This window comes from Populus nigra, chromosome 3, assembly GCF_951802175.1.
Source record: "Populus nigra chromosome 3, ddPopNigr1.1, whole genome shotgun sequence".
NCBI classification, from domain to species: Eukaryota; Viridiplantae; Streptophyta; class Magnoliopsida; order Malpighiales; family Salicaceae; genus Populus; species Populus nigra.
The window spans coordinates 3434252-3505303 of NC_084854.1; the positions used below are offsets into that span (position 1 = coordinate 3434252).

Here is a 71052-nt window from a genome sequence, read left to right on the forward strand (position 1 = left end):
GCAAGAAAAATTACTTTGACCCATTTTTAGGCGCAAGCTAATTATCTAGTAATCTTGATATAATGGTTTAAAAACTTTTTCAATAAATGAATTGCTTTTAATTAGGAAATAAGATGGGTGCGCAGACCAAACTAGTTTTTTTTAACATAAAAAATAATATTTAGATAATGCTAGCATGTTTCAAGAAAATAAAAAAAATTCATAACTTGAGTCATAATACTGATAAAGTCTAATAAGCTGGTCTCATTTTAATTATATGATAGAAAAAAAAAGCAACAACATTAACTGAACAAAATTTAAAAAGAAAATGATCATGATAACTTGCATTAAAAGAACGCCTAACAAAAGAAAAAGAAAATACGAAGCTTAATTATTAGACAACTTAATATTGAATAGTGAAATTGAAAAAAAAAGATAAAAAAAAGCAACTCGAGTCATCCCGAGTTAGCATGTCAAACCTATCACCTTGGTCGTGATGTTAGGATAATCTTATGTAAAGAAGATTTTAAAAAAAATTAAGATGCTCAATTCTCAACAATCTAAATGTAGAATGATGAAATAAAAAAGATAATTAACAAAAGGGATAAAATAAAAACACCGATGGGTAAATCCCACGAGTCGAATCTTGCAAATAGATCAACCCGGGCTTCACGATTTAACTCGTCAAACCACAACCCGGATCATGGACTCCATTGGGTTTAAAAATATTATTTTTTATTTAATGATATGATAACAAAAAGCACTTACAAAGTTGAGCATCAATCAAATGTTAGGATATTTGTTTAAAATTATAATAATCTTATAAAAAGAAAACCAAAATAAATTATGATGATTAATTTGAAATTAATAAAATATTAAAGGATGAATTTGAAAGGGAAAAAAAGACCCTAAAAGCATTCAATCAAAAGACAAAAAAAAATGGTAGATTTTTTTAAAAAAGAGAAGATAGAATAAAAAAAAATAAGTGAACAGTGAAGTAGTGGGAAAACCCCAACTTTTAAAGTGTAGTTGCTAGCTTCAAATTAGATTGAAAATTTTATCTCGTATAATAAGGCTAAAAGAAAATATAATCCAGAGGGGAAAAAATAAAGACAAATTTGAGAAAAATGAAAAAGAGAGAGGGAAAACACCAAATCAAAAGGAGAAAAAAAATCTAAGAATCTTTTTTTTTATAAAAAAAAATGCTTCTTTGTTTATATGTACCGTGAATCACCATTACATAATTCAAGCCTTTTAGTTTGTTTAGGTAATTAATTAATTAATTAATTATAAAGTGTTATCACTTCTAAGAATTCAGACTCAGCACAGAAAAGTCTAAAATTTGGAACGCAGTCAGATAAGGTCAAGAACAAGTCCAGGTCAAGAACGCATGTTCACATTCATGTAATTATTAAATCTGATTTTAGAGAGTATTTTACAGTGTGGTTATGGTTATTTTTTAAATAATTTTTTATACTAAAATGTATGTTAATGATTTTTTTTATTTTTAAAAAATTATTCTTGACATCAGCATATCAAAACGATCTAAAACATACAAAATATATTAAATTTTAGCACAAATAAATTTAAATTTTTAAAAAACACGGTTTCCATCACATTTCCAAATATATTTTTAGTTTTGATGGATTAACTTAAAACATCTCAGATTTAAAGTTAGGCATGGTAACAGTGCATCTAATATCAATTCAATCAATCTCATTTCATCAAGTTAAGTTTATATAAATTAATTAATTCGGTTAAATTTAAATGGGTAAACTCTATAAAAAAAACTATTATCATTTCAATAAAATTAAATAACCGAGCGACTTAATAATCCAATTGTGATGGCTATAAGAAAATTTAGAGAATTAATTTCTTCTGTAACGCATCAATTTCGCCCACATGGTCCGGGGATGTGTAGTATAAAAACATGTTTTGAGCTTAGAAATTCAAGACCGGTATAAAATAAAAGAAATATTTGAGGGTGTGGTAATAATTGTATTTTAAAGTATTTTTTATTTTAAAATAATATTTTTTATTTTTAAAAAATTATTTTGAATATAAAAAAAAAACCAACCTTTTTAAAAATACGGTTTCAAGTGCGTGTCAAAACACTTACGTGCAGTTCCAATTAGCCTTCATGGACCGGGGATGATTCGTGTATATCATGTAAAGCTTTTTCGGCATGAAAACATGCATTGAGGAGTCCTTCTGGCATCACATCAGCCACTCATATCAAATACCGGGTCACCTTTATCTATCATCATATACATCTATCAGGGACAGGAAGGTCTTTTTATTTTGAACTAAACTAGCTTTTTAGAACGATAAATTGAACTCAATTAATACAAGGATAGATCAAGGAAAAACTAGTTAATTCCTCTGTATTTATTTTTCACAAGTTGATTCAGGTTAAACCTTCAAAATTATAAAAAGTTGATGCTTCAGAATTTATTATTATTTTTAAAATAATAATTTGATAATTCTATTTTAACAACATTTTATATTTACAAAGAATTTAGAAAAAATAATTTAAACCAAGACGCTAAGCGCATGACCTAATACTTTTGGACTCAGGCAATGCTTCTGAGTCTAAGCGCCCGATGCCTTTGGGGCGAGGTGATGTGCATGGCTCACAAGCACAAGGTTGGTGTTTTTTGGTCCTAGACTAAATGCATGTTATATACCTTTTAAGTTTTGTCTTGTGGTCTGAACTAAACACCCAAGCACTCAATATTTGTTTTTGAACCAAACTTTTTGGCTTGAATCCTACTATATTTACACCTATAGGTGTCTAGCAATCTCACATGAGCTACCACATTTTTACCTCGCTAATACAAGTGTAAATGATATTTATTACACATTAATATTTATACCAATGATATTTGTCATTCAATAATGCATGCATAAGAAATATTTATTTTTCATTAACGTTACTGGGATGAAATGACTACACAACCCTTTCCTTCAAGTAAAAAGACAAGATTCAGGGGTATAAATATCTCATGAACCATCCAAGTAATAAATTCATAATTTTCATTCTCATAAAAATAAAAACAAAAACAAATAACTTTGTTCTTAGAATTTAATATTATTTTGCATATTTAGTAAATTTATCCCCTGTAAATATATATATATATTGACTTGAGCAGACGAGGGTCTCCAAATCGCCAAGGATTTTTACATCAAATTACCACATTTCTGTCCTATGAAAAATAAATTTAAAAGCATGAATACTTGATTCATCCCAATATTCAACCACCTAAAAACACTTAATGAATTTTGGAACATTATGAAAAGTCTTCTTGAAAAGGTGTTTTCTTCCACATCTTTTATAGAATACAACAGAACAGATTTCACTTTTTGATCCCAGAATCTTCAAGATTGGGTTAACGTATTGATGGCCAATTAATTAAAAGTGGATCTATCCATTATCTCTATAGATCACTCATATTCAAAATTCTCATGGAAAATCAAACTGTACAAAGGATAGAGATCCCATCCACCATAGGTTAGGTGTCTTCTTTTTGTTTTTATCTTACTTTGTCTATCCCTTAAGTTTCATCCAACCTTTGAGAAATCAAAGCTTTTCCGACCATGGATATTATTCTTTATTCCGTTTGGTTTCTTGTGGACCATGACGTGCCAATCTCATATAGTATTACCGTTTATAATTAGAGATGAGAAAATAATTAAAAAATTAATTAAATTAAAAAAATAACAGAAAAACCCGTCAAAAAAAACTAATTAGAATATTTAAAAAATTAACCGGTTAGGTTTTAGTTTCATAAGCTTGAAACCGAAAAACCAAACCGAAAAAAATCGAGCCAAATAAAAAAAAATCAAGCCAAACTGAAACCAAATCTATTAGAAATTACAAAAAAAACCCCCCAAAAAAATATAGTTTTTGGTTTTTGATATAAAATAACTGAACCGAACCGAAATCGAACCAAAACCAGTCAGTTGAGTTTTGATTTTTGTTCTAAAATAACCAAAACCGATTGGTTTGAACTAATTTTAATTTTTTAAAAAACAATTCATTTTGATTATATTTAAGTAAAAATCGAATAGAAAATAATCACTGTTATTCACCGTTGAGTGAGTATTTTTGTTTTGATGATTGGATAATGTTTTTTTTTTAATTTGATTTTTTTTAAATTTTGTTATGTTTATGTGAAAAATGAAAAAAAAAATTATTTTAATATATTTTAAAATAAAAAATATTTTAAAAATAATTATTACTGCAATATTAAAAATATCTAAATGTAATAATATTTTTTTTGTTTTGTTTTTTTCTTACAGGAGCCCAGAAAGTAACTTCGACCGAACTCTGCTGTTTAGTACATTCGAGGCACGTGAAAGTCATCTAAAGACTCTTCTTTGCAGGTGGAGAAGTGCTGCATTGGTGCTGTTTTTCTTTTCTACTGCAACCATGGTTGCTGCAGATCCTTGAGTTTCACATTACTTATTTAGTGATCTTTTTCTAAAAAAAATATAATATTATTTTCTTTTTAATCTGAACAATTAGAATTAATTTATGTTCTTATTTGAGAGTTTTAATATGAATTTAAGCTTGGAAGAAATTCTCTTGTTTTCTAAATTAATTTTAAGTTTTTATATTAAAGAGCATTTTTTCGTAAAAAACAGTGTGATAATTAAAAGGACCTAATGTCCTTGTTTTCAAGACTTGAAGGATTTATTAGAGAAATCGTACAATAAATTAACTGGTTAGTCCTAATTCTTGTCTTTTAAAACCTACACCAGGATCCGTGATGCTTGCAACGTGATAAAATTTCAGTTCTGGTGCTGTAGTTCTCGGTGAAAAAGTTTTATTACTCGAATGCATGCTCTGTATGGAACTTGAATTTCTTCATTCTAGCAGCTCTCACAGATATGGTCTGTAACTCTGTACAAAAGCAACACCATGAACACGATATGGTAGCATGCTAACATCTTTCAATTTCATGTTCATGAACTTAAATGTGATGTTTGCTAGGTTTAAACTCGAGTTGAACTTTTTTTTAGTTTAATATGGGTGTTCGGGTCAGCTTGCACGCACCTCGACTAATCTCACGGGTCCTGAAGTTAACGATCATGTAAGCCTCCATGAGCCATCATATGAGCAACCACAGGGCTCGAACCTGAAACCACAGAGAAAGCAAATATTTTGATTCCAAACTCTTACTACTGTTCCTGTAGAGACTACAAGGATTGTTCACAGAACAAGACCAAAAAGGACAATTTCCGTTGTCAAAAATCCAATGCCTCATCTATCTATCCAGAAGTAAAATCCCTAGGTTTGAGAAATTAAAAGTTATGTGATCATCAACGAAGGTGGATAGAAACAGTAGTTCATCGAAATCTCTCCCTGAGAGAATGTACAGATTCTCGAAATTAATTGCTATGTGCATTTGCACAAATATTTTTTAGCAATAATGTACAATACTATTTTTTTTTGACAGTTTTGTTCTTAAATTTATTTTTTTATTATAAATCTAATATAAAGATTTTTTAGTTAGCAAACTCATGATAATTTTTAATTTTAATAAAAAATTAATATTTATAATTAGATTATGTAGAGATTGTTATAGATTATAGTTTTGACTTTTATTATGAAAAATAGTTATTATATGATGTATTTCTTTCCTTTTTTTCAGATTTTTTTATTAAAAAATTAAAGTTCACTTCTTCTTTTTAACATTATAGTTATTATATAATAATAAATTAGATTAATTCCGATCAAGTTGGAAGCCGTATTAACTTGCAAAAAAACCGGGTTAGGCCAAACACCCAGCCCTTAGTTGCAGAGCATATAATGGCTTTAAAAAAAAAGCTTAGGCACATGAGTTTAGATCAGACACATTGGATGACTAGTAAAAAATTATTTGACTTTTAAAAAAATTGAAGCTGATATCTTTTTTATAAAAAAACATTTATATAATAACATATTTAATTAATTCTAATCCACTCAGGTTAACTTGTTAAACTCAGAACTTATATTTTAGACTTTAATAGATTCAATAATATTTTTTTATTATAATTATATAATAAAAAATAAAGACAAACGACATATAGCATATTAGGGTGCTATACCTAGCTTAGAATTTAACCATTAGTGTGGTGGTTGAGAAATCATGAAGAAGGGTTTTTGGATTGAAAATTCATTTTTCAACTCATTTTCACCCAGAGATGCATAATAAACACTATAAAAGTTTTTCTAAACCTTGTGCCAACATTAAAATACCCCAAAATCATCTAACAAAATCAAAATTAACTGAATCTAAAAAATCAAAACGAAACTTGATTTTTTTTAATACAGGTTTACAAGGAAAACCCACCACTAATATCAAATCCTCCTGATCAAATGAAACTCATGAATAACAAATTTGATTTTTTTTTTTGTTATTAGTATCAAGATAGCCAACTATTTATTTTTTTGGTTGTTTTCAACAACTTTTTCTTTACTTTCTCTGTCTTAGAAATTGAAAAATTCACAAAATAAATTTCTAAACTAGCATAAAAATTGTTATGAATATGGGTGAGCCATGCACTTTTTTTGTATTTTAATTGAGAGTTTAATTTTATATATAATCAAAACATAAAAAATACAATTGAAAAAAATAATAATTTATAGGAGATTCTCTGTTGATATAAAGCTACAGACTTTCTACTCTCTGTTTTTTTATAAGTTTTTGTTGACAAGTCTACCCATCATGCCTAGTGGGGTAATTAGTATTGTTGATAAAACAAAATTAATTGATAGTGACCATATAAGAGAGAGGTTTTTTAAGTAAATGATATTTTAAAAAACAAACAATTTAATTGTCACAAAAAACAACAGAAAAGGTGAGTACAATCAAACATTAAAGGATACAGATTCAATATTAGATTTTTTAAATCCAAAGGATTAATTAATTATTTCACTAAAAACACATAGATGAAATAATATTTTACTCGTTTAATTTACATTGAAAATACGACACCTTTCTAGTTTACTCATTTATTTTTTATTGCAAACACGAGAGTAAATTTTGACGCAAAGAGGTAAACAAAAGGATGAGTAAATTTGGACGCAAAGAGATAAATAAAAATAAAGTTAAAAATAGGTGATTCATGGAGAGGAAGAGAAATGCGAGAGCGAAGGAGGAGATATAAAATTCTTCATCACTTGATGTCGTGACTCGTGATTTTATTTTTTATTATAATAACTTATGATATTGATAGGTGATTAACTTACTATAATAACTTATTATTTTAATTTTTTTTTAAATAAAAAATTCTTTAAAAATAACTATTGTCATAATAACAAATAAATTATAGGTCAATAATGTTGCTATCTCTTCCATTACCTTCTGAAAATGAGATTCCATTTAGTTTCTGTTCGGATCTTTAATTCTAAAAAGATATTAAATTTATATTTTTAATGATTTTAATGTATTGATATAAAAATAAAAAAAATATTATTTTAATATATTTTTAAATAAAAATAATTTTAAAAAATATTATACATAACCATATTATATATTTCTCAGCGAAAGTTCAAGCTTTGCATGGCATATATGTACCACAATATCACATCAGAATTCTTCTTGATGACAAAAAATAATAATAATAAAAAAACCTAACAATTCCTGCAATTTTTTTTTCCGCCGAGAAAAAGATGCTTCATTCGTACAGGAATCAGATCAAACTAGTTACTATTTGACGATTTATTTTATTCTCATCAAGATAAAATTTCAAAACTATATTTGGATACGATCAGGTGCAATTTAGTATAGAAAGAGTTCGATTATCTTACAAGAGTAAAATCTACATTTATGGATGGATGAATTCGAATTCTTTATATAATTATGATGAATGCCTAAGCTTGTATTATATAATTATTTTTTTAGCACACACAAATAGACATATCAAACTTTCCTATATATATAATAAACACGTTACACTTAAATTGTGATTTTTGGGCGAAAATTATTTTACAATAAGGGGAAAGATGAGAGTTTGACACTTTTTTTATAAGTTGAAAACAATATTATTAATAGGGCTTTTTTTTGTGTTAAATATCAACTTTTTTTATAAGTTGAAAACAACATTATAAATACTTGAAAAATTTTATATGTAAAATATTTCACACAACATAAATCAACCTACCAATTTTTACTCGATTACAATTAAAAATATTTAATTTCATGTTTTTTATTTATTTTTAATGTTTTTTATTTATTTTTCCATGTGTCCAAAAAAAATTTAAATTAAAAACATGTTTAATAAAATAAATTAAAAACAATTTTTTTAAAAGAATGAATATGGTATATATTATAATTTCATAAATTAAAAGTTAAAATTTTTTATTACATAGAAAAATTGACTAATTTAATCCCCCCCTCCACACACACACACACTTATTAAATTAAAAATAATTTAAATCAATTCACAAAAAATACATCAAACATAATCTAAATAATTCAACCATATAAAAAGTTTGATAAATAATTTATTTGAGAATTTTATTACGGTTATGGTATAAAGTATTTTTTGTTTAGAGTTGTATTAAAATATTTTTTTTATTTTTAAAAATTATTTTTAATATTAGCATAATAAAATAATTTAAAAATAAAAAAATTAATTTTAATAAAAAAAATTAAATTTTAAAAGCCGAGTTTTGAACCTCATTTTGAAACAGCAAAGGACACGCATTCGACTGATTCGAGTTTAAACTTTCATTCCCCCCTCACGTGGTAAATAAAATATAATAATAAAAAATAAAAATAAATTTCGAATTCCAAAAATCGAAAAAACAAAATTCTCAAAATAATAATAATAATAAAAAAAATAAATCACATTAGCGTCTCTTACATCAAACACGCATATCACGATCTCTCCCAGTCCCTTCTGTGACAAATCCCTTCCTTTCCGTTTCCTTCCACAAATCTCCAAAATACAAAATTTCTCATCAAACCCAATTTTCACTTTTATCTCTCTACAACCTTCTCTCTCTCTATCGAATGATTCCAGAACCTTAATGAATCCCTCCTCCACCACCACCAGCTTCATGGACCACTGCCTTCACTGCCGTCCTACATTCGATGCCTGAACTGCGTAGCCGAACACGCAGAATTCTGAACTGCGTAACCATCATAATCCGAACCCGGTTAAGTTCACTGTACAGACTCGTAAAAGAAGAACCGCGGAGGTTAACAACAAGATAAAAAAGAACGCGATCGTTGATGATAAGGAGAAAATTGTGAGATTACCTGATACGAAGCCGTATAGAAAGAAAAAGCAAGACGAGGAAGCCTGGGCTTTGAGAAAAGACGAAGGGATTGCTAATAAGAAGATGGACGAGTATGATAGCGGCGGCGGACGGAGCGCCGACAAGGGAACGGGAGCGGAAGATGAAGGAAGCACTGCTCCTCTTCCCGAGAAGGTGAGTCTTAGTTTTGGTTTTCGTGAGAGATTGTGCTTGGATGTGAGAAATTGTGGGAAAGTGAAAGAAAGTGCGAGAAAGTTTGTTTTTGTGTCGTGTTTTGCATGAAATCGGCTTAATGCATATGAATTTAGTTCATGACATTTGAAAAATTTTGGATTTTTTCTGTTATTTTTTTTTCATTTTGAAGCTATTTTTGTTAGTTGCAGGAGGGGAAACTAACAAATTCAGTAAAATATATCTGATTTGTTGTTAAGCTCCATTTTTTTTGGGTTACTGAATTAACTAGTTGTGTGAGTTTAGCTTTGATAGAAATGGATTTTGGTATTGTGATTATTTATATAGGCACCGTGTCTTATTATTTTGAGTCTTTTTGCCACAGGTCCAAGTTGGTGGTTCTCCAACGTACAAAATAGATAGAAAACTGGGCAAAGGAGGTTTTGGACAGGTTTATGTTGGTCGAAGAATTGGTCCCACTAATTTTTCAAATGAAAGAACTGGTCCTGGAGCTTTAGAGGTATGTGATTCTTGTATCTATTTTATAGCTGCTTGATAAAATGTGCTGGATTTTATGATTGTGATGGGGTTTGTGTGTAAATTGTAGGTAGCATTAAAATTTGAGCATAGAAGCAGCAAAGGATGTAATTATGGACCACCTTATGAGTGGCAAGTTTACAAGTGAGGATCCTACCGCAGCTTTTGTATTTTTGGTTTATTGTCTATGCATTGCATTGTTAGGGAGGGGATGTATATGGGGAGTTATAACCTTTTTTTTTTCTGTGCTGTGTTTACAGTGCACTTGGGGGCAGTCATGGTGTGCCACGAGCTCATTACAAAGGAAGGCAGGGTGACTACTATGTTATGGTATCTGTTGTTTGATCCGTGTCCTCTTTTTTTACCTTCAGATTGGTAAGAATTAAGTTTCAGCCTCTGGGCAAATGTTTTAGAAGAATGTTTTAAAAAATGCTATATTTCTTGCAGGTTATGGATATGCTTGGACCTAGTCTATGGGATGTTTGGAATAACAACTCACACACGCAAGTGTTTTTCACTTGATAGTTTTCTTTTAGTTAACACCATAAGATCAGATATTTTCAATATATCCAATGTTTACTTCTTTTCTTTTCAATTTCAGGATGTCCATTGATATGGTTGCTTGCATTGCCATTGAAGCCATCTCTATACTCGAAAAGATGCATTCTAGAGGGTGAGACTTTTTTAAAAGCAATTCTGCTGCTAATTTTCTTTTTATGTATATAGACACAAATCTACTTTTTAGAAAGAAAGTCACTTTTGGTGATGTGATCAATGGATTTTGGATGTTGAGATCAATGTGATTGGTGTTAAAATTGTCTACCTAGGCGGTCCTTGAGAGGGCATGTAGGTTTTCTAGTCTTCATGTTTGTCTTATATACGTTGTTAATTTTTGCATATTTGATGGTAAGCAGGCATCTTGTGTCATGCACTTGCAGCCTTTGAGAATGTAATTATTGTGATAAAGTGGAGCCACCGTTTGCTGTTCCCTTGTAATCACACTTTGTTTAGAACATTATTTGAGCCAAACACACTGGGTGAACCAGTTGTAATGAGCAACTCTCAAACAGTACTTGCAGTACTCTACTGTTGTTCTCTATTAGAAGGGATTTTTCATAATATAGTTTCTTCTGTTTGGCAGATATGTCCATGGGGATGTGAAACCTGAAAACTTTTTACTTGGTCCACGAGGAACTCCTGAAGAAAAAAAGCTGTTTCTTGTTGACCTTGGATTAGGTAAGTTGTTGAATTTGCCAGTTTTTGATGTGGCACCCGATACTTTCTTGACAGATGATGGTGCCTAATGTGAAGTCATATTGTTGCCTATTTTCATACAGCAACCCGGTGGAGAGATAGTTCAAATGGTCTTCATGTTGAATATGATCAACGCCCAGATGTTTTTAGGTAAAATGAAATTGTGTAATTATTGAACATTATGCCAGCTTAGCATCATTATATTTGGGTATTCCTATACCCCATTGTTTTCCATTGCAACTCATTGGTGCTTGAATATTGTTGTGCTGCAGGGGAACTGTGCGATATGCCAGTGTTCATGCTCATCTTGGTAGAACTGGTAGCAGGAGAGATGATTTAGAATCTCTTGCCTACACTCTCATCTTTCTTCTCCGCGGTCGACTGCCTTGGCAAGGATACCAGGTTTGTTGCAGATTATAATCTAATTTGTGTATGCTTATAGGACTAGTTCCTATTTCTTTCTAATGCGATGGTTTCTTTAGGGGGAAAATAAAGGGTTCCTTGTTTGCAAGAAGAAGATGGCGACTTCTCCAGAAGCTTTGTGTTGCTTCTGCCCTCAGCCTTTTAGACAGTTTGTTGAGCATGTTGTAAATCTGAAGTTTGATGAAGAGCCAAATTATGCAAAATATATCTCCCTTTTTGATGGAATTGTGGGTCCAAATCCAGACATAAGACCTATTAACACTGATGGTGCTCAGAAGGTATCTGTCAAGTTTTTCTCATCTATATGTCATTTTTTATTTTGATCATTGAGACATACTTTGTTTCCCCATGTTGTGGAGGTTGTGTTAACCTGATGTTTGTACTGTGAAGCTTATATATCAGGTTGGGAATAAGAGAGGGCGGCTGACAATGGAGGAAGAAGAAGATGAACAACCAAAGAAAAAGGTCAGGATGGGGATGCCTGCAACACAGTGGATTAGTGTTTATAATGCTCGTCGGCCTATGAAACAAAGGTATGCACTGAAGAGTTATATGCTGTGCTCTTCAAATTTGGTGACAAGGATTAAAGGCTAATGTTTTCATTTCCTGGTGTAGATATCACTATAACGTGGCTGATGTGAGGCTCTCCCAACACATAGAGAAGGGTAATGAAGATGGATTATTTATCAGCAGCGTGGCTTCTTGCTCAAACCTATGGGCCTTAATTATGGACGCTGGCACTAATTTCAGTGCTCAAGTTTATGAGCTGTCTCCTTATTTTCTCCACAAGGTTGGTTTTGGCTCACGTATCCAAGGATAAGTATCTATTATGGGTCTTCAATAATGAACATCACTATTTGCTAACATGATTTTTACTGAATATCTGCGTGCTATCTTGTGTTTTGATGATGAAATGTTTACCTTTTAACTCAACAACTTACTCTTGCCTGGTATATGTATATTTTTTTTTAAGGAATGGATAATGGAACAGTGGGAGAAGAATTATTACATTAGTGCAATTGCAGGAGCTAATAATGGGAGTTCATTAGTTGTGATGTCTAAGGGTTAGTGTTGTATCTCCTTCAGAAGTAGTCAGTAAAACATTTTCTTATTGCATCACCTAAAATTTTTGTTGCTTTATTTAATTCAGGTACTCAGTATTTACAGCAGTCTTATAAAGTAAGCGATTCTTTTCCCTTCAAGTGGATCAATAAGAAATGGAGAGAGGGTTTTTATGTCACAGCTATGGCCACTGCTGGAAGTAGATGGGCGATAGTCATGTCCCGCGGCACAGGATTTTCAGACCAGGTCACTTTTGTGAATCTCTGATCAATGAAATGCTTCTGGGGCCAACAATTAAGTTTTTATAACTTATATTTTTTTTGTTTCTCTTCCAATTTTAGGTTGTGGAGCTGGATTTTCTATATCCCAGTGAAGGCATTCATCGTAGGTGGGATGGTGGTTACCGCATCACTTCAACTGCAGCAACGTTGGACCAAGCTGCTTTTGTTCTCAGTGTGCCAAGAAGAAAACCAGTAGATGAAACTCAAGAAACACTTCGAACTTCTGCTTTTCCCAGTACACACGTCAAGGTTTGTTGATCAGTTCCATGTTTCCCCTGTTTCTAAATACCTTTGTTTTTTGTTCTCTTCCAACCACAAACTCTGCACATTTGATTTACTTTGTATTTATATTTTTCAGGAGAAATGGGCAACAAATCTTTATATTGCATCTGTTTGTTATGGTCGAACTGTCTCATGAATGACAAGTTTTGCTGGGGATGCTGTTGCTGTTATCATGGAAATTTAGAAGACAGTTCTCACCACTTATGATACTCCTTTGAGAAGCAAAGATCTGCTTAAGCCAAATTGACTCGTCATGGCATTTGGGAGTCAATGTATGCAAAACTCTACCTTAATGTAGCCATCACATAGCATCCATTAATACCTGTGCACTAACTTTCAATTGGGTTGAAATGCTTTTAGGGTGGCATCGATTTACCCATTGCTAAGAAGTTTGTATAGTTATGAACAGTAGTTGAAGGGGCGTGCACTGGCCTTGTCTTCATTATTGATGGTATTTTTGAAAGCTTGCTATTATGATTTTGCTTTGGGCAATGGTCATTTTCAGTCATTTAGTCTGTACTTGTCTTATGCTTCTTCCATCTTTTCGGACTTGAAGATCCTAGTGTTCTTTCACTTCTGTACTTCCAGGATGTCTGAATGACCTAAAAGACGGAGGATGTACTCCATTTGTATACTTTTCAACAACAGTCTGTACCCTTTTCTAATTATTAATGCTTTATGCTGTAATCTTATGCATTTTTGTACCTCTTAAGACCAACTCGGTGCATGTGCTGCATTATTTGTCTGGCTATATTTGAGTGCAGTTAGCTGATTAAACATTAAAACACAACTGATTTTTTTCTCCCAAAGAAGATTATTGTTCAACATTATCAGAGTGGCCTCCATAACTTCTGTTTTGGAAAGAGTACAGAGCTTATACCATTAAATTTTTGGGAAAGAAAGTTTGTCTATGTTCAGGTCTAGGTATTTGATATCTTTATTAAATATATATCCTTAAGGCAATACATGCCAATTTTCTGGCAGGTTAGTCCATTGCACTCATCCAGATTTTAAAAGCTGTCATCTGTATATCAGAGAGGTTTTTAGCTGCCAATTTTTTGTTTGTCTATTTTTGTTCAAGTAACCTGACAATTTAGGTACCCAGATTTTGGTGTATTATCAGGCATCACAGGCTAAATTGTGAATACTTATGGTCAAGTTCTTCAAGGCAGGAAGCAAGCAAGACTACTACTTCTGTAAGAATTTGTGTTACTGAAAGATCAACTTATCTTTTTGCTTGCGGCTTCCTGGGATCATCAAATAGATGAGAAGTTCTTCAGACTTGGTATTTGGGTGCAACCTTTTATTTTATTGCTTGCTCCTGATCCATTATTTCATTTTGATCGACTGACCGACTTCTATTTTTCAGGAACTACCTTTGAGCATTCTTGACCAGGAATTATATGGACTTTGAACCTGTAACGTCTCATCTATTATCTCTTGTTCCTTGGTATTTCATCTATCATATAGATTAAATAAGGCGACACATCTTGTTTTATTGGCAGTGTGTACAAACTGAATGGATAGATGTTCGATGTCTGATATGATTATTGAATGCTAGCGAGAAACAATGCCTCTTCCTCATGTCAATGGTAAGCAGCCCCTTTTGATTTTCCAGAAGAACAAACATCCATTATTTTTGTGATGACTTTCATCTCTGGTGGCACTTCTCTGGACACATTTATGATCATACTTCTCTAACCCGGACTGTCAAGGTTTTAATTTCAACACTGACCTTATATGGCTCTAAAGAATCTCCAGAAAAACATTCATGTAAATTAGTTCACATGTCCAATGTTTGAGAATTGAGTATAAATTATTTCCTCAGCTGATTTTGAGGGTGTTTTCAATTTTTTTATTTTTTTTTCTGATTTTGTTGCAGGATAAAAGAATGGATGGGTTTTACTGTGAAGACAACCTGTTGGGAAACAAGTAGTGTTCTAATTAAAGAGCTTGATCACTACCTAGACCAGGGTTCTTCTGATGTGTGGTACACGATTGAAATTAGCAAGTTTGCTTCTTCCTTGAACAGTTTGCACTATCATTTGCATGTGGCTAACATAAAGCTGACATGGGTGATGTTTGATGGGATACTACTATTGACCCCCTTTGATGGCTGCAAATTATGATGACAAAAATAAGCTAATAATTAAAACCTTCAATTTCTTGCTTGCATTCAAGAAATGGAAGGAAGGAAAGATCTCCAATAAAGTGGCTCAGGCATGTTGGAATTGGATGGGGTAGAGTTGGAAGTTCCTTCTAGAAACTCTTTCCTGGGACCGTTCTCCATGTAGAATGATTGCTGGGCTCGTAGTATAATGAAGGAGAAAATTTGATTTTATTGTTCCCATGGTTATCTTCGTCTCTTCTTACCTATTAAGTGGTTTGTGTTTAATAGCAACTGTAAACAGAGTGCATGAAAATCCATCTGTTCACGAAGGCTCATACAAAATGCAGTTGCTAGCTTGTCAAGTATGATGGAGCATTCAGTTTCTGGACAGAGTGCACTTTGGATGCCGGTGGGAATTTCCAAGGCACTGCACTGGATGCAATGTTTGGCAATCTTCCATTTTACATCATTTATTTATGTGACCTATTCATGTTTATACTCGGTTCGAGCAATGCGCTGCCATGCACAAATTCAGATTTGTTTTTGGAAGATACGTGATATGAAATGTTGTTCTTCGTTGCATAAAACCAGACACGAACTTTTCATTTGATGTTAATACATGCTTCTGATAATGCTTGATGCAGGCTACAGTCGCGGTCGCAAAATTTAGGCTCACGCTGGACACAAATGAAGAAAGATGGCCTTTTCTTAGTACTGTGCATTTGGACCCATTAAAATAATTATTAGATCGGGAAATCCAAAGTTTTTCGACAGGATGTGTGTATATATGAACTTAACATGTTAAAAAAGCCTGCATGTTCGATCTTTTGTTGAAAGGATCTGAAGAAAATAAAAGGCAAGTTTTATATATGCAATATTGGTGTCCATCTGTAATTTGTAAGGTTTCAGCACGAAGAACAAAACTTTCAGCTCAAGAGGAATCCAGTCGGACCATAAATAAAGTTTTATTTCCTACCCCAAGTTTTTCCATTCCTGAAAAATAAAAAATCAAGAAACAAAACAAGAAAAAGGGGGAAAATAAGCTCCTAAGTCACAAATATAAGCTTTTATGGCAACCGAATTTGTGGCCTTCCTCGAAACCTGCAATACACCTAGCAACTTATGCAAAAGAAGTATATTTAGGGATTACTTGCACCAAAAAAAAAAAAAACCTCTTATACTTTCATCTAGTATGTTTCTCACTTTTTTTCTATAGTTTAGAAAATTATACTTTCCTTCCTCAAAGTAGATGAAAAGATATTTTTATCCTTGTATATAATATATCTAAATTTGCATATTTTCAACACAGACCTCATTTCTTTTTCTTCCAAAATTAAATCTCTCTCTCAAAACACAACACACTCACACACAGACACTATATCTGAAGCAAGATTTTATACTTATTGTCTTTGTACGAGGACCAGAGCTAAAAACCCCTTGTTGATGTTTTTTTTATTCAACCCTTTTCATTGGGAATAATAGATAAGAATGGAGGTAAGTTGTTTAAGCGAGTCTTGATTTTGAATGACGTGTGTGAGTTTATTTTATATTAAATTAGTAAATAATGATTAAAATATTGTATAACAATTTTTTTTTTTATTGATTCATACCTAATCTTAAAGCTCTGAAAACCTAAAAAAATGGATTTTGGCTTAATAATCAAGAAATTGGACTATTATACATATGATTTTGGTATTTTTTATATTAATTATGGATGTTGAAGCTCGAATTCAATTTTATAAACTGTTATAAAAACCTTAATTAATTGGTTTTTGGCTAGCTTAATTACAATATTAAATGTCATAATAATGCTTAAACAATTTTTTATGCTTGTAATGCATGTTTTGTAAATTAAACATCAAAACCCTCAATTTTATCTAATAGGGTAAATGTGAACAATAACCTTACTTGGCAAAATTAAAAATAGATCCGTAATTAGAGTTAGTTGCTTCTAGAAAAGTCTATAATTAGATTTTTATTGTTTGTAATGATAAGATATAAGATGCTATCTGTTGTAGCTTACTATGACAATCTATCACATGTTGAAAAAAGTTGCTTTTATGTACATATAAAACAATATCATAGTTAGAAATAATAGCATTATATATACTAAATTAGCTATCGATAACAACTTTACACTTACAAAGCTAGTCTTTATATTGTGATTCTTGATCTAAATTCGACGCAATTAATCTTTAATTTTTTTCCACTTGTTCTAGTATTCGATTGATATCATTGACATCTCCTCTCTCTCCAATGGTTAATTCAGTATCATTTATAAGTTTGTACCAATCAATGAATGTGTTATCGCATAATCTGTCATCATATATGTAGAAAAACTTGTTTTTACCTGTATATGTTTTTGATATTCTAACAGCTGCTTCTTTTTTACTTTTCATGCACCTTTTATTTTTGAAATTTAGTTCATCCAAGCTATTGAAATTTTGTAGGTTAATAACGATGGATATGACGATATTATTTCAAATGTATGTATTGCAAATTTTGAACTATTTTTTACGGTGTGTATCGGGTTTGAGTGGCTGTTTTTTTAAGTGTTGGGTTGATAATTTTAGATTGCAGGATTTGTAGTGAAGAATTGTTGATGGAAGATGAAGAAAGATGAAGAATTGTTGCTGCAAATTTTTGGAAATTTTATTGGGTTGAAATGGTGAAAAACTTTGGAGAAATTTGATATTTTTGGTTGTCTTAAAATGATCAAGAAATGTTTAGCAATCTATTATAAACATGATTTTAGTAGCATTTTCGTAAATATAATGAACTGTCCAACGACAAGATTGTGGTTTTTTCGTTACTTTTAGTCACCTAAGAGCACTTTAGTCATTAAAATCATTATTAAGCTAGATTTTGATTCTGATCATGAAAAGCTGACTGTCGAGAGATAATTGTTTGTTCAACATTTTGCAACCATGGCTAGGATTGATGATAATTTAGGTATAATCATTGATTGGTGCCTCCTAGTCCAAGCACAGGAGCTTTCTTCTTAGCAACGTTAGGTTATGATATTAACTCAACCTCGTTAGGTTATGATATTAACTCAACCTCATGTTGGAGGATACAAATGAATAAATGGATTTTTAAATTTTAAGAGGTGTAGTTTAATTAATTAGATTTTAAATTTATTTTTTAAAAATTATCAATTTGAGTTTCATAAATTTCAGGGCCACTAAAAGTTTATATAGTCGTTAACTTCAGGGTCCGTGAAATTAGTCGAGGTACACGCAAGCTAATCAGGACACTCATATTAATAAAAAAAATAAAAAATAAAAATGAAGGGCTCTTTGTGTGAACACTGGAGTATAATACACTATGCCTAAATGGATAAAATCATTTAAGAAGAAATTTGATTTTAATTCAGATATAAACTAAACCGAAATACTTCATTTATTGAAAAGAAATATAAAGACTAGCCCAAAAAATAAAAATAAAACCATATCAGGTGTAATAAAAATAAAAACCAAAAAGTGCATTGGAAGGTTTGAATAAAATCATGGAGATTGGTCTTCAAGAATTCAAACCTTCCCGTTTGAGAATGGAGCCAACCACCGTGTACATGTTTGCCGCTTAAGAAATCATTGACTGAGCCACCAAGAACTTTGACAAACGATAATATTGGGAACCCTTATATAATTATACCCACTACGCATGCGTGTACCCAGTAAAAGATCACCAGCTTAAGAAGCTTCGAGATATGGCGATAGAGTGCGCCATGGAAACGGTTGACGCACTCTCCATCTCCCCCTCCACAAATTCAATTTTATACTATGCAATGGCCGGCAGTCTTGAAGAAGAATTTACTTCAAGTAAGATTAATGCCGTAAGAAAAATGATGCCAGAAAATGAAGACATTCACGGGAATTAAATGTCAAATGCAATGTAAATTAGGGCTTGAGTTGTCAATGGCAGCAAGAAGCTAAATTATGATCCAAGTCAAATCAGCAATATGATATTGGATCATAATGACCAGGTCTAAACCATACGGGGTTGAAATTGGCATTCAAAGAGCTTGGCCTCACAAAGTCATGCCAACCCTCCATCCCTGCAGTACTGTTCTACGGCCATGAATTCACACACAAATGTGAAAATCTGACTTTCATTTACCTTTTAGATTTGACAACCAATTCCTTCATCGACAATACCTGTAACCAAATCACCTTTTGAAGCAGGAAAGGAGACGAGGAAATACCCTCAAGGAAATGGCAGTGACAATTGGACGCAAAGGAGATGACAAAAGCAGGATTTTTGGCTGATGCCGCCTGCCAAGCGAGAGGAAAAAAAAGGTGTTTAATTGGAAAGATAAAACTAAAAATATAAAATAAATAGGCCTTTAATATATATTTTTAAGTGGATTTTTATTATTTTAAAATAGAAAAAATTAAAAAATATATGTTTTTTAATCTTGATTGTCCATTCTGTTTCAAAACATCTAATCTTACACGTAAACATACTAGGTAGACTACTACTCATGCTCTCATCGATTGAACTATAGATTAAAATTAAAGAAGGGAACTAATAAGTGGTCAAGTGATAAAAAATTTAGACTTAAAGATATTTGCTTCTCATATGATTTCAAATTCAAGCTATGTAATTGCTAATATGATGATTATTAGAGACTTATATGATCGTTAATTTCCAGGTCTCGTGTGATTAGTCGAGATACATATAAGCTGACCCGGACATCCACATTAACAATAATAAAAAAAAAAAGAAGGAAGGGGGGAGGGGGGTTTTCATGGACGACAGTCAATTTGAATTAAGTAATTGCATGCCTTTGTTGAATTGACAATAGTAACATATACATTGTGCATGCATCTCATATTCAAGTTTTTTTTCTTATTATCACTAAAGTTTTTTATTTAGACAATATTGATCTTTCTTCCAATTATACATGAACATGAGATGCATAATATTTTATGATCTACATGTTATCAATTTATTTATATTTTATATATATCTGTTTCCTGCAAAAAGAAATATCACAGAAATATCACACAAAAATCTCATAAAATTTTGATTACAAAATAAATTCTAAAAATAAAAAATATTATTTAAAAAACAGACTCTATTACACTTATAAGCATGCCCAAAATATATATTTGAAACTATCCATGTGTTTTGAATATAATAAATCTATATTCATCTGCATCACAAAGTCTCACATGTTTATGGATCTCTAATAATTGAGCCAGATTATAATGGATTCGAAAAATTAAAAAAAAACTAGCTGATATAAAGATATATTATTTAGATTGTTAGGAGGAAATTTAGTTTTAATTGACGTACTAAATTTAATAACACTCTTAACATTAAATTAAAAAATAATTTTATATAAATTCATTGAAAAACATCTAATAAAAATATTAGTTTAATATTTTCTCACATAAAAAATATTTTGGTAAAAGCATTCACACCATATCACCAAACCTATGATAAAAAAGTAAGTAATTTAGCATGGTGTGCAAATCAATAGGGCCCTGCAGCTTCCATTTTCGCCATCCTCTGTCTACCTTACGCGTGATCACGAATCAATACTCTCTCTCTCTCTCTCCACCAAAAGAGCGTGGAAACTATATAACCTCCGTGTCTGTTCCTCGCACGTTCCTGCAGAATGATTTCAAGACAGACTTTTCTGGTACCATGCAATATTATGTACTTACTTAGCTAAGAATTCCACAAGCCCACCACCACTAGAGTATTGTATGTTCACACTCACTAAACTTTTCAATCAAGACAGCCTTGACAAAAAAAACATGAAAAATGGTTTCAAAATCGTCCCAACTCCACGTATGTAGTCCACGTTCTTCTTTTTGACATGGAAACCAACCTTAATTATTTTCAACTTTCATTTAAAAATAATTAGGAAAGCGTAGAAATTTATGGGCTTTAGGTGGCTATAAAAGGTGGGCTTTGTTTCTTGCTTTGCAAAACAATCAAGGGTTCTGTTCTGTCTGTGTTGTGGGATTTTGTTTCTTGTGTTGTGTTTGGCTTCTCAGCTTCTTGTTACTTGCAGAGAGCAGTGGTTCTTGGTTGTGGAGGAGAAAGAAAGGTTTGGGCTTTATTAGAGAGAAGAACAATGATGAACGGAGTGGAGAAAACGAATGGAGAAGATCTTGCCACGGAGGAACAGCTTATCACTCCATGGACTGTCTCTGTTGCTAGGTGAGAGAAAGGATATTTTCAGTTTTTGAATTTTTTTGTGTGTTATTCTTGTCTTATTCTTTATGGCTGGCTGGCCCATGTTGATTTTAGATGCTGCATTGTGGAGTTTTCATCTAAAGTTCTAATTTTTATGCCCTAAAAAATGTTTGCAATTTTGCTCAATTTGATTTTTAATTGTTGCTCAAGTTGTGAATTCCTGGTTATTTTTACTGGATCTTATTTTTTTTTATTGTTTTTATTCATCGAAGGATTTATTGGTTTTATAGGAAGTGGTACCAGTGGTTTATTTAGTAAAACATGCATCCAGTAAGTTTGGTTCGTGTTCTTCTGTGGATTAACATTTGGTCCAAAACAAGAAAACTATCCTTTTCTTAAGGCCCTGAATAGTTTGACTTGAGAAACCCTTGATTGTTGGTTTTGCTGATTATTACATATAAAATTTGCAGAATTTAAGTTTTTGATTCACTCAAAAGTATTGTTTTTTGTTATGTTACAGTGGATATACTTTGTTGAGGGATCCACGCCACAACAAAGGGCTTGCCTTTACTGAGAATGAAAGGGATGCACATTACTTGCGTGGCCTTTTGCCTCCAGCACTCATGACCCAGGAACTCCAGGTTATCTTAAATGACTTTCTTCAAGTTTAAATTCCGATATCAAAATTTCTGTCTCCCAAGCTTAATTAGGCCACAAAATTTTGATTATTAGGAGAAAAAATTGATGCACAACCTACGCCAGTATGAAGTTCCTCTTCAACGATACATGGCCATGATGGATCTCCAGGAGAGGAATGAAAGGTTGTTTTACAAGCTTTTGATCGATAATGTGGAGGAACTTTTGCCAGTTGTGTACACTCCTACAGTTGGCGAGGCTTGTCAGAAATATGGGAGCATTTTCAGACGCCCTCAGGGTCTTTACATCAGTTTGAAAGAGAAGTAGGGCCATCTGAATGTGATTGTCTTTTAATTTCATGTCCTAGTTGCTTAGTTTTCAAGTATTTACTGAAAATGAAACTTTTAGGGGCAAGATTCTTGAAGTGTTGAAGAATTGGCCGGAGAGTAATATCCAAGTTATTGTTGTTACTGATGGTGAGCGCATCTTGGGGCTTGGGGATCTTGGTTGCCAGGTACTGATGCTTGCAAATTCACTTATAGATTATAAGTTGTTAGTTGGATGAGCAGGCCACTCCTTATCTCTCAACAGATGGATCATTGTTAATTTATTTCATGTAATTGTTTTGCATTTTTAGGGAATGGGGATTCCAGTAGGAAAACTCTCTCTGTATACAGCACTAGGAGGATTACGTCCCTCTGCCGTAAGCTTTGACATACCTCCATTACCGTCTTACTGAAGCTAGGAATACACCCTTTGCTTTTATAGCTACTAAAACCTTGCACCTGTATTCAATATATGCAGTGCTTGCCTGTAACAATTGATGTTGGCACAAACAATGAGAAGTTATTGAATGATGAGTTCTACATTGGGCTTAGACAGAGGAGGGCAACTGGACAGGTATAGTAACTTGACTTTCTTCCCTTTCCAATTGACTAATACCTTTTTTTTCATGCTTTTAAATCATGCTGAGTCTGAAGATTTGTGTTCTGCTATCTGCCGTGGTTTAGGAATATGCAGAGCTTCTAGAAGAGTTCATGACTGCAGTTAAAAAGAACTACGGGGAAAAGGTCCTTGTACAGGTAAACCATCAAACATTGCTTAACGTCAGAGTTTTCAGTACTTAACTCTGCTCTCTGAATATTATGAATTTCCCTTTAGTTTGAAGATTTTGCAAATCACAATGCATTTGAGCTACTGGAAAAATACAGCCCGACTCATCTTGTCTTCAATGATGACATACAGGTAACATGTTACAAAAGTTTGTTTGTTAGCAATATGTTTGTTCCTCAATGGAATTTCTCTAATTGCAAATGATTTCATTTATTGTAGGGCACTGCATCTGTGGTGTTGGCAGGGCTTCTTGCAGCTCTGAAATTGGTTGGTGGAGCCTTGGCGGACCATAGATTCTTATTCCTGGGTGCAGGAGAGGTTAGGAACCGAAACCATGTGCTCAAAGCTTTCTTTTTGTTTGTACTTATCAGTCTCTTGCATAATGGTCGTGACTGTTTATGCAGGCATTTATTTGTTCATATATACATTAGTTTCTGTTCGTTTGATTCTTACTTCTTTTTTCTTTTGGGTGTTGCAGGCTGGAACTGGTATAGCTGAGCTTATCGCTCTTGAGATATCAAAACAGGTATCAATCTACTGCTTATCTGGTTAATATTTTTATTATTTTCTTCCATTTGCTAACCTTTATGGTCAATCCCATGCTATTTTCTTCAGACTAAAGCTCCACTTGAAGAGACCCGCAAAAAGATTTGGCTTGTGGACTCAAAGGTAGTGAAAATGCGGTCAAAGTCCTCAAATTTTGTTGCACATTTCACCTTGGATCCTTTTCCATACACTAACATTTGGTCTGAGTATGCTCCAGGGACTGATTGTTAGCTCGCGTAAGGAGTCACTTCAACACTTCAAGAAACCTTGGGCTCATGACCATGAGCCTGTCAAAGGGCTCTTAGATGCTGTTAAGGTGTGACACTTTCCTTATGTGAATTCATATTATGTGCTCCCTTCTAATCATTTTCCTGAAATCTTACCATACTTGCTGATCTATTAGGCAATCAAGCCAACAGTTTTGATAGGATCATCTGGAGTTGGGAAAACATTTACAAAGGAGGTGGTTGAGGCCATGGCATCAATTAACGAGGTTCTTTCTCTTGCTCTCTCTCTCTCTTACACACACACGTCCATCTATCTTGTCGAGTTATCTGACCCTAGTCTAAATTATTGCTACTCAGAAACCACTAATTCTTGCTCTCTCCAATCCTACCTCACAATCTGAATGTACGGCTGAAGAAGCTTATACATGGAGCAAGGTAGAATACCAATTCTGCTTTTTCCCCAAATATTGTTTCATCAGATTTAACTCGCCTCACGCATGTGTGATTGGTGCTGTATGGAGAAAATAGTGAAACTCTTTTAATTTTAGCACCATCTTGATTGTTATATGTTTTCCAACTTGCAGGGTCGAGCAATCTTTGCTAGCGGAAGCCCATTTGACCCTGTTGAATATAACAGAAAAGTTTTTGTACCTGGCCAGGTTTTAACCTTACCTATTGTTACTGGAAATCATTCTGTTTACCAGAAATTTACTATAATTAGTGGCTTACATCTTCATATTATTCAGGCAAACAATGCTTATATATTCCCTGGATTTGGGTTGGGATTGATCATGTCTGGTGCAATTCGCGTGCACGATGACATGCTTTTGGCAGCCTGTAAGTATCGCGGACTGTTGAGTTATATCTCATATTCACATATACCACCACAGTAAAATCTATCTTCTCTAAGGATCGATTTGAATGCTGGCAATTTCATCAAGGTTTGACATTTCTAATTCTTTTTTGCAACAGCTGAAGCTTTGGCTGCACAAGTAAAACAAGAAAATTTTGACAAGGGGCTGATTTACCCACCATTTTCCAACATTCGAAATATATCAGCCAACATAGCAGCTAAGGTTGCTGCTAAAGCGTATGAACTCGGTAAGCTTCTTTCTGGTTATCAAGCTCTCTCATACTTGCACTGTCCTGCATTACTAATCAGGCTTACATGACTGCTTTATAGGTCTGGCATCTCGTCTGCCTCGTCCTAAAGACCTTGTCAAGTATGCAGAGAGCTGCATGTACAGCCCAGTCTACCGCAGCTATCGTTAAACTTAGAGAGGAATTGTGCATTTTGCAAGCAGCAATTTGCTCGGAGCTACTTTCAATCTGTTTTTCATGTTTCTTTTACATTCAATCTCAAGCGGAAAGAGTTCCCTACTCTGGCTGTAATTTTGAGATGATCCTATTTGTTTAGGCTAACTATGCTATTTATTGCAATTGTGCCGAATAAAAATAATTTTATTATTCTTCGGATTTTAATATCATTAGTTTTCATTTTTTTAAGCTCTTTCAGAGTTTAGAAATTGAAGTTCACATTTTTTGTGCCAATTCTATAAGTTTATTTTATTTTATTTAGGATATGATGTAGTGAATAAATTGGGATACCATGAAAAAACGAGATCACTAAAGTAATATTTTTTTCTAAGAAGAATTACATCAATATATATATATATATAATGTTTAAAATGGCTGATTATTATATTTAGGGTATAACACTAAATAAATAAAAAATAGAAGTGCCTTTATAGATAAATAAAAAGATATTATGACCTTGTAGTGCTATGGCTTCATTTTCAAAATTAATTTTTATTTAATTATATGATAATTAAAATAAATATTTATACAATTTCGGAGGATTAAGTATATAGAAGATGCATTTCTCTAATAAAAATCCCCCTTCTTATTTATGCATTTATTTTTTGACAAACATGTTTTTTTTTAATTAACATTGAGGTGTTTTAAATAAAATATCAAAATAATTAAAATAAATATTTACAAGGATTTTAATTATTTAAATTTGGGAGGAAAAAGATTCCTTATCCTTATTCATTTATTTATTTTACTTTGATAAAAAAATATTTTTTTATTAGTTGCATGTTTTTAAAATAAAAACATTTCATGTTTCAAACAAAAAAACAAAATATCATCTCTTGATATTCTCACGTGTCTATATAAAAAAAAAAATTCATGACATACATATAAAAAAATCAATGATAAGAAATAACAAAAAATATATTTTATTCTCATTAAATATTGATATGCAATGTTTTTTTTTTATATAAAAAAAATTGTTTGCATATTACACTCATAATTATATTCTACAAGTAATTGAAAAAATTACCATAAAACACTCAAATAATAGTTAAAAAGCATGGCATAATTAAATGTATTTTAAAATATCATTGTAACGATTAATTTAAAGAGGATTTAGTTTTGAAATAAAAACAAAATTAAAAATCAAGAAGGAAAAGTGAAGGGCCCAGTGGATGAAGCTTATGTGAAAAGGCATCTTGATTGAAGATCAAAGCCAATTATCACTTGGCACATGCTTTTATTCTTCCAGATCAGATGCTTTTATTGGTGGCCGGTCTATAAGGTTACTCTGTTATCACCAAGTAAAATGAATGGTGAAATACGCTTTTGAGGAAAGGCACTAATCCTATATACATAGAAAGCTCATTACATGCTTATGAACAGAAATCTAAGACAGCGGTTCAAAATCTGGTCCTACCGTGTATCATCAGCAACCTGGGAACTCCGTATTCCCCAAAACGATTGAGGCTTCAACTTCTTCTTCGTGGCAGTAAAAAGCCACCCCATCTGGGTTTCACAGGAGGCACATTCTGCGATTGTCCAAGCATACCTGCAATATTTGGCATATTATCCACCCATTCAAATAATCATGACCACTTCCTCGAATTGACAATAGTACATGCCATGTATAATCTAAATCGTAATTCACAGAAACAGCAGCCTAGTACTAAGGAACTTGTCTGGCTGACTGCTAGCCAGATTATTATACGTAATACATGCAGGTATGAAAGGATCGTCATTTTACTTCAATTACATTGATCCCCTATCCAGGTAACTAAAGACTGGAGGCTCCAAGGACACAAGTGTTATTTATAGTATAAAGGTCATCATACAATTGAAAGAAAATAACACGATGGCTTATTTAAGAAAATTAAAATGTCAGGGATAGAATCTGAGTCCATACCCAGGAAACCAGCTGTATTCCACAGTGGCTCGCCCTATGAGTGCTAACCCATTAGCTTTCTGGAGTGTCATTATCTCATGCACATAACCATGTGAATTGACATAAGCACCAAGAGGACCTTCAGTAGACATCACCAACATATCACTCCGCTGAGCGATTACAGTCTGGATGGACAAAAGGGAAGAAAGAAAAAATTAATATCTGGGTATGAACAGAACAACATGCATTAGCTTATTTTAGCAGGTCAGAGTTCGTTATGTCTTAGGTTCATAGCTAACCAAAACGTTTCTGAGAAAAAAAAAAAATGCTGGTGTCAAAATGTGTTCATAGGCAGCAGGTAAGAGAAGATGTATGTCACACGTATACCCACAGTGAGGAATTTGAGGATTCAATACCACATATTACCTTACAAGTCTTACATTGAACAAGGTCAAAACTTTCAAGTAAACCAATTTCCCGGCGCAGTCTATATGAAATGCCATCAATCTCCAGAAGCTCCTGCCTGGTCTCTTCAGAAACAGGAATTTTACTGGCAATATAAAATGACAAAAGGTCAGGCTTTCTCACAAGACCATCCATGCTTGGTGCCCCAACTATCTGTTTCCACATATCTGCAAAATGTTTAAAGCAAGGCTATCGATTATGTTCTTTCTTTCCTTTCTTCCTTTTTTAGTGGAAAATATAACTATAATACTAAAAATTAAGAATGTAAAACCAAAAAGTAAAATTTTCCTTCTTTTATGACAAAATAAATTATCCAGATCCAAACCTTTACTGGATTCTCTTTAAAAGATCTTAATCACATCTCCATTCAAACCACATGTAACATAATTCCAAGAATCTTACCATGAAGCCTAGCGATTTCCATAAATGCAGAATTTGAGAACAAAATTAGTTATAAATTTGACAACTTTCACATTATTTTCTAACTTTTGCTTGGCAAAGCTAAATGATGATGACAACTACTCAAAACTGCAAACTAAGATGTATGTGCAAGTAAGCTTGTGTAGAGCTTAAAATGCAAGTTTGCAACCAATTACCTGCTGCTCTTTCAGCAAGACAATAGGAGTCATACATATGGTATACCCAGTGGGGCCAGAAGGCTCTTGGAACCCTGTGAAAGTGTTTTAAGTCAGTATTTTTCCAACACCTCTTTGACCCTTCCCCTTTCTTTGCCAAATCAGAACTATTCCCAATCTCTAAGGTAGTATTATCAGCATTTTTTCCAGTGTCCGAGTACAATGGCCCTTTTGACTCATTTAGGTGAGATCTTGTGGATCTCATTTCTGTCTGACTCAAGAACTTGTCATCATCGCTGCTAGTTGATTCATCCATCACATCATAACCATAACAGGAATCGAGTGCAGACTGGTGAGTTCTCATGCCTGCTGATGAGAGCGCACTCTCGAAGCTGTCATCCGAATTTGCCTCTGAATCATTGTTGCTATGCCCATATCCAAGTGATGAAGAATTTGAAGGCAGCACACGTGAGAGCCTATGACTGCGTAGATTACTTAATGGTGCCAATTTTCCAAAAGCATCCTTGGGTGTCCTTAACGGAATATCTTCCTGGATGATTTGAACCTCTCCACAGGGCTAAGCAGATGAAAATTCCAAATCAACTCAGCTGTCAATTACAGAAGTGCCAAAAGAAGAGGGAATAATGCTGTAACATAAATTTGCTCTCACCATTCCTTCCACATCAATCCAACGATGTTTTAGATGAAACCGCTGCTGGCCACGAGTAACTACATTCAGTGATCCATCCTCTAATCGCCGGTATTGTCGAATCTGTAAGGTTATATGTACCAAGTTACATATGCCAATCCACACAACCGACATAAAAAATAAGAAAGGCAGTTTACCAATTTTAATAGTTAATAACAGATCAAATATGCAGTGAGTACCATCTCCCTTCTCACATCAAACCCCTGTCCCTAATCAGCAGTGTTGCTTGAAAATGTATAACAAGGTACAGTTACAAACAACTTGATGCCTTTAACTACAGAATTGCTATGAAAAACATCAAAATTTCAAATAAATTTCAGCAACACCACATAATTGGGACAAAAATATACAACCATACACAAATAAACTTTACATCCTCCTCCATTGTTAGAAAGAAAAATAAAATATGGCTGATATCATACAGTAATCATACCTCTGCAGTTGTCCCAACAGTTGCAAACCTTAATTGTCTGTTATCCGAATCAGAACCCCTGTATGCACGAACCTGAGCCAAGTTTTGAATGTTTTCTAAGAATAGATTTAGAGAAAGACATCCCATAAACAGAAAAGGCAAAGGAAAAGCGTCTAGAAAATGTTCACTTACCACACCTACAATAAAAGGATTATCTACTTGAACCAATGCCCTCTCAACAGCAGAAATGAAATTGGGTTGAACAACTCTCAAAGGAAGTGTAGCCTCTGGGAAAAGAACAACTCCTAACAAATATCAAGCAGCATTGTTTTTTAAACACACACAAAACATCAATGTTCCTAGCTATCTGATAAGGTCATCAGGCCTCAAAACTTGCAAGTCTATAGGCTACTCAGTAGAAATGACTTCAAAGCTTCTTTTCACGTCTCTTTGGAAAATTTAAAATGTAGCATTAACTACACACTGACTAACTGTTTGAGCATGCAGCATGATGAATATGCTTACTCAGACCAGAACAACGATATAACTAAGGAACTTGCTTGGTATAACCGACCACCATTTTTTCCTTCAAACACATTCACAAACAGCAAGCGAGGCAGACATAGGACATAACAAGTACCTTCAAGATAGAACAATGGAAGGTTCAAAACGGCACCTCCATCCAAAAAAGCCAGTCTATGATGAGTGTCTTCAACCTCTGCCACACACAAGCAATATGGTAATTCCCAAGTTCGAATAAAGTACACTGAAAACAAAAACCAAAATAGGAACAACAAAATGTTTCGAGACGCCAGCGCCAACCGCCAAGATAAGTATGCAGTGAAGCCAAACAAGGGTTGAAGGTGAAATCATCAGATGAACCAGCACCACTACATGAAGTGGTAGAAGCAATCAAAACAAAAACAATATTCAATTTCACTATTACAAAAATCAAACATCCAAATTAATCATTAAATTATTATTATTATTAACTAGGTAAGGAAAACACAATTACTCGTTTTAATTAACAATATTTAACTAAAAAGAAACCCTAATCCCCAAATTATAGAACGCGAACGGATTGATTTACAAAAAAAGATGTTTCTGTTCAACTGCTAAAATGTATGATTGCTACTGATATAAACAGCGAAATAAAAGTATTCCAGTAAAGAGCTAAGGTGATGGATTACGTGGAATCACGACCATCGACTTCTTCCTCGACCTGTAATTCTTCGAATTCAAGCTCTTGAATCCGGCGCCTCTCTGCCTCTAAAATTCTAACGTCGTCCATTTCCGTTCTCTCGATTTCTCCCTGTTTTTTTTTCTTGCTACTGTTTTCTGTTAGTGGTGTTTTGTGTGAGAAAGAAGCAATAGGATTTTAATTTTTATTATTTTTTGGTCGTTTACTATGTACCCGCCATTACAAATTGCAACAGGCAAGTTCCAGAAGAATGTGCCTCTCTGTCTTTCTAAGCACAATCGGCTTTGCCATGTCATCATTTTGTCTGGACTCTAATTGTGTTTAAATTCCGGGCCGATAGCAACCATTTTGGGCCCAAGCATTGTTATTCGTGGGCCTCCGAGTTATCGCCCCGCCATCTCTTAATACTAAGAGAAAAGCACACAGCCCTCGTAAGATGGAGTAAGGTTATTATTATAGGACCAAAATAGTTGGGATAGAAAAAATATATTTTCTGTCTTTTTTATTTTAAAATACAAAAAATTACTTAAAAAATATTCTAAAAATAGGTTTAATTTACCGATTTAATGCAAATATAGGATCTCAAAACGGGGTTTTCGAAATTACTTAGTCGAAAAATTAATGTTCATAATCTTTTCTTGATTAGTCGTAAATAAATGTTACACATTCTCGTCACTGATCATGGCCTTAATTTATCTCTCGAATTTGCTAAAATTTCATAATTGCTTATCGATATTTGTTCTCATGCATCCAACAAGAAAATATCATTTAAAAATGTGTGCACCATGGTGCTGGCTGGTTCTGCCTCTATAAGTTCGGAGTATGCATTTGTGCATCTGATGATTGATGGCCATGCATGCCTATTCGTCATAGAATAATTTGTGAATAGATTGAATCACATGTGAACGACATTATTCGAATTTAATAAGTTCCAAATTACAAGATGCTTAGAAATAAAGATTATGTATTGAATAATTGGCTAAAATTTGAATAATTGGTTAATATCTTAGTTAAAGCAATTTGATCCATTCTTTGTAGTCAAGATATATGGTGACTTGATATAGAAAGCCTAGGTGGTTGGTAGTAGCAGGTGATGTCTGGTAAGCCAAGGTGACTGATAGTTGTAGTAGTAGTAGATAGTGTCTGGTAGTTGTGATAGTAGCAGGTGATACCTAACATGCCAAGGTGGTTAGCAGTAGGTATCTATAAAAGATTCTATTTGATGGACATGGGGACTCTTCGATGGTAAAGTTAATAGCTTTGTAGAGAGAGAAGGTGCAATGATATTTTTAAAAAATAAGCTTTGAAAATATATATCCTGAAAATGTTAAGAATGAAGAGATTATGAACATTTTGTTTGAAGGATTCATGGTATATTTATAACTTACGAGTCTTATATTTTTGTGGAGATGAGAGGCTAAAATGTAATTTCACCTTGGTGGTATCTTGAGCTGTATTATACTAAAAATAACACGTATTGAATCGGTATAAAATACTGAGTGACTAACATAGGTTCCTGAAAACAATTTCTGGCGAGTGTTAGGCTCGGACAAGGTGCTCAAACTCATTAGAAGTGAAAAATAAATCTAGGCGCGTTGCTTGAATCCAAGCACGTTGGGCTCGGATGTAGAAACCCGAGCCCATGGGGGTGTTGAGCAGCATAACCAACAAGGTGTGCACCCAAAATGGGCGGACACCTAGCATGCCAAGCATGGGCTCTGGCTTCTTGCTAAAGCTCATGCCTCCTAGGGAGTTGGGCTCCACGGCCAGAATTTTTTGATTTACCAACATAATTTTCTGTTGGTATTTACACTCAAAGTTTTTCAATACGTATTTTATTGATGGGCTCATGAATGAAAACAAGCCATCGGAAAAACTCTCGTCAATAATTTGTGGTTTGTCAGTAATATAATTATAAATGGATTTACTAACGGAAAAGGCGTGCCAAATAAATTACCCATTTTATTCCATCGGTATTTTCCTCAGAGAAATTGACATATCACCGACAGAAACACCATATGCAATTCCATCAGTGATTAAACAGTGACATTTGCAGTAATTGTTTTTCAACTCTCTGGAATAATCCGACGGACTTAGTCAATCGGTAAACCGTCAGTAATTATTTTTCAAAAATATATATTTTTTAAAAATCCATTGAATAGAAGTAAAAAATAATTAAAATAAATTAAATTAATATAAATCAACACTCAATAATACTTAGGAATTGAGTTGTTTGTAAAAAAGAAGAAGAAGAAAATCAACTCAAATAAATTCATTTAATTGAAATTGAACAACAAAATTGACTAATAATAATTAAAATCAATCCTATATATTTATTTGAAATTGAAAAACAAAATTGAAAAATGAATCCAGCTAAAATTCAACAAAAATGTTCTCATATGAAAATATTTCCTACAACAACATCCATATAATTATTAATTAAGAACAGAAAAATTAAAAAAAATATTAAAAAAACAAATATAATGCAAAAAAACACAAAAAAAGAGAAGAAAAAAAGAAAAATCTTACCTTAATTTTATTATGAGTGAAGCTGAGAAGAGGAAAAAAACAAATTCATAAAATATGTTAATTAACAAAAACAAAACTGAGAAGAGAAAAGAAGAAAAGAGGAGAAGACATACATGCGCGTTGAGGAGAAGAGAATAGAAGAGAAGAGAATGAGTTGAGGAGAGAAGAGAACGAAAGAGAGGGACGTTGGTGTTTTTTAAAGAAGAGAAAGAGAGAAGAAGAAGATGAAGAGAGAAGAAGAAGATGAAGAGGTTAGTTTGTTATGAAATTAGCGATTTTGGTCTTTACTTGAGCTTTTTAACTGATGGATAATTAAATATTAATATTTTTAATCATTCTATTGGTGATTTCGCTTGTAATATTTAATTTAAAATTTTAATTTAATCAGAAATTTTCAAAACCCCCCCAAATATAATCAACGACTTTTTAATCCATTGGAAGTTCTGTTTGTAATATTTAATTTAAATTTTTAATTTAATAAATTTTTTTAGAAACCCCCAAAATATCACCGATGACTTTTCAGTCCGCTGAAGATTTTGTCTGTAAAGAACAATAATTAATAATGTAATTAAGAAGTGAACAGTTCCAGAGCTCTCGAGAAAATACCGACGAATTTAATCCGTTGGTGAACCCATATGTAATTGATAATATAAACAGTGCAATTGAGAAGTAAATAATTCTAAAACTCTCATAGAGAAGGGAACAGTTCCAATACTCATGGAATATACTGACGGACTTTTTCCGCTGGTGTATCTGTTGGTAATTTACAGTTTCAATGCTCTTTTAAATATTACTGATGCATTTACCAACAAAATTTACCAACGGATTAATACCATCGACAATGCTATTTGTATAAATGACATGTCATCGTATTTTTCAGTTTTTTTTTTGAATTTTTTCTTTTCCTACTGTAATCCTCTTGGTATATATAGAAGGAATATTTCCGTCAGTGTTTACCTATAAGATAGCGAGAGAATATTTTGTCAGTAAAATTCACTCCAATTTACTTACTAAAATATTTCATTAGTATTTTTATTTGTATTTATTAATTTTTTTAGTAGTGTTTAGGCTACCATAGGCTCAGGCTATATTCTCCTTAACCCTATATTCACATGAGCCCTAAAGATGTTTTTAAGGTCTATTTTGGACGATTGTTTGAGTTATTTTATTTGTATGTATCACTGTATCAGGATATGCATATCTGATTTATGCTCAATCATTTTATTGGTCGCACAATTACGTGGATGCTTTTTCGATCGTAGAGATTATGAATATATTGTTACTTATAACATTCTCGTGTATGGTTTGGAGGTATGATGATTTTTTTTTAAATGCAACTTTTTTAAAACATAAACTACATCTTAAAAAATTAAAAATACATGTTTGTTCTTTATATGGATCTCATAAAAAACCAAAACCACCTCCAATCCGAACCCTCGTTAACAATGATTGACGAGTCTTCATCACCGCTTCCGTTTTCCAGGTTTATTACCAGGAAACTATTATACATATATAATATAAAATCTGATCCAGCTCAATGGATAGAGTTTTGGGGGAAGTTTGCCATTCCTAAAAGCAGCAGCACTCGTAGATTGCAACTCTCATACTTTGGCAACGATATTCTTGCAGAGACGGGCAGAATCGATGCTTCAACCAGAACCTTTTGGAGAGTCCACCATTCCCACAATTGTTGGTTACTGAAAAAGAGAATCTATTTTTGGTTTTATCGTGCTGTGTGTTGAAACTCGTCCATTCGTGTTTGAATTGTGAAAGATATATCTTATTTTGTGTGAAAACAAATAAAACTGTTGATTTATATACAAAAAAAATAATTTAAAGAGAAAGGAGAAAAAGAGATTGTCCCCTACATATTAATATGTATTTAACTAATACTGACTGATGGCCGGCATGATAATAAAAGGTAAAAAGGTCAAGACCAATGGTACATATTTTTTACTGAATTAATTATACAAAATACATCTTCAAATTCACAAATATAAAGATTAACCATAAAACTAACAATCATTGACAGTTGCACATGTGAATTATTAATTATAAAAGTTATTCGTTGTCTAAATACAAACTTGGCTTATATATTAAGATATTTTTTTCTTCTCCTCTTCTTCTTTCTTTAACACCGTCTCTATTTTAGATTTATTGTATTTGAACATATAAATATTTAAATTTATAATAAATATTTGATTTTTATATCATTTTAATTTATTTTAATTATTTTTCTACTTCCGTTTAATATATTTTTTTTAAAAAATATTACTGATGGAGTTATCGATGAAACAACTCCGTCGGTATATTCTAGAGAGAGTTAACAAATAATTATTGCAAATGTCACTGCTACTATTAACTCACTAATAGAATTATAGATGATATTCTGTTGGTGATATGTTATATTTACTGATAGATATATAGATGGACAAATAAAAACACCGATGACATTACATATGGTTTTCCTGTCGGTGATAAGCTAAATTTACAGATGAAAATATGGTTTTTCACCAGTAAATCCATTGGTATATTTATTACTAACAGACTTATCGGCATTCCATAAATTACCGACAAGTTTTTTTGAAGGACTGTTTTTGTCAGTGAACTTGTTGGTAATATACTTCTCAACAAACTGTGAGTGTAAATACTGATAGAATTTTTTATCACTAAAACTATTAAATGTGGTACCGAAAACAAAAACAAAATTGTTCAAGAAATCAAACAATTTATTAAAATGCCAAACCCATTCAATCACTAAAAAAAAGAAAACTCTTCCTCATTTGTCAAACAAAAAAAACTACTAAAATTCATATTGTTTCATGGGCACACTCAATTCTACTAGTTTATAAATCTACTTGCAAGAAAATAAACTGTTGGAGTATTCTTTCTTGGAGGCACGTGCATCTTTAATACTAGACGCCAAGCCTCATATTTGACGGAGGATGGATTTATGGTGCTTGATTCTTATCAGCATGGGAAGACAATGATGGAAGCGAGAGAGAGAATATTGATCCTTTCCGATGGAAATGCGAAACGAATCCACCCATTCAGCCCCTCTCCTTGGCTGGTTGAAAGGAGGAGATGTGACCACGGCTGAGAGAGATATCAGCGAGGGATCGATCGGTGAGTGTCGCAAAACCTCCTTTACGAGGCGGGCAGAGGGATAATTAAACTGCGAATCGTTCTCTTTCTTCGGTTTATCTCTGTATATTATAATTGTAATTGTAATTTTAAAAACAATTAAAAGACCTGGAATTTGATATCGCGCTACACTGACCTAGTTTTTTTATTTAATTTAATTTAATTTAATTCTTTTATAGTCTATTTAAATAAAAGCGGTTTAAAATTATGATTACCATACCAAATTAAAATACAAAGGACTGACATGCAAAACTCGAAAAAAAATATGGTCAATCTTAAATTCATGATAATTTTTATTTTGATTATGAAATTTACTTAGTTTATTTTTTAATTTCTGGATTTGAGAGAGAAAAAAAATCATCAAAAAATGATATAAAACAAAAAAATTGACAGTTATCACAATTCAGACAATTAAAATAGTCAAGCTTTGTGTCCAAAAATTCCATTCAAAGAGAGCAGTTAGATATATGGTGATGATTTTTCTCTTTCATCTTACATGAAAAAGCAGCTTAAGATAGATTTTTTTTATACCAATTTATAGGTGTTTTAAATTGATAGATTAGTTTATTGAGATTTTTAGGATGTTTCTTAGTATTTTATGTCAAAATATGTTAAGAAATTGAGTTTTGAACTCAAAAAAACTTCAGTTTGATTTTTTTGACCACCCCCAAGTGGTTTAAAACTTGAAATCTAGGATGCAGATGACACATCATTTGCATTATTAATATATTTTTTTGTTTTGAAAATAAAAACACGCGGACAACCGCCCATTGCTGTTGAGAATAACGTAAGCCTAGGTGTGTTGGCATGCTAGGTTCAGTAATGCTTGTTCTTTTTTTTATATATAAATATTTTTAATTAATATCATTCCTCTTTTGTATGTAGTTTTTAGTTTATATTAATTTTTTATTTTAATTTAATTCAAAACCCTTTTTTTTAATTCTTTAATTATTTTGTTCATCTTAAATTTATTTTATTAAATATAAATAACATCAAATTCATAGCATGGGTTTTGAAACTAGTAGAAAACTAATTCACGTATGATTCATTCTTTGAGAGCAGCCTAATCAGCTCTGAAGATATTCAACAATTTGTGGAACCCCGTCGCTCTCTATATATTACTAGAAATAATCACAAGATCGGTTGTTTTAGAGAATTTAAAGAACGAAAGATTTTGCACTAATTAATGACTAACCCTAGTTTTAGTATCAGGAGAGAAAAAAAAAGATTACGTTAGTTAAGTTTAGGTTTAAAAATAAGTTTAAGATCAACCTAAAGTTCTTTTTGGCGCGAATTTTACAAATTAATTTAAGTTATTTTGTATTTTTTTTAAAAGTCATAAATATGTTCGATTAGAAATGATTTTTAATTTAAATAAAAAACAGTATTATAAAATTAAATCAAAACTTTTAACTTATACTATGATGCTTTTTTGTTCGGGTAGAAAAGGCATACTGCTAGCTAGCTATTCTTGATTCTGAGATTTGCACTAATCATGTTGTATTTTTTTTTGCCGTTAAAAAAAAAACCCTACTTGTATTCCGGTGAACATAAGGGACTGGAATCTTAGTTTCATCACCACTGAACGAATGTCTGGGTGCTCAAGTTGACGTGAATGTGCCGTCTCAGGAAAACCGTTTACTTTCCACGTGCTTGTTGGTGCCTGCCTAGACAGGGCACAATCAATTGCATTCGTGCAATTGACAATGGAATCTTTAAATCAACCGAGCTACTTGTCCATAAATGAACAAGCATGATCGATTCAATATTTTGCTTAAATGTCCGTTATTATTCAACAATGATATAAATTATATATGAAAATATTATTTAAGGATTTAAATTTGTAGATTAAGATGATTTTTTGATATGATATTAAAGTTTTATTGACCAAGTAGTCATGAATTCGAATCTCATCACTCTTATTTTATTTTAATAAAATTAAATACAAGATAGTGCTGAGTTTTCAATTGAGAAAATATATTAAAAAATAATATAAATTATATCTCGAGAATTCATTTAACAATTTAAAATTTAAAATTGATATGATTCTTATATGATATATTTTTAAGTAATATTTTTTTTTACAATTGTATAAACTTGCATTCAAGCGGCTAGAGTAATGATTTGCACATTTTGATCGGATAAAGTGTGTGCTTGGTAAAACAGCATAGAGTGCTTTTTAAAAGTGTTTTTTAATTGAAAATATATTAAAATAATATTTTTTTAATTTTTTTAATTTTTATATTAAAACAATAGAAAAACATCTAAAAACAAATATGAATTTAATGTTTTTTTAAGACAAACCAATTTGAAAAACATATTCAACAACAAAAACAAACTCCTCCGGTTGATACTTGGAACAAGCGATCTTTTCTATAATAAAAATATAGGATTCAGATATAAAACTTAACTTCTACAGTTAATCTAGTTTTTTAAGAAAATATTTAAGAGAAAAACTTGTTATTTTTAAATTTATTAGTATTTATTTATTATTTCAAAATACAAAAAAATGAAAACAGCAAAAACAGAGTGTGATTGCAGAAGTAGTTAATTAGCGTTTAGCAATCTATTATTTTGTTATTCCATATATTGTTTTTAAGAAATAACTCTACATCCCTTTTGTTTTATTATTAATATTGAAGTGATAGACCCATCACACCCATCAATTTCCGTTTTCCTTTTATCAAACAAGCCCCGAATCCAAGCATGGATAGTGGATAGAGAGGGAACGATGATCCAATGCACAAGACAACAAAAGGGAAAGGAGAAAACAAAAGCATACGTACGTGGACTAATTATCAAGAGAACAGATTTGTGACCACCATGGATATACTCTATCCAAGAAGAAAGCATGACGCGTGTGCTCTGATATTTTCAACCTATTCACCAATCATGTAATGGTATCTCTTTCCTGGACGAACTATATAAATAGCTCTCCTCTTGTCTTCTGAGTAGAAATGCAGAATCGTGTGAAAAGATACACAGAGACCCTACTGGTAGCTAGATACATTAATATTCTTTCCCCACCACTGTTTTTGTCATCAAGTCTACACAGATGGACAGAAAACAATTGCAACACCAGGTCGCCTCCACGAGGAGGTCCCTGTTTGATCAGGTTCTCTACACCCTCTTTGCAATGCATGAACTCGTCATTCTTATTTGGATTGTTTCCTTTTTTTAAGAGGAAAAAAACTATGTACAGTTTGATGATTTGTTACAAGACCTCGCTTAACCTAATAGGTTTTAACTTGGTAGCCTGCCAGTTACAAATTTATTCTGGTTTAGCTAGTCAATAAAGAACTTTTTTCTTATCAAAACAATGTTGATTTGGAATTTTTTTATTAAAAAGATTAACAGTTGGATTAATCCAGATGAACTCCCGACTCACTATCTAAGTCTTAGACCGAGCCAATTCTCTATCAATCTTATACCTATAATTTAATGCCAAATCTCTATTTCCTTTTACTTTTTTTTGTTCTACAACCCTATTTACGAAAACCATTTTACCAATCTTTTAAATGCGCTTTTTATAGATCCAAATATTTTGAAAAAGACATAAACTACTTTTAATTAATTAGTTTACCTGTTACTGTTTTTAGTTAGATATTGAGTGGTTAACCAACTCCAAACTTTTGTATTTCATTTAATATTTAGATATGTTATTTGTTTATTGTTATATTATACTGTTATACTAATAAATTTTTTAATTATTTTTTAATAAATTTGTTTTGTACCTTAATTGTCAAGTTTTCTGGGTTGGCGCCAAGCCTAACCGTTAAGGGTGTTTGGCTTGGAGGTGTGATGATTTTTTTTAAGGTAAAATACATTTTAAACACAAACTACACTTAATTACACCTTCAAAAGCTATAAAAACATGCTTTTTACTAAAAAAAAACACAAGCTACCTCTCCTCTAAACACTCAATGATTTCAAATAGGTTTATATTAATAAAGAAAGTAAAGAAAAATTCTCATATTATATATCTAGGTATAAATCAAGAAAATGAATAATAAAAAAAAGAAACGAAAAATTTCGAGTTTGTTATCCTTTCAACTATGCTTGGTCCAACCTTAGCTTAAAGTCATGCTTGGTAATTCAAACTAGGACCTGTTTGTTTCACGAAAAGTGATTTCCTGAAAATTATTTTTTAAATTTTCTTGTGTTTGTTTGTCATTAGAAAAGTTAGTCAATGAAAAATACTTTCCAATTAAAAAAAAAATTAGCTTGGTTTCTAGAAAAGTGTTTTCCTTTTATCTTGAGCGGAAAATACTTTCCAAAATTTATGAAAAAATTTAGAAATATCATGTTATTTGTTGATTATATATATCAAATTTGATCCTCAATCTTTTGATTGCTATATATTTTATTTTGAATTTTTTTTTAATTTCATCCCTTAGAATTTGATTTAATTTGATTTTTATATCAACTTTGGTTCTTATTTTTATGATTGTTATTTGCTTGTATCTTATCATTTTCTTAATTGAAATTTTTTATCAATAAGATTTGGTTCTTATTCTTTTGATTCTTATTTATTTTATTTGAAATAATTTATGAAATTATATATATTTTTTAATTTCATCATTTTTCAATTTTTTTATATGTTAGATTTGATCTCTATTATTTTGATTGTTATTTATTTTATTTGAGATAATTTATGAAATTAGATTTTTTTTTCAAATTTATTTTCATTCAACATTTTATTTTGTAAGATTCGTTCCACATTATTTTAATAAACTTAAAAAAAATATTAACAATTTATTTTTCAGCTCATTTTTCATGACATAGTGAAATACTGGAAAATATTTTCCAATTTATTTTTCATAATACTATCAAATATCAAAAAATAATTTATTTTTCAGGAATTTATTTAAAAAAAAAACTATTTTTTTAAAAAAATTACTTTCCAGCAAATAAATAGTTTCTAGATTGACCCAGTTTGCAACTATTAAGCAAAGGGAGGTTAAACTATGAAGCTCTGAATTTTGACCAGAAAAAAGATAGAAAAACACACGTAATTGCCCAAAGAGAAAAAGTCACGCTTTAAACTAATAGAAAAGTTAAACTTTATAATCGATGATTGCAGGGATACCTTGATGATCAATTCATTCAGCTCGAGCATTTGCAGGATGAAGCAAACCCAAATTTTGTTGAGGAAGTTGTGAGACTGTTTTACAGTGATTCAGTTAGATTGATTCAGAACATTGAGCAGGCGATGTAAGTATACAATATATAATCAACATTTCAATCCACATCACCACAGCAATAACAGTTGTAAGAGCGATTCTTTAGCCTTTTTCCTGCCTTGCAGGATCAATAAGCCTAATATTGATTTTGGTAAGCTGGATGACTACATGCATCAGTTCAAGGGTAGCAGCTCAAGGTGATCAATTAACTGTTGTAGAAAAGGAGATGGTCGTTTTGCATTTTTCTTGACCTGAGTTTATCTGTGGAAAATTATTAATGATTTGCAGCATTGGAGCTAAGAAGGTGATGAAGGAATGCTCAAAGTTCAGGGAATATTGTTATGCAGGAAACATCGAAGGGTAACTAATATCCTTTGCTCTTTATTTTTGATCAAGTTGCTGCCAGTTTTTTGGTCTTGTTCAAGTGGTTTGTCGATTTTGCAGATGCATGAAGACATTTCAGCTACTCAAGCAAGAGCATACCACTCTGAGGAGGAAGCTAGAGACTTACTTTCAGGTCTGTGTGTCAGCACAAAATAATTCTAATGTCTTTCTAATATAGTTCCTAAATTGTTTCTAAAATGTGCTGTTTGGAAATATCTCAGCTGGCAAAACAAGCTGGACTAGCCGAGAGTGCCTGAAGTAATAATATAAGAGACCAGTAATCCTAACCAGCATTTTGTGGAATAATTTTTCTAGACGCATAAAGCTGGATTAATATACTTGTGAGCCATGTTATGGATTTGAAAATCTCACCACCCATGATTCCAGTAATTTCTCTTGGCTTTTATCCGTGCATGATGTATGTATAGAGTTGCATTGCAAATTGCAAAGACAGAGAATACCAAGGCCAGGCTCTCGTACGCTTAGCAGAAACTAATGGATTGTCAAAATGGATGATATAAGCGATGTTTATCCGAGTCATTAAAATCAATCTGGACTCGTGATATTTGTCATGGATTGAATAAATTAATCTTTTATTAATTAAATATTTATCTTTTAAAAAGTTTTAAATGTAACTCGAGTTAGGAATTGATCAACCAGGTATTGACAGGTCAAGCCAGATTTAATAACAATGATCTATGATTAAAAAAAATTAAAGTGAGAACAAGGGAAATTAAGCCCGATGGGTTTTTGTTCATTCTTAATTTCATTCGGAAATCAAACTTAATTCTATATTATTGTAGATAACAGCAACAATTTCAATTTCCAGTTCTCCAAAAATACCAAATCTTTACAAGTAAATCTAAAAATTAACAGCAGCACCCACCAGCAACAAATTAATTGAATGATTGCAGTTGCAGATTCGATCAGTGGTAGCAAGCGTAACGATGCCACCCAAGCCTAAATTTCCGGCCTTGACTCGATGCCTCTTGAGCCCGCCGAAACTCTTCCCTGCAAGTCAATCTACGTTCTACCTTGTTTATGGCAAATTAAGCTTGACGAGGAAATCGAGATTTTATGATTCTCCAAACTCAAAAATACCAATTAATTTCATTGTAAATCAACATTTATAATTTAATTCTTGAAGTAGAGTTAATTCGATCATCTCACACAAAGTGTAGTACTCTACATGGCATGCGCAGGTTATCTCACACCACTTGCACGACTATATATCCCTATGGTATAATTAATCATAAATATCTTATAATTGAGTGACATACAAAAACTCTCACACGATGACTCATTATTTATTTATTCATTTAATTATTCATATCATACATTAATCCAGGTGGATTAATTATTATCATCTCTAATCAAAATTATCTATAATGCAGTACAGAATGTTTCAAAAGTGTTTTTTAATTAAAAAAAATATCATAATAATTTTTATTTATTTTTAACATTTATACATTAAAATAATTTAAAATCACTTAAAAAATATTAATGTAATATTTTCCATGAAAACATAATTTGGAAAGCACTTTTTCCAACCATAAAAATAAACAATAATAAGGCTAATATAACAAAATAAAAAAACAATATTAATCTATGATAACGATTGCTTTTTAAAGTGTTTTTGAAATAATATTTTTTTATTTTTAAAAATTTATTTCTGACACCACCACATCAAAACAATCTTAAAATATTAAAAAATATTAATTTAAAATTTAAAATTTAAATTTTTTAAAAAATATTTTTTAAATACAAAAATAAATAAATTCTAGTAGCCTTTGTGGTTAGGTTGTTAGCAATACAATGACAATACAAACGTGACGAAGCTCACAAGAGAGAACAAAACTTAAAATGGGAAAGGAGAAGGGACAAAAGAACGTAGCGTTGTAGAAAGAACAAGCCAAAATGCAACTTCACCGGCAAATTAAGCACTCACATCTTCTTGTTTTTAGCTATCTTTTAATTAGTTAGTAATTTTAATATATCGATTTTTTTCAAAAAAACATTTAAAGTATCTTTACCCTCTCGTTTTTTCCATTTAAATATTTATATTTTTTAAAAATACCTGTATCCTTAAAATTTAACCAATCAATTACTTCCATTGATTTTATTGTCAGGATGTTAAAGTGAAAATTAACATATAGCTCAATATGCGCATAGGATTGGAATATTATTTGAATTTCAATCAAACTTGCAGAACATTATCTCCTTTTGCTCTGAATTTGTCAATATTTTCTAAAACTTATTTATTCGACATGGAGGGTGATTTTTTATTCAAACTTAATGTAAATTATAATAATGTATTATCAATTAAAAAAATATATAAAAAGTAGCGATATTACATAATTTAATCGTGATGATTAAAACATGCATGACGGCGCTGGTGGTTGCTGCGATGACATGTGATAGTTGATATGATGCTGAAAATTATGATAAGGATTATAGTAATATCAACTTTATGATGATTGTTATTTTATTGATAAATAATGATATATAGTTGTGGGTGATAATTATATGATATTGGTGGTTCTAGTAATATGATAGCAGCAAATATTATCAAATATCTAAGCAACCGAAGTTTTCCGACTAGAATCCCCCCTCTCAAAATGTATATTTAAAAGAAATGTAAAGAGAGTATTCAAATTAATCATGGGAAAAAAAATTAAAATTTATCCTTTTTGGTTATGATTTTGATAAAATAACAAAGAAAAATAAATATTAAAAAAAATAAGAAAGAAAAATGAATCATTGTTTAATAAAAGGAAATTGTATCATTGTTCTTATAAATAAAATAACCCATTTTGTGATAAACTAATTTAATTATATTGAAACATGCAAGTGGATGTTTTCATCTGAGAAAATAAACATGGAACCAATTAAGCAATAAAAAATAAATATAAATCGAAAGAAACGGAGTATGTATCTATTGAACTTATTAATTAAGATGTATTTACTCCCTTATTTCCCTAGAAAAAATGACCCGTAATATGTGTGAAATATATGTGATGAAACCAATTCTATCTCATAGGCTTGAAGGCCAAGCCATATCTGAGATAAGATTATTAATTTTTTGGTTTTGTCTATATAATTTAGTTTTTTTTAATAAAATAGTTAATGAATTATATTTAATACCTGTAAAAATTTATCTCCTTTAAATTTAGAGATTTTTTGATGATTAAGTTAATATCATATAAAAAAATCATTTTTTAGAATAAAACCTTATACATATCATCTATAGTCGAGAAAAAATCGAACTTGATCAGTGAAGGTTATGTTGGTTTCTTTTTCTTTTTTTCATGGAAGGAAAAATGATTCACAGATCAATCAAATATCTTTGATTTCTAAGGATAAAATATTTCTGATTTATCAGAGTAAAATATATTTAACAGTGGATGTCGAACCCATATAATGCATATTTTAATTTTATAATTCTTTTTCATTTATCTTAAATCAAGAGTTATATTTTCAGTTATTTGTTTCGTTTTCTATTATACATAAACATAAAAATGATCTAGATCTTTATGAATCTAAATCTATGGTTTTTGTTATTGTGGATTTAAATTTAGATTATCTAGATTTAGATTGTTTGGTTTTCTCTCTTGTTGTTGGATGTTTATTTTTTTTTGTTGGGACATTTCTTCCTTCTATATACGAGTTTGGTAATTAATTTTAGATGGTTTGAAGATCTTGATAATGGTTAGCAGATTTGGATCTTCAATTAATAAGATTCAGTAGTACAACTCGATCGTTTCTTCATTAATTTATGGTGGCTTCAACTTATATACAGACGTGAGGCGCTATAAATTCCAGAGTGAATTAGACTCTCCTCTATATTAGGATTTTATCATGAAGAAAAGTTTCTGATCTCTATCTGACCTTGCATACCAAAATCCATCTTTCTTCTGCTTGTAGTTTTAGACCATGTTTAGCTATTTACTCTCCATCATATCCTGCTTTGAAAACGATAGGGATTTATGAAAACAAAGCCTTCAGTTGTGCTGATATTGGTGTGGTTCATTCTTCAGAACCCAGATGACGAAAACTATAGTACTTTCATTAAAACAAGTGATCATGAGCTTGGCTACGAAAAAGCAACCAGATGCTTCTAATTATCACCATCATAATCTTGCTTTAATAAAGATTGCTAATCTTTCTTAGTACTAGATAACCGGGGTTACGTTCATTGATGTTACAGGTTCAATGAACAAGCGACACATTAACCTTACTTCCTTTTTCTTAAAAAAAAGAAAAGAACTCGAAAGTCCTTGTCATGGCCACGAAATTAAGCTTGCAAATCCTACAAGTAGATAGGTAGGTAGGTGGTTAGGAGGAGAAATTGTAATGATAATAACAATCAAGGGGGGAAAAGGATGAAAAGAGAAAGCTAAAAAGGGCCAAAAGAGCATCCCAAAAGTGAAGTTGGGAATTATCAGTGCAGCTTTCTATCATATCTAAACAAGTGGGATGTAGGGGTCCGCAGGCCACCAGAGATGTTTGGTGTTGTGATGCTAATTATGAAGTGAATGACTTGATATTTTGTTCGATAAATTCATTGAACAATCCCATTGATTCCTTTGAAAAGAACAAGAATTGGGTTCAACATGTCAACATTTGGCAGGCTTACCTCCCCCACCCATGAAACTCCGGGTGGCAAAAGCATGCCAAAAAAGATGAAGCGTCAACAATTTTCATAATGGCTCCTTCACTAATTTACTGTGATTTCCTAGTTTTCTCAACCTTGGTCAGCTACTTTGGGTGCAAAATTACCAGCACGCCATGCACACTTCTACATGCCGCATTAAAATAGGGCAAGCTAGTTGATGGTGGAGTGGGAAATGTACCACGCTCTTAAGCTGCTGCTGCTGCATGTGTTTGAGACATTTTGCTGGCAGACAAGAGGGTTTTCTTGTTAGTGGACCATTAGACTAGCGACTTCTAAGTCGTCTCTAACAGAGTCAATTAGCCACTGCCACACACGTTTTTTTGCTACTTATTTGAATGGATTCAGAAGTCAAAAGCATTTGATTGCTAGTTATAATCAAGAGACATAAAATTAATTTGCCATTTGGTTGCCTCGCTGATGATCTGATACTGTATAATATTCACCAATCTTAGGGCAGGCTCAAGAGCTGAGACCATTATTTGATAGAAGCTTGACAATGAGACGAGAGGGAGACATCATTAAAAAAACCATTAACAGAATATTGTTGAAAAAGGACTGCTAAAATTCGTAATGTCATTGTCAGTCTGCCACAAAGGGTCCATCATGGGAGGCCAAGACGCTGCTTCTTGAATAGATCAACACCATTGTTTGTCCAAGTAATATTTGTGGCTTCGGTAGTTGGATAATGGAATTAATTAAATATCCATTCTTCATGGTAATTAAGAATGTAAAGATTTTATGATGACCATGAACCCCCCCCCCCCCCCTACTCCGTCTAGCTGTGTATTTCTACCCCTAGCTAGTCTGTCTTCTTGACTGAGAGAAAGGGTTTAAAAGTTATTTTATCTTTATAATAAGAGATAAATATTCTTTATATATATATATATATATTAATAAAAGATAAATATCTTTTACATAAATATTTTCAAAACAAATATCAATGTGATAGGCCATAAGAAATTCTTGCAAATCTAAAGATGTGTAGATAAAATATGATTCAGAATAAAGAGTTTGAATTAGACAAAAATTCCAATGAATTAAATGTTGGGTTCAGGCCACAAGACAAAAATTAGTAGCTGAAAGGACATGTATTGAGCCCATGCGCGTAGGATCTTGATTAGTTTAGAAGGATTATCCTTGATGTTACTTTATCATCTATAATTCGATTTTAGAGAAGAATGTGTGAAGGAAACAAGTAATAAATTGACCAGTATTAATATAGATGAGCATTTAAGATTCAATAATGGAAATTTAATCTTGATGTACAGAATTGGGTTCAATGATACTGTACGTAAGCATTAAAAAAAATATATAACTAAGCAGTTTGGGCCAAGAAATTTATGTTCATTTTCACAATGTTGCTTCCAGTTTCTATCTAATTTCCAGAAACTAGTATATTGATTTGCGCTTTGCCACGAGTTGGATTAATATTTTTTTAAAATGTAAAAAATATATTAAGAGTATGAAGAATTTTTTAATGGTGTTATTAAACGTGAGTTAATTTTAAAACCTTCCAACTCAATTCTTTATCTAACTCAAGTTTTTAATTAAATCGTGTTAGAGATAACTCGACTTAAATCAATCAATTTTATAGGTTCAAATGCAACCTTGATGATTAATAAAAACATGACTTAGCTTATAAAAAAAACTTCAAAATGATAATTTTTTTTAAAAAATATTGAGATAATGATTGACCTCGCCCCTCCGCGGCTCGAGTCATGAACTTTATTGGGTTTAATAATTTTTTATATAATTTTTTAATTTAATTATATTATAAAAATAAATGCTCATGAAATTGAGCACCAACCTAAAAATAAACATTTATTTGAGACAATTATCTCTAGAAAACAAACAAAAATCAATAATGCAGTTCATTTCCCAACCAATCCAATATTAAATAATGAAATAAAAAAATAAATTAAAAACAATTAAAAGACCAAAAAAAATATATCCTAACAGTGGATAAACTCGTCAAACCTGTGAATCAGGTAAGCTGGGCTAGTATGTCAAACATGTGAACTGAGTTATGGACTCCATTGAGATAATAATTTTTTTTTTTCAAATCTAATTTTTATTTAATTATATGATAACAAAAATAGATGATTGTGAAATCAAACACCAACTCAATAATGAGATGTTTTTTTAGATCACGATAACCTTATAAAAAACAAAACAAAACTAATTATGAAACTAAATTTCCAATTAACCCAATACCCAATGATGAAAAAAAAATCATTTTTAAAAGTTAAACTTGCAAGGCTTGTAAACTAAGTTAATCAGTCAAACCTGTGAATAGATTCATGGACTTTATAAAGTTTAATAACATAACTATTTTTTGAAACTATTGTTTTTAATTATATGAGAAAAAAATAGACGATAAAAAATTAAGTTCAATTAAGAAAAGAGAAACACCCCATCAAACTTGTAAACCAGGATAACCCGGGTTACTCTGGCAAACCCGCAAACCATGTTAACCTTACAAAAAAGTTAAAATAAAAGGAAATAAATTATGAAGATAAATTCTCAACCATCTCAATATTAAAAGATAAAATTGATAAAAACAAATTTGAAAAAAAAAATCATAACAAAAATTAAAAAACATAAAGAAAAATAAAAGAAAGCAAAACATTGGGGATTGCTATTGTCATTCACAATGCAATATGTGTGGGTGAATATTAGTTTCCTCACACTTTTTAATTTTTGTTATTTTATAAAGTTTAATAACATGAATTTTCTCTAAAACTATTTTTTAACTATATAAGAAAAAAATAGACTATAAAAAAGTTAAATTCAATTAAAAAAAAACCCCACAAAACTTGTAAGCCTGGGCAACCTGAGTTATCTTGACAAACCTGTAAACCATGTTAATCATTAAAAGCAAAATAAAAGGAAGCAAATTACAAAGCTAAATTCTCAACTATCTCAATTTTAAAAGATGAAATCAACAAAAAAAAATTAAAAAAAATCATAACAAAAATTCAAAAATAAAAGAAAAATAAAAATAAAAAGAAAGCAAAACACCGCAAATTACTATTGTGATCCACAGTGTAATGGATATTGGGTGAACAATGGTTTTTTCCACATCTTTTAATTTTTATTACTTTATAAAATTTAATAACATGGTTTTTCTCGCAAACTATTTTTTTAACAACATAAAAAAAAAAATAAACCATAAAGAAAACACACCACATTCATAAACTGCGGTAACTTGGGTTATCTAGACAAACCTGCAAATCACATTAACCTTATAAAAGATAAAATAAAAGGAAAAAAATATAAAATTAAATTCTCAATCATTTTAATATTAAAAAATAAATTAAAAATAATAATTTTTTAAAAAAATCATAAACAAAAATACAAAACCATGTGTAAATAAAATAAAAATAGTGATTTCCCATATCATTTCGCTTTTATTGTAATTATGACAAGTTGAACAGAGTCAATATTCCAACTTGCTTTATAACCCCCAAGGTAGCTTGAAATATGATACTGTGCTTCCTTCTCTGAGTCGTGTAGGGCCTTCTGGTTGTTGAATATGCTGTTTGTTTTTCTTCTTGCTGAGAAAAATTAGATTGATTTTTAGGCTAGCAATAGAAAGTAATCTAGGAGAATGGATTTCTTGTTTCTTTGTTGAGTGTTTTTAATGTAAAAACTAGCTGTGTTGGAGTGGAGGAATAATCTTCGTGCCTAAATCATTAATATACTCGGGGGCACTTTCTCCTGTAGGCATGTTGAGTTCTTTCCCGTCTCATTTCCTTTTGCAATTCTCCTCTTTCATTAAAGGTTAGATCACTGTTTTATTCCTGGAAAGGATTGAAGCAGAATATTATCAAGTTTGTCTGCTCAGATCAATTTTCTGGTAAAAGAAAGATGGAGGAAAATACTCGGTGTTTCAATATGACATCTGAGCATAAAAGCCAAAAGGCATCAGAGGAAAAAAAGCTGGAGTTGAGGCTCGGTCCTCCAGGAGAAACATTGGTTGGTTACAAGACCAATCCCACCACTCATGGAGCCAAAAGAGTACTTCAACACCCAGTTGGAGCAAAAACATCAGAGGGAAACTGGTTTACAGATTCTAATGTAAAGCAATGCAAGAAGTTCTCATGTTATCAAGAAGAAGCTGAAAAGGTATTCTCTTCCCCATGGTTAAGTAGCTCTTTACATTCTTCATCGTTTCACAGGGAGGCCAAGAAGGAGTTACAGAAGCCCAAGCCTTCATTTCTCCAGTGCTCTAAAGTTGAAGAGTTACAGTACCCAGATAAGATGGCATGTTCTACCCTTGCTAGTGCTTCATTTTCTGTCACCACAGATGGGGCCAACAGCTGTCATAAAAGGTAACTTTTCTTAACTTTTTCTTCCTGTTGATGTGAATTGATCATAATCATTCCTTTCCAGTACTGTTACTTGCTGATTGATTCTCATAAACCAAATCTAGAGGATTAATTATGAAAAAAAAAGGCAGCACAGTACATGCATATGATTCTGTTTGATTAAAAAAAAGTTACTCAAGTAACTGTTATGGATGAAATGATTTTGTCCATACCATGATAAGTTGATAACTGTGACCCAAGTACAGAAGAATGGTACAAGTAGGATGCAGATAGGGTAGCTCAAAATGATCTAGTTCATGGTATCCTGACATTCTAACAAGGTTTTGACCACATCTGAAATTAAAGATCTTTACCACGTACCTATTATCCGTTTCTGGTTAGCATCTGATCTGCAGGTTGTCTCTTAACAATCATGCATTGACAAGTCAACCATTTAATGAAGCCATTTGTGTTTAATGTCATATCAGCAGAACTCATAGCTTAACAGTTTTTCTTTTTGGTAATGAATGGTGGTTACAACTTACAAAAGCAGCTATGTACAATCTTTAACTTTTAAATTATAAGTATGTCTGGTTAGAAAAAAACTTTTGATTTAAATCAATAGTTTAATATAAAATCGAGTCAAAATTTTGATTTAATCAGAAATTAAAATTTTTAACTTGTGGATTATGACTTGAACCATATTTCTTCTTTGAAAAAGTTGATGCGAGGCATTTTTATCAAACATGTTTCTAAGTTAAAGTTATTCTAACTTATTTTTATCATAAGTTATTTTTAAAAATAACTTTTGAGGTATGATTCAAAATCTGCAGATAATTAAATTGAAATGTGGAACCAAAAAGTTGTATGAATAGAAAGTCATGCTGAGTTGAATGACCTTGTTGGCTATAATTTGATGTTTGATTGATGTTTCTTTTCTGCTCTGATTTTGTTGGTTTAAACAATCAGATGTGCACTTGCAACAGTAGTTGGGTGGCCTCCAATCCGGTCATTCAGGAAAAATATTGCAAGTAGCAGTACTTCAAAGATGGTATCTGAGTTACCAAATAAAACTCCAGAAGAAGGGAGCAGCTTGAAGCTTGACAGTTTCAGGAATGATTTGTTTGTAAAGATCAATATGGAAGGAGTCCCTATTGGAAGAAAAATAAACCTCAATGCCTATGACAGTTATGAGAAACTCTCTGTTGCCATAGATGAGCTCTTCAGAGGTTTTCTTGCAGGTTAGATAGAAACTCCATCATATCTAAGTGCATTGTGTTTATGCTGTAACTATCAGGTTATTTACTTGTTAGTTTCTTGTTCTAGCTCAAAGGGAAACTTGTGATCCTATGGGTGAAAGCAAGATGGATGAAGCAAAGGAAAATTGTTCAGTTTCTGGTAGCAGGGAATATACTCTCGTTTATGAGGACAATGAAGGTGACAGGATTCTTGTTGGAGATGTTCCTTGGCAGTAAGTTTCATTGTACCTCTCTTGTCAGTAGCTTTCAATTCTTTAATAACCTGTAGGGCTGGTCAACAATTGTCCATGGCTGTGCTTGGAGATTTCAACGATCATTGAAGTATGATGGCTACTCCTTTTCTTTCTTCTGCTATTTCTGATTTTAAGGAACTTGTATGTTTCCTGCAGTATGTTTGTATCTACAGCGAAGAGACTGCGCGTACTGAAGAGCACTGAGAAAGGTGCGTTTACTTTAAAGTCATCGAGTTGATAACTGTCCAATGATTTTCCCTTTTCCTTTTTGCACTTTTGAGCTTTTAAGACTTGTGGTGGATCTTTGGCCAATATTTCAGTTTCAGTTGGTATCAATAAGCAAGAAAAGACTCCACCTAGTTGTGCAGTAGAACTTGGAAGATGAGGTTTTGAGTGGAGAATGAAATCTTCAAGTGGAGAAATTTCCATAGAATGAAGCCTGACTTGGATTTCCCAGATGACGTCAAGTGGCAATCCTTTCATAAAGAGTATACCTTCCTTTTATTTCCTGATGCTGAAGAAGAAAATTGCAAACTTTCCTTGTCTGTCACCACTTGGAGAGCCAAATGAACCTCAGTTTTTGTAAAATAAGTAGCCTGTTCAACCTTTGTAGAATAAGTAATTTGTGGATGCAAAAATTCTTTGACAGTATCTTGTGATGTATGCACATATATGGTTCATTTTCAGTCTAGTTTCTTCAAGGGCTTTATGGGACCTGGAAAACTTAGTAGTTCAACCCAAGATTGATTTAATTCCTCCACAGTGTTCATCAAAATGTAAGGTGATTCAGGAAAAGGCAGGAGGTTCTGTGAATTCGACAGAATGGAAGCAATGACCCAACTAATGGTGCTACAACTAGTATATAAGAAAGGAAGCGAATCACTCAACGCAAGATATTAATGTGTCTTCTAGTATCCTCACGTGTTTACTCGGAAGATCAAGCAGTCTGTACTCCTCAAATAGTGTTATTGGTGCAAATTACTAAGGCTGTTATGTCATAACGTTATGAAGTCCAAGCACAATGTAGTGGATCTTCTGCTCGCCTAGGACAATTTCATGTGATGTCCTGTCCTGTCCTGCGCTACCCTGTGTGTGCATAAAATGCTCCCTTGTGTTCAGCTTTGCTTAGGATTTATAGATGATTTTCTCCCTGTTGTATCCTTCTTTTTAAGGCGAGTTTGACTTTGCGTGCTACTACTGTTCTTAATGAACTATGGACTGTTTTACTTTTCTTTTTGTTCTATGAAAATTAGGTAAGGGAAACAGAGATTTAATACAACAAAAGAATGTTTAATACATGAATTCAAGAACAGCATACTCTTAAATCCACTCGGTACAAATTAATTAGGGATGTTTGTTTGATGAAAAGTAATTTTTTGGAAATTATTTTCTAATTTTTTTGTGTTTATTTGTTATTAAAAAAGTTGATTAACAAAAAATACTTTTCAATTAAAGAAAAGTTTAGCTTGATTTTCAGGAAAGTGTTTTCCTTTTATTTTGGGCAGAAAACATTTTCTGAAAATTGTGAAAAAATTAAAAATATTATATTATTTACTGATTATATCGAATTTGATCCTCATTTTTATAATTGTTATTACTTTTCTCTTATCATTTTTTAATTAAAATATTTTATCTATCAAATTTGATCCTCATTTTTTTTATTGTTACTTGTTTTATTTGAAATAACTTATGAAATGATAATAATAATAATTATTTTAATTTCTTCATCTTTCAATTTTTTTATTTGTTACATTTAATATCTATTATTTTGATTATTATTTATTTTATTTGAGATAATTTATAAAATTATATTTTTTTCAATTTCATTCTCATTCAACATTTTAATTTGTAAGATTTGTTTTTTATTATTTTAATAAACTTGAAAAAATAAAATATTAAAAAGTTATTTTTCATGACATAACCAAACATTGAAAAAAAATTTCCAACTTATTTTTTATTATATTATCAAACATTAAAAAATAATTTACTTTTCTAAAATTTATTTTAGCAAAAAAAAAATTTTTCAACAAACAAAACCTTAATTATACGTACAAAAAAGCTGGAGTTCACAGTTCTCACACACACGGACAACAAGACTAACACGTAACAAGCATATGGCCGGACTATAATTGTCTTTCTTGTCCCATCATTTTCCACTCCTCGTCTAGAATACTAATTGCAGGTAATTGACAACGTTCTTGTCCAATTGGAAAGCCTCTGCAAGAACGTCACATGGGATCTTTGGAGGAGACCCAAACACAGCATTTGCAATAGTAATGACACCTGGGTTTTGACTGCAGAAGGCAGCAAAGCAACAGCGGTGCCTGTTAGGTTGGTTGCCATTAATGCGCAATAATCATTGACAATTGCAGCAACCACCATTGTTGAAGAAGAGTAGGAGTTGACAACCACCTTTGTTGAAAAAGAATAGGAGCTGGTGGCACCATTCATACCTATAAATAGAGGCATACGTGAGAGAGCAAAATGAGAGAAGAGAGTATGGTGAGTTTGTGCAAGAGAGTTGAGAGAAAGAGAGAGCTGCAATGGCAGCAGCTGCAAGAGCAGCAATGAGAGTGGATGAGTTGAGTAGAGTGGATGTAATCCTCCTCCTCTACATGTATTTATTGTAACCCTTTCTCTAGCTCTAATACAATGACTCTCTCCCGTGGATGTAGGTTTTTTGCCGAACCACGTTAAATATTGTGTCAGTGTGCTTAAGCCTCCTATGAGCAACTATCAGTACACCACCGGTCAGCGCATGGGGTGCCGGAATCCCCAACAATTGGTATCAGAGCATATGGTTTAAGTGATGTTTGATATTGCTCAAAAATGAAAGTTGTCAAAATTGTGTTTTGACCATACCACTGTGTAGAGGAGGAAGAGACGAAGCCACTGTTGAAAACCGCGTCGAAATCAGAAGTCGGAATCGTCCTCACGCGCCAGTGAGGAGACTGCCCACGTGCACAGACGCGCGCCACGTGTCACACGCATCTTCTCCACCCGGATAAGCCGACCTGACCCGAATACCAGACGACCTGACCCACGTGCCAGACCCGGATAAGGATGACATCATCATGACGCCAGTATACACAGTCGGCATGCCATGTCAGCGTCCAGTCAGCAGACACGTCAGCACAGTGGGACCCACCTGCCACGTCACCGTCTGCGAGCTGAGCTGAGCCGAGCCGAGCCGAGTTGAGCCAAGCCATTTTGGAGCCGAGCTGAGGGATAAGATTTTGTGCAGCAAAGTCTACGTGAACTAGATCTGAGATTGAATCTGAGCCGTTTATCATGCCAGAATTGTTTTGATCAAATCTTAGCCGTCTGAAATGCGATTTGGACGATTTCAGACTTGTTTCCAGCTAATTTGATCGTTCCGGATGCAATGGTATGGTTCGATCGTTGAGATTTGAGACCAAAAGTGATGGTAGTGAATTATTAAAGAGAGATTGTCCGATCAGGAGGCATCCGATGGTCTTCATGGTGGTCGATGAAGATGAAGAAGAACATGTCACACATGTTTGCCCAATTACATGTGCTGAACTGCTAAGTGGAGAAATTTTAATTGCCTTGAGGGAAGGCAAAATTGGGACACTCTAGACACCCGATCAAGTGGACAATTAGAGGTGTAGAGTGAAAACTGATGAAGACCAATCTTGACGAATCTAAGAACTGGTAGTCTCGTCAGATGTTGAGAAATCATGTATTAAACCAGTATATTCCAGATCACTTGTAAAGGAAAGCCGCAACAAAGCTAACAAATGGTTGTATATACGGAAAGACAGTACGATGGATAGATATGGCCTAAGAAGTTCTGTCTAGGAGATTGGGTTTTAAGCGGGACCAGTGTGACCCCTCCAATCTTTCCTGGGAACTTGCTTAGTGGAAGGATTATCCATACGGTACTATTTTCGTATATATAGCAGTTTGTAATGAAACGGTTGAAGACTAGCAAGACGACGACACAAGGGAACAGTTGGGTTCCGTATGTTCAAGGATCTGATGAAGTGGTGATTTCTCCAATGAAGTTAGATTCGGTGACTGTGATTTCTCGAGGGAGAATTGATGAAGACCTTGATAATGGAAGAGGAATACAGTAAGGATAAAGATTGGCACCCTATTTTAACTTGGACAGGTGTTGTGACAGGATGAGCTGTTGTCAAACATAAGCAAGGAATATGGGAAAATCTGGAGAACAGAAATTGCACGAGGGCACACAGAGATTGTGCAGGAGTACCCGTAGGATCCAACGAGGTACTGTAATGAGACAAAAGGTGCAAGAAGAAGAAGTGTTCCCAGATGAAGCTCAGAGCAGAGACTGTTAAAGTTTGTACAACAGGAAGTCTCTTATGCTCTTAATGAAGACAACAGGCGAAGACCTTTCCAATGCATGCAAGGATGGAAAGAGAGCTGTTGTAGAGGCACCTAATTGAGGGGGTGTAAATGCCTGTGATACAAGGCAACCGCCTATGATGAAAGGCGAAGACACCAGAGAGAGTTGGTATAGGTGGAGCTGTCAAGCAGAAAGGCACAAAAGCTCCAAACATAGAAATCGAGGTGGAGGATTGCGAGGAGTATACCGCAAGTTTCTCTTTCTATGTGATTAGTGGCAGTTATCTCTCCCATAGTCCACATGGTGGTAGAGACTTTTGAAGCCACTTTGAAGCATCCCAGCTGAAGGAGGATGCGACCGCCCCATGACAACGGGCGAAGACACCTTAGAGAAGGTGTGAGGGCCATGATAGGAGCCCCAATTCATGACGACGAGCGGAGACACCTAAGGAGAAGGTGTGTGGGCCACGATATGAGCCCCAGTTCAGAACGCCCCAGAGCCAATGTGATGGCTAGATATAAGTGGACAGGTGTATAGCCAATGAAGTGGCTATGATTAGTATGGAGACAAATGTAGGATTGACTTTCATGGATATTGCCCCCATGCTAAAGATCAATGAGCTAGAAGATATTTGCCTTGGACAATAAGTGTGTGACTTGTTGAGCATTAAGACGCGGCTGCTATGAAGGAGCAGAGGGCATGCGCAGGTTCCGGGAACGAGTTGACTCTTGTCAAGGTGGTGAGCTCAGTAATGGCATTGTAATACTTAGAGTATAAAGACAGATATGGATCAACCTTTAATGGGCTGCCCCCATGGTTAAAGGTGGAGAGCTACCTGGACTCTTACGACTAAGAGCGAGAGACTCACGGAGAAGTAAGGCGTGGTTCCTAGGGTGGAACAGAGGGCAGGCGCAACTCCTGGATGAGTAGACTCTTGGAAGAGTGGTGAGCTCGTGATCATATTGAGATACTCAGATAATGACTGTCACACTTAGAAATAGAAATTTCTGTTTGAGGGGATGTTGTAAGCCTTGATGTAAGGCTTGATGAATTATTCCGGACCGAGCATGGTTGATACGCTCGAAGGGGAATGTTGTGTTCCAGAGACAAGTGTTAACACTCTTCAGATTTGAAGTAGCAGACCATCTGGTTGTAGTGATCCTTTTGTGTGAGAAAAGGTGTGATTTGGTAACTCTGATGATTGAAAGGTTTGGCGAGTACCTGTAAACTCGACCACAAACGCTCTCAGAGTTGTAAGCTTGGAAGAGCTGCAAGATGCAAGCCTGTGCTGAAGAAGCAAGAGGACAGTTGCCCCACATGAATGGCAAAGGGGGTGATTGTTAGGTTGGTTGCCATTAATGTGCAACAACCATTGACAATTGCAGCAGCCACCATTATTGAAGAAGAGTAGGAGTTGGCAACCACCTTTGTTGAAGAAGAGCTGGAGTTGGCAGCCACCTTTGTTGAAGAAGAATAGGAGCTGGTGGCACCATTCATGCCTATAAATAGAGGCATACGTGAGAGAGTAAAATGAGAGAAGAGAGTGTGGTGAGTTTGTGCAAGAGAGTTGAGAGAAAGAGAGAGTTGCAATGGCAGCAGCCTTGCTACCATTGCAGCAGCTGCAAGAGCAGCAATGAGAGTGGATGAGTTGAGTAGAGTGGATGTAATCCTCCTCCTCTACATGTATTTATTGTAACCATTTATCTAGCTCTAATATAATGACTCTCTCCCGTGGATGTAGGTTTTTTGTCGAACCACGTTAAATATTGTGTCAGTGTGCTTAAGCCTCCTATGAGCAACTATCAGTACACCACCAGTCCGTGCATGGGGTGCCGGAATCCCCAACAGTGCCATGTCCTGCATTTCTTTGGAAATGTACAAGATTGATCGGGAATACAAGCACAGCACCCTTTTGTAAGAACCTGGTAATGAGACGGGTTAGATGTAACAAATCCAACTTCATGACAACCTTCAAGGACGGTCAGGATTTTGGAGGCACGAGGGTGTGTTTGTGGAGGAGGGTTAATACCCCGTGATGGAACATGTCTCGCTAGCAACATTTTGCAACAGAATTAAATTTCGGAAACGAGGGTCTAGAAATTTCGAAATTCAAAAATGGAGAGGTGAAGGATGAACTTATAGTATATCTCATTCGTTTATATGCCATTACTATCTGCATCTACCACGCAAAAACCTTGGAGAGCTTGGATCCATGTAAATTAGAAGAAATATTGAAAGAGTCTTCGTAATCTTTTATTTTTCCTGTTCACAACCACGTAAATTAGAAGAAAGAAAATTACTATCTAGCATGTACATTCATGTCGGCTATAATTTATTAATATACATAATAGTCTACATAGCCTACTTTGTTGTGTGGTCCCGCACCATGTGATGGTGGGACCACCACATTAATTGTCAAGAGACATGTTGTCTCTTGGAATTTAAATTAATGTGGGTCGGGTACTGTAGATGCAGCAGCTATTTTGAACAAGAGAGGAGAAGAAAACCGAGAGAAAGAAAGAAGAGGAGGCAGCAGAGCAGTCTGTCTTCTTTCTTTGATTTCCAGTTCGTTCACCGTTGGATCGGGCTGAGATTTTGACAGCAGCTTTTAGACATGTTCCTCTTCATTCTGAACGGTTGGATTGAAGATTGGTGGTGTGGAAGCTGGTCGTTTTGACAGAAAACAGGGCTGTCAGTGTTGTGAGCTTTTCTCTAACATTACTCTCTTTAATCTTGTTGTAATCCGAGAATAAGTAGTTCTTGATGATATATATGTTGTAGCCCTTAGTTGAATCTGAGGAAGAACAATTGTGAACCCATTATTTTTTATAGTGGAAGTTTTTAGGTGGACTCCGGTCCCGTGGTTTTTCCCGCATCGGGTTTTCCACGTAAAAATCTTGGTGTTAATTTGTGTGATTATTTGCATTATATTTGATCATTGTTTGAATCTGTTTTTTACTACATAAAGAGGGAAAAAGGATTGGGACTTGTGAATTGTGAATTGTATTCCGCTGAATTGATCAGGTTAGTTGTCCCGAGTTTTCCCAACAAAGTGGTATCAGAGCATTTGGTTGTGTAGATTGAATTCTTGTGCAGTTAAAATGGAAAAGGAAGATTCGGGTATGATAAAGCTCACTTCCTCAAATTATTTCCTATGGAAAACAATGATGGAGGATCACTTATATTGCAATGATTTGGCTTTGCCGATTGAATGTAAAGGAATAAAGCCTGATGACATGGATGATGCAAAATGGAATGGACTAAATAGAAAGGCTACAGCTAATGTTAGAAAATGGGTATCTTCTAAGTCCATTAATCATATTTCTCAAGAACATGATTGCTATAAAGTTTGGAAGATGTTGGAAGAAACATTTGCCAATGAGAGTGCACAAAACAAGGTTTTTGTAATTAGAGACCTTGTGAATTTGAAGTATAGAGATGGTGAAGATGCTTCAGTGCATATAAATGTATTCCAAGGGTTCTTGAATCAGCTGTCATTGATGAACCTTGAGTTAGCCGATGAAATGCAAGCATTAATCCTATTGAGTTCATTGCCGGATAGTTGGGAGACTTTGGTAGTGTCACTTAGCAATTCTATTCCGAATGGAAAGCTCACTTTGAAAACAGTGAAGGATTGTATCCTCAATGAAGAGAAGAGGAGGAAAGGGACAAGCACTTCCGAGTCTCATGCACTTGTTACAAAAAGTCGAGGGAGAAGTCAAAACAGGTTCTCTCACGGCAAGCAAGATGGAGAATCCAGCAATAGAAAAGGCAAATGGAAGCCAAGAGGAAGATCTCAGTCAAGGAAGGGTTTTAAGTGTTATTACTGTGACAAGCCTGGGCATATGCAAAAAGATTGCAGAAAGTATAAGAGAGATAAAAAGGGTAGAGATGAAGACAAGAATGAAGAGAATGGTACAACTGCAGTTGTGTCTGATGGTGATGTTGCCATTGTGTGTGATGATGGCTGTGTTAATTTTGCATGTCAAGATACCACCTGGGTTGCAGATTCAGCAGCTTCTTATCATGTTACACCCCGACATGATTTTTACACATCCTACACTACTGGTGACTTTGGTCAAGTTAGGATGGGAAATCAAGGGATGGCTAGTGTTGTGGGCATTGGAGATATTTGGTTGGAAACCAATACTGGGTGCAAGTTGCTACTCAAAGATGTTAGGCATGTGCCTGATATGCGCCTACATTTGATCTCTACTGGTACTCTTGATGAAGAAGGCTATCACAGTTACTTTGGAGATGGTAAATGGAAGCTCTCTAGAAATTCCTTAATTATTGCTAAAGGGAAGAAGATGGGTCTCTACATGTCACAAGCCAAGGTGATCAAAGGGGAGGTGAATGCAATTGAAGATTGCTCTACTGATCTATGGCATAAGCGGCTTGGACATTTGAGTGAGAAAGGCCTTGGCATCCTTGCCAAGAAGAACTACTTTCCTTTAAAAGGTATGAACTTGAACACATGTACTCATTGTTTAGTTGGTAAACAACATAGAGTTGCATTTCAAAGATCACCTCCACATAGAAGATCACATGTTCTTGATTTAGTTCATACTGATGTTTGCTCAATGATTGATAAGTCTCTTGGAGGTGCATTGTACTTTGTTAGTTTTATTGATGATCACTCCAGGAAGATTTGGGCCATTTGTTTGAAATCCAAAGATCAGGTGCTTGATGTCTTTAAGGATTTCCATGCCAGAGTTGAAAGAGAAACTGGTAGAAAGCTGAAATGTGTTCGAGCAGACAATGGTGGTGAATACAGGGGTCCTTTTGAGAAGTACTGCAGGGAACATGGTATCAAGTTGGAGAAGACAGTTCCTAAGACTCCACAGCAGAATGAAGTGGCTGAGAGAATGAACAGAACCATTATTGAAAGAATTAGATGTATGCTCTCTCATGCAAAGCTGCCTAAGTCCTTTTGAGGCGAGGCAATGAAGACTGCAGTTGCCATGATCAACCTTTCTCCATCAGTTCCTCTTGAGTTTGATGTTCCAGATAGAGTTTGGAAAGGAAAGGATGTTTCCTATGCACACTTAAGAGTGTTTGGATGCAGAGCATTTGTACATGTTCCAAGGGATGAAAGGTCTAAGCTTGACAGCAAGACAAAGCAGTGTATTTTCTTGGGCTCTGAAGATGATGAGTTTGGTTATAGGTTGTGGGATCCAAAGGAGAAGAAAATTGTGAGAAGCAGAGATGTTATCTTCTTTGAAGATCAAACTATTGAAGACTTTGAACTAAAGGAGAAAACAGAGTCTACTACTTTTATTCCGTCTAATTCAAATCTAGCACCTACTCCACAGTTATCTTTGATGCCTGCTAATCATAGGGGAGACTTGCAAAATGATGAAAATGGTGGTTTTCTTAATGAGCCATTAGTTGGTGATTCTGAATCAGCTAATGATGATATTGATGTTATTCCTGAACAGGTTATGCAGGAAGCTCCAGATGAGCCACAATTGAGGAGGTCAACTAGACCTCGCCAACCTTCCACCAAATACTCTCCTCATGAGTATGTGCTGGTTACTGACAGGGGAGAGCCAGAATGCTTTGATGAAGCCATGTCACATGAGAAGAAAAGTGAGTGGTTGCAAGCAATGCAAGAAGAGATGAAATCCTTGCATGAAAACCATACCTTTGAGTTAGTGAAGCTTCCTAAAGGTAAGAGAGCACTCAAGAACAAATGGGTGTTCAGGTTAAAAATTGATGAACATTGCTCACAGCCAAGGTACAAGGCAAGATTGGTTGTGAAAGGTTTCGGTCAGAAGAAGGGTATTGATTTTGAAGAAATCTTTTCACCAGTGGTCAAGATGTCTTCAATCCGAGTTGTGCTTGGCTTAGCTGCTAGTTTGAATCTTGAAGTTGAGCAACTTGATGTGAAAACTGCCTTTCTCCATGGTGATTTAGATGAGGAGATCTACATGGAACAACCTGAAGGGTTTGAAGCAAAAGGTAAAGAGCAGTTAGTTTGCAAGTTGAAAAAGAGCTTATATGGGTTAAAGCAAGCTCCAAGACAATGGTACAAGAAGTTTGATTCTTTCATGGTGGATCATGGTTATGACAGGACCACTTCTGATCATTGTGTATTTATGAAAAGGTTTCCCGATGGAAACTTTATTATTCTCCTGTTGTATGTGGATGATATGTTGATTGTTGGCCATGATGCTAAGAAGATTCAGATTTTGAAGGAAGAGTTAAGCAAGTCTTTTGCAATGAAAGACTTAGGACCGGCAAAACAGATTCTTGGCATGAAGATCACACGTGACAGGAAGAAGGAGAAACTTTGGCTATCTCAAGAGAGATATGTCCAAAAGGTACTTGAGAGATTCAACATGAGCAACTCCAAACTAGTTTGTTCTCCACTTGCAAGCCACTTTAAACTAAGTTCTAAGCAGTGTCCTTCAAGTGATGAAGAAAGAGATGAGATGAAAAAGGTTCCTTATGCATCCGCAGTTGGTAGCTTGATGTATGTCATGGTTTGCACAAGGCCGGATATAGCTCATGCAGTTGGTGTGGTTAGTCGGTTCCTCTCCAATCCTGGTAAAGAACACTGGTCAGCAGTGAAATGGATACTTAGGTATCTCAAAGGTACTTCTAGTTTCAGCTTATGTTTTGGTAATGATAAACCTGTGTTGGATGGATACACAGATGCAGATATGACTGGTGATGTTGATTCTAGAAAGTCCACATCAGGATACTTGATGAAGTTTGCAGGGGGAGCAGTCTCATGGCAATCAAGGCTGCAAAAATGTGTTGCATTATCCACTACAGAGGCTGAATATATTGCTCTTACTGAAGGGGGCAAAGAGTTGTTATGGATGAAGAAGTTCTTACATGAACTTGGCCTAGTTCAAGAGAACTTTGTGTTGCATTGTGATAGTCAAAGTGCAATCCATCTCAGTAAGCATCCTACTTTTCACTCTCGGTCAAAGCACATTGAAGTTAGATATCAATGGATTCGAGATGCTATGGAGATGAAGTCATTTGTTGTTGAGAAGATCCATACTGATGACAATGTGTCAGATATGATGACCAAACCTCTACCGAGAGAGAAGTTTGAGTTTTGCAGAAGGGAAGCAGGCTTATCAGAGCCTCCTAAATTGAAATTTACATATTGATCGCCAGTATGGCGAATTCCTCACATGGTGCGTGAGGGGGAGATTTGTTGTGTGGTCCCGCACCATGTGATGGTGGGACCACCATATTAATTGTCAAGAGACATGTTGTCTCTTGGAATTTAAATTAATGTGGGTCGGGTACTGTAGATGCAGCAGCTATTTTGAACAAGAGAGGAGAAGAAAACCAAGAGAAAGAAAGAAGAGGAGGCAGCAGAGCAGTCTGTCTTCTTTCTTCGATTTCTAGTTCGTTCACCGTTGGATCGGGCTGAAATTTTGACAGCAGCTTCTAGACACGTTCCTCTTCATTCTGAACGGTTGGATTGAAGATTGGTGGTGTGGAAGCTGGTTGTTTTGACAGAAAACAGGGCTGTCAGTGTTGTGAGCTTTTCTCTAACATTACTCTCTTTAATCTTGTTGTAATCCGAGAATAAGTAGTTCTTGATGATATATATGTTGTAGCCCTTAGTTGAATCTGAGGAAGAACAATTGTGAACCCATTATTTGTGATAGTGGAAGTTTTTAGGTGGACTCCGGTCCCGTGGTTTTTCCCGCATCGGGTTTTCCACGTAAAAATCTCGGTGTTAATTTGTGTGATTATTTGCATTATATTTGATCATTGTTTGAATCTGTTTTTTACTGCACAAAGAGGGAAAAAGGATTGGGACTTGTGAATTGTGAATTGTATTCCGCTGAATTGATCCGGTTAGTTGTCCCGAGTTTTCCCAACATACTTATATGTCAGAGAAGAAGAGGATCTACAATCAGTTAATTCAGAAATTTCTTCCGAACATGGTGTGACAATTCCCTCTTGTGCCAGCACTAACAAGCATTTGGGATCTTCCCAGTGCAGTCTTCAATTGAACACTCACAATTTGGGCTCAGAGCTAAGGATGCTTGATGATTGACGTCGATCAGAGCACAAAAAATCTGCAAGAAGTTTTGTGGGCTTCTGTTCTGCTTCATGCTTTGGTATGAAATGTACAAGAGCTTGTCCTGCCTCTGCTATCCATACCAAGCAGAAGAAATTGACGATCTAATGCTAGAGCTCGATGCAATTGATTTCACTGTAATGTGCATGTCCAAGAACTCACGGGGATAATGGAGGAAGCAATAGAAAATCAGCTAGTATTCTTGTACAGAGAATTCTAAGAACTTGTGTGGTTCCATTCATTAATGACATTGAGCTAAATCACTTATTTGCTAACCCAATTATTGAGTAATAGCAACGTGGTACAGACAGACTCTTGCATTGAATTTGATCTCTCTATCTGATCTGTTTTCTTTTCCTGCAAGCTTCTGAACTCCTAAGCAATTGACTGAGTAAAATACCTTTTTTTATGTCAATCTCTACCCATCTCTCTTTTGCAAGTCTTTTTAAATCAAAGCAGGCTCAGTTGTCAAAAAATGACCATCTAAAGTATTAAAAATCAAACTTTCCAATCTTCCTGCTCTACTTCTAACTTTAGAAAATGCATCAATAAGGTTCAAATCATCCTAATTACAAAAGTTCTGTCAGCCCCTTGCTGCTCTATAAATTTGACAGGTCTGCAGAGAGGGCTATCAGATGATTGTCCTCTACTGGTCAACTCTGATCAGATACAATGGGGAGCTAGACTATGCCACTTTATGGACTGCCGGCGGCAATAGAATGGTTTTGAAAAAACTTGTGTCTGGATATTGTCTCCTAATCAATTCTCAAGGTCGATTTTGCATGATTTTCTCATTCCCTGCAGGTATCTTAAAATCTGATGAAGCAAAGGTCAAGCAATTAAAGAACCAATCCTATGTGGGCAAACTGGAGATTGAACCAGACTCATTGAATACAATCAACTGGGTAAAGCCATTTAAAGCTGACGGCAGCAATGTAAAATTTTCTGAGGGATGATAGGTGTTCTATTCCAAATTAGGAGCTCCCTGATGACTCTCCGCCGAAGTTTGCAGCTGCCGTGATGACTCCTTTTGAACAAACAAGAAGCCTTCATTACTGGTTTAAATCAAGATATAAAAGCAACCTAAGCTTAGGATGGGGGAAGTTTACCCAGTCTTCACAACTAGCAACAGTCCTAGCATGCTTACATTGCCAATCTGCAACAGAATCACAATGTCTAAAAAAAAAAAAGACTACACGTCTAGGTAAGAGCTACATCGATGTTTTTGCATCCTCCATGAAGGACAAATCCCCAGCAGGATAGCGCCAGAAGCAAAAACAAAAGTTTTTCAAAAATTTCTTTAAAAAAGAAAATAGAACAAAAACCATCCCAAAAATGTTGAACTTACATCGTAGACTAGCAGTGCTGTTACAAGTCCTTTAAAGATAGTAACAAGGTGAAAAATAAAACTGAAACAAATTCGCGCCAGGTAGGGGTCGAACCTACGACTTTCTGCTTAGGAAACAGACGCTCTATCCACTGAGCTACAGGCGCTTGTTGTTTAATATAAATAAAATAATCTAATTACAACAGAGAACAAATAATTTCCTGAAGATTCTGGAGGTTTTGGATCAGTGCCGTAGCTTAATCCAAACCTTAGGAAGCAAGCTTTTGTACCTTGATTCTCCTGATCTGGTTTCATCTCTTTCTCGTAAATAGAAATGGGGTTAAGGTTGTCAGGTTTTTATTGCTCATCATAGATAGTGTGCTTCACCCTATGTTTTGTTTTGTGTCTGTGTGCGAGTTTTGACAGGCAAATTTATCCACGTGTTTTTAATTCAATCAATTTATCCTATGTTGTCCAATTTGAGTTAATTGAGATTAATTATTAAAATTTCTCTAAATCGTACGTTTAATTTTAAGTGATGTGGTGTTGTATGAATCTATTTAAAAGAGAGAGACGACAAAGTTAAAAAAAAAAAAAAGTAAGAAAAAAAGAAGAAGAATTAGATAAATGTAATAGGTGCATTGGTCATGAGGAAAAAAAATGATAAAAATAAATAAATTAAAAGAATGATATTAGATGAGAAAAGGTAAACCAAGGTTTTAAGTTTTTGTAAAGAAGTGGATGACCAATTGGGATTTCAGGGTTCTTTCATTATCTTTGTTTTTTCTCTCTCTTTTGATTGAATCCACTTAATGCTACGTTAATAAAAATTCATGTTTGATTTATATATAATTTTTTTAGTAATTAGCCTGATTGATTGATTTAATTTACATTCGAAAACATTTGGGCAAATTCATTGAATCTGAAATAAAATAAAATTGACTGTTGGATACAAATACAAGGGAAAACCTATACCCTTGCTCACCTTGGCACTATAATTAGATCACATCTTTTATAAATATAGAGATGATGATATTTTTTATATATATTAAGATAATGGTGTATTAGATAAATCTAAGTTAATTCTAGTTAATTTATAAAACTCACAACTCAAGTTATAAGACTGTGATAACTTCATATAAAATAAATCAAAACAAATTATGAAACTCAATTCTCAATCAATAATATATATATATATATATAATCAATTTAAAAAAATATATAAAATTCAATTCTCAACCACCCCAAATGTTGAAGGATGAAATAAAAAAAAATTAGAAAAAAAACAACTTGAGTCAATCGGAAAAAACACACCAAACATGCATCCTAGGTCATTAAACCGGGATAACTCTATATAAAAAAAATAAAAAAATTATGAAGTTAAATTCCCAACAAAAAAATATTAAAGGATTAAATTAAAAAAATTAAAAGAAAATCTAAAAAATAACCTAAATCAATTCAGACTAATCTTCCAAACTCGCGGACCAGGTCATGAGACAAAAATGTCTCAATTGAAAGCAAATTAACTCAATGTTGAATAATAAAATTTAAAATCAAATCAAATCACAAAAATAAAAACCAAATATTACATGAGAAAAAATTGATAGTCGCCCTAGTATTTTTGACAAAGCAGAGCATGCGTGAAAATCGAGAAGAAAACAGAGGGGAAGATGGGAATGAAGAGTGGTCGACTGAAGCGACATCGTTGCTCCTTAACAAGCACGAGCCATTGGAAAATGATGGCCACGTCTTGCCGATTACGGTGCCACCAATAAAGGCAAAATTTGGATATCGAAGGCCACCGATCACACCGCTAGAGTGCAATGGCTACTTCACATGCTGGTATGCGTGTTACACGTGTTAGCTACTTTCACCCTGCCATACAATTTAGTTCGTGACCTTGCAAAAAATGGGATTCAATTTTTTTTAGTTTAAATTTGGTCTTAGAAGCCTCAATTGTCTTAAATCAATTAAACTGAATTTTATTTTTTCAAATCCACTATTAATTGAGTATCAAAATTGTTTTCTCCGCATTTCAAGCTCTTCATATCAAGCTATCCAAAATAAATTATCAAATCCAATCTAAAGAAAACTCAACATAAAAAGGTTAATTTGAAAAAAAAATTGAAAAATAAAAAAAATAATCAAAGGGACGGAAATAGAAGCAGGGGGCATTTTGTCTAGCCAAAGAATTTGTCTCAAATTCAGATTCCATCCCTGAATGTTTAATTATTTTAAATTAATAAAATTTCATTGAAAAAAAGTCGCATGATCCCTATAGTCAACTAAAACATATCATCAAGTCCAATCTTATATCTACCTAGCACAAAATGATCAAGTTGGAAGGAAAAGTTAAGGGATCAAAATAATAATAATAATAAAAACCAACGTGTAACACTTTTACAATTATCAATGATTTCTTTCTAGTGCTATATTGATTTTACTACACCTTTTAGTTTAGTTTTTTTGTTTTTTTTTTTGGTAATTGTAATTGCCAATATTTGTCATAAAATATTGCGGTTTTTATTTCTTTTAATTGGGAAATTATTGTAGTTTCAACATCTATAGATTAATGTCTTGGTAATTATAATAAGGATTATGCAATCCCTGCAGTATCCAAAAAGATTAATGCGTCTTTCTGATGCTTTCTGGCCTTTACATTTTTAAGCCTGCAGGAAGAACTGCAACCTTTCTTTTCTTGGCATCTTCAATATTGATTTTATTAGTTTAATTAACCTTATGCTTTGATTGGCATCCTGATCTTGTTAGAATCTGCTTTTAGCACCATAATCTCAATGGTCCACTCTCTTTTAGTGAATTACATACTTGTTTAATTGTTTATTACTAATTAATAGGAAACGACAACTCTTTCTTGTAATGAATTTGCCTCTGGAGACTGTACACAACCAATTACAATTATTATTATAACTTACTCTCTGTTTTTTTTTTTTTTTTTTTGAAGCTAGATGAGATGTTTCCATACGTGAAAATAAAATTAAATTCGAAGACACAAAAATTTACTGCTCCAGGCTGACAAAATCCGTGGCCGAGTGGCAGTAACTCCTTGGTATAAGCTAACGAGTATAGGGTTCAACTCCTTCTTATAGTCAAAGTTAGTAGCTTCTGCAACGCCGGGAGAGTCGAGGTATCAAAGCTAAAGCCAAGTCTAGCAGGCATCGATGTCCCGAAAGCATCATTAAATACTGGTCAACGAATTTGTCCCCAGGTAATTAATTAATTAAGGTTTGTTTATTTTATTGCGGTGCGAATTCTTATCAAAAAGTTTTTTTTAATTAAAATAATATTTTTTTTATATCAATATTTTAAAATTACATAAAAAATATTAATTTAGTATTTAAAAAAAAACATAAAATACTTTGAAAAGAATGGTGGAAATGAAAAACAAACCCATCCCCTTAAAAAACAGAGCAGTGCACTGTGTGGCCTTTTCTTCACAGGACTTCAAATTTCTAAATAATTACAAGCAAGTGACGAAAAATATGATAATTTTTTATATATTAATAAATTTAAAAAATTTAAAAATATATAAAAAATTTTACTGAAAACAAAAAAAATTCAAGATTTTTATGAAGGGCAACTAGACCACATAAATATAAAGCACATTACACTCACTGCCTGTCATTTCATTTATCCATAATTAGATTTTGATTAATATTTATCAAAAAATTATTCTTTAGTTTATTTATTTTTATGTGCATTCTTAAAATTCTTCTTTCATGAGTAATTAATAAAGCAAGATTTTTCATGTATTTTGTTTTAAGAAATACGGAAATACATTTTGAAATATTTGTACATAGAACTGTTAGACTTGGACAAAGGACATTTTAGTTTTTTTTTTTTTTTTTTTTTTTTATGAAGATAGGTGGGTGTGCAGAGAGATGGGAACATGTATATAAATAAGACTGTAGAGAGGTCTCGTTTTCAAGTTGAAGTCAAAATATCGTCCCAGGTTACCACTTGCTAAGGTAATTAGTCAACTTCATGCAACTTTCATAGTTTCTTGTTTCTCTGCATGTACGTTTATTTAATTTCCTGTAGAAAACGTTCCTCTCCAGAGAGATAGGAGAAGTTACTTAGGGCGCAACTAGAAGATGGTGAGTTTGGTAGATCAGGAATTTCAACACGAGTTATGTGAATTTGGCCTGTATCCCCGCAAAGTTGCTGATGTAGATGACGATGGAAACCCCAGAAGAACTGATATCGCTCTTCTCTCTCTCAAACACACGAGCATGTATTTATCTGACAAAACTCAAGCCAGCTTGCAATTTTTGTACACTGGATCATGCCTGTATGCTATCGAACTCTGCATGCAAAAATTATACTGAAGATGATAGGAGCATAGTTGTACGTTAGATTTCGTCTGGCAATTATTGGTTCTGGAGTTCTCTCACTAGCCTGGGCTATGGCACAGCTCGGATGGATCACTGGCATAGGCACTCTCTTGATTTTCTCATTCATCACTCTTTATACTTCCAGCCTGTTAGCAGATTGCTATAGATTTCCTGATCCTGTCACTGGAAATAGAAACCATACCTGCATGGAAGCTGTCAAAGCCAACCTAGGTAATCTCATATGCAAACAGTATTTTGTAACTCATTTAATTTATTCTTGGTGCAAATTCATAACTAATCACTTTGAAAATCAGGAGGAAAAATGTACAAGGTTTGTGGGTTGGTCCAATATACTTACATTGGTGGATTGGCATGGGTATACCATCACCACTTCTACAAGCATGGTGTAAGTTGACGAATTGTATATATGGTCTGTGCATTACAGATGAGAGCTTGCATGCTTCTAGTAGTAGCAGTATGGATCACCAGTGATCATTTATCCCATTCTGTTTGTAAACTTTTAGGGCTGTGCTTAAATCAAATTGTTTTCACAAGAAGTGTCATGGTGCTGCTTGCGAGTATTCGTATAATCCATACATGATAGCAATGGGGATTGTTGAAATTCTGTTGTCTCAGATACCAAACCTCCAAGAGATGTCTTGGATCTCCGTTATCG

At 33.3% G+C, this 71052-nt stretch overlaps 5 protein-coding genes, 1 non-coding gene and 1 pseudogene across 14 annotated transcripts; 5 read left to right on the forward strand and 2 right to left on the reverse strand.

Annotated features, from left to right (window-relative positions):
- The first annotated feature begins 8824 nt into the window (after positions 1-8824).
- On the forward strand, positions 8825-15939 carry LOC133688836 (casein kinase 1-like protein HD16). Of its 5 annotated transcripts, XR_009841209.1 has the most exons (21): positions 8825-9406; positions 9789-9923; positions 10011-10084; positions 10201-10270; positions 10388-10443; positions 10542-10613; positions 11082-11176; positions 11278-11344; positions 11467-11596; positions 11677-11895; positions 12008-12150; positions 12233-12407; positions 12591-12681; positions 12768-12925; positions 13021-13209; positions 13319-13514; positions 13603-13693; positions 14348-14527; positions 14612-14660; positions 14748-14834; positions 15125-15939. XR_009841209.1 is itself a non-coding variant. In XM_062108456.1 (16 exons), the coding sequence occupies exons 1-16, from the start codon at positions 9317-9319 to the stop codon at positions 13376-13378; spliced, it is 1824 nt and encodes a 607-aa protein (XP_061964440.1). In that variant the 5' UTR covers positions 8825-9316; the 3' UTR covers positions 13379-13946. The 5 variants fall into 5 exon arrangements, 2 of the variants coding, with proteins under 2 accessions (XP_061964440.1, XP_061964442.1); XR_009841208.1 differs by having other exon boundaries at positions 13319-13693; XR_009841210.1 differs by lacking the exon at positions 13603-13693.
- A 4902-nt stretch (positions 15940-20841) lies between these two features.
- Positions 20842-25533, forward strand: LOC133688020 (NADP-dependent malic enzyme). 2 transcript variants are annotated; one of them, XM_062107389.1, is made up of 19 exons: positions 20842-21002; positions 21381-21529; positions 22026-22146; positions 22238-22464; positions 22550-22655; positions 22779-22844; positions 22946-23041; positions 23152-23223; positions 23303-23386; positions 23474-23572; positions 23733-23780; positions 23870-23923; positions 24018-24116; positions 24204-24293; positions 24385-24462; positions 24612-24686; positions 24774-24864; positions 25000-25128; positions 25211-25533. In XM_062107389.1, the coding sequence occupies exons 1-19, from the start codon at positions 20979-20981 to the stop codon at positions 25297-25299; spliced, it is 1797 nt and encodes a 598-aa protein (XP_061963373.1). In that variant the 5' UTR covers positions 20842-20978; the 3' UTR covers positions 25300-25533. The 2 variants fall into 2 exon arrangements, with proteins under 2 accessions (XP_061963373.1, XP_061963374.1); XM_062107390.1 differs by lacking the exon at positions 20842-21002 and adding an exon at positions 21110-21270.
- Positions 25534-26544: 1011 nt separating this feature from the next.
- Positions 26545-30867, reverse strand: LOC133688058 (uncharacterized). Of its 4 annotated transcripts, XM_062107443.1 has the most exons (11): positions 30738-30867; positions 30578-30677; positions 30210-30277; positions 30028-30105; positions 29580-29692; positions 29409-29480; positions 28937-29038; positions 28288-28843; positions 27653-27858; positions 27248-27411; positions 26545-26893 (listed from the first exon to the last, which is right to left on the reverse strand). In XM_062107443.1, coding segments are annotated over exons 1-11 (1596 nt in total). In that variant the 5' UTR covers positions 30739-30867; the 3' UTR covers positions 26545-26757. The 4 variants fall into 4 exon arrangements, with proteins under 4 accessions (XP_061963427.1, XP_061963429.1, XP_061963426.1 ...); XM_062107445.1 differs by lacking the exon at positions 30210-30277; XM_062107442.1 differs by having other exon boundaries at positions 30578-30866.
- An 8363-nt stretch (positions 30868-39230) lies between these two features.
- On the forward strand, positions 39231-42433 carry LOC133687969 (histidine-containing phosphotransfer protein 4-like). The gene is made up of 6 exons (XM_062107325.1): positions 39231-39376; positions 41345-41475; positions 41570-41641; positions 41733-41804; positions 41889-41961; positions 42050-42433. Exons 1-6 carry the CDS (start codon positions 39317-39319, stop codon positions 42083-42085), a joined length of 444 nt encoding a protein of 147 aa, XP_061963309.1. The 5' UTR covers positions 39231-39316; the 3' UTR covers positions 42086-42433.
- A 7553-nt stretch (positions 42434-49986) lies between these two features.
- Positions 49987-53019, forward strand: LOC133689048 (auxin-responsive protein IAA2-like). Its single transcript, XM_062108758.1, has 5 exons — positions 49987-50837; positions 51783-52054; positions 52140-52284; positions 52462-52514; positions 52626-53019. The coding sequence occupies exons 1-5, from the start codon at positions 50374-50376 to the stop codon at positions 52688-52690; spliced, it is 999 nt and encodes a 332-aa protein (XP_061964742.1). The 5' UTR covers positions 49987-50373; the 3' UTR covers positions 52691-53019.
- A 13099-nt stretch (positions 53020-66118) lies between these two features.
- Positions 66119-66191, reverse strand: TRNAR-CCU (transfer RNA arginine (anticodon CCU)). Its single transcript has one exon. It is a non-coding gene; the product is annotated as a tRNA-Arg (tRNA).
- A 4223-nt stretch (positions 66192-70414) lies between these two features.
- LOC133688686 (amino acid permease 6-like) overlaps positions 70415-71052 on the forward strand; it is a 2704-nt pseudogene continuing 2066 nt past the window's right edge.

Coding starts and splice junctions, on each gene's coding strand:
- LOC133688020 (XM_062107389.1), top strand. CDS start 20,979: ATGATTTCAAGACAGACTTTTCTG. Junction 23,573..23,732: donor TATTCCTGGGTGCAGGAGAG/GTTAGGAACCGA, acceptor TGGGTGTTGCAG/GCTGGAACTGGTATAGCTGA. Junction 23,781..23,869: donor CTCTTGAGATATCAAAACAG/GTATCAATCTAC, acceptor TATTTTCTTCAG/ACTAAAGCTCCACTTGAAGA.
- LOC133688836 (XM_062108456.1), top strand. CDS start 9,317: ATGGACGAGTATGATAGCGGCGGCGGACGGAGCGCCGACAAGGGAACG. Junction 10,614..11,081: donor GAAAAGATGCATTCTAGAGG/GTGAGACTTTTT, acceptor TCTGTTTGGCAG/ATATGTCCATGGGGATGTGA. Junction 12,151..12,232: donor CGTCGGCCTATGAAACAAAG/GTATGCACTGAA, acceptor TTCCTGGTGTAG/ATATCACTATAACGTGGCTG.
- LOC133689048 (XM_062108758.1), top strand. CDS start 50,374: ATGGAGGAAAATACTCGGTGTTTCAATATGACATCTGAGCATAAAAGC. Junction 50,838..51,782: donor GCCAACAGCTGTCATAAAAG/GTAACTTTTCTT, acceptor TTAAACAATCAG/ATGTGCACTTGCAACAGTAG. Junction 52,285..52,461: donor GTTGGAGATGTTCCTTGGCA/GTAAGTTTCATT, acceptor TGTTTCCTGCAG/TATGTTTGTATCTACAGCGA.
- LOC133688058 (XM_062107443.1), bottom strand. Junction 29,693..30,027: donor TCCATTGTTCTATCTTGAAG/GTACTTGTTATG, acceptor GATATTTGTTAG/GAGTTGTTCTTTTCCCAGAG. Junction 27,412..27,652: donor TTCAATGTAAGACTTGTAAG/GTAATATGTGGT, acceptor TTGTCCATCCAG/ACTGTAATCGCTCAGCGGAG.
- LOC133687969 (XM_062107325.1), top strand. CDS start 39,317: ATGGACAGAAAACAATTGCAACACCAGGTCGCCTCCACGAGGAGGTCC. Junction 39,377..41,344: donor GGAGGTCCCTGTTTGATCAG/GTTCTCTACACC, acceptor CGATGATTGCAG/GGATACCTTGATGATCAATT. Junction 41,805..41,888: donor TATGCAGGAAACATCGAAGG/GTAACTAATATC, acceptor TCGATTTTGCAG/ATGCATGAAGACATTTCAGC.